The sequence below is a fragment of the Phyllobates terribilis genome, unplaced genomic scaffold (assembly GCF_046119375.1).
Source record: "Phyllobates terribilis strain yellow unplaced genomic scaffold, ASM4611937v1 Scaffold_36__1_contigs__length_13169755, whole genome shotgun sequence".
NCBI classification, from domain to species: domain Eukaryota; kingdom Metazoa; phylum Chordata; class Amphibia; order Anura; family Dendrobatidae; genus Phyllobates; species Phyllobates terribilis.
In genome coordinates, this window is record NW_027362796.1 from 1,709,690 (window position 1) to 1,781,778 (window position 72,089).

At 45.9% G+C, this 72,089-nt stretch overlaps 2 protein-coding genes and 1 long non-coding RNA gene across 3 annotated transcripts in view; all 3 read right to left on the minus strand.

Moving 5' to 3' along the window:
• Window positions 1–18,163: 18,163 nt before the first annotated feature.
• Window positions 18,164–22,754, minus strand: LOC141182886 (uncharacterized; the record flags this gene model as incomplete). Its single annotated transcript, XM_073661004.1, has 2 exons — window positions 18,164–20,720; window positions 22,658–22,754. Coding segments are annotated over 2 exons (1,206 nt in total), but the record flags the coding sequence as incomplete, so codon positions are not given.
• Window positions 22,755–23,713: 959 nt separating this feature from the next.
• On the minus strand, window positions 23,714–28,766 carry LOC141182786 (uncharacterized). The gene is made up of 3 exons (XR_012257969.1): window positions 28,685–28,766; window positions 27,038–27,174; window positions 23,714–25,672 (listed from the first exon to the last, which is right to left on the minus strand). It is a non-coding gene; the product is annotated as an uncharacterized lncRNA (long non-coding RNA).
• Window positions 28,767–64,004: 35,238 nt separating this feature from the next.
• LOC141182778 (uncharacterized) overlaps window positions 64,005–72,089 on the minus strand; it is a 12,952-nt gene continuing 4,867 nt past the window's right edge. The window contains exons 6-7 of the mRNA XM_073660885.1: window positions 72,001–72,089; window positions 64,005–65,281 (exon numbers count right to left, since the gene is read on the minus strand). The exon at window positions 72,001–72,089 is cut by the window's right edge and continues 2 nt beyond it. Coding sequence (XP_073516986.1) covers window positions 64,245–65,281; window positions 72,001–72,089 — 1,126 coding nt within the window. The 3' untranslated portion in view covers window positions 64,005–64,244. The remainder of the gene's footprint in view (window positions 65,282–72,000) is intronic.

Consider the following 72,089-nt stretch of genomic DNA (forward strand, 5'->3'; position numbering starts at 1 on the left):
GGAGCGCCATTTGACTTTTTCAATGTAAAATTTGTTTGAATAATTAGCGGTCGCCATGTTGAGTTTGGAGAGCCCCTGATGTGCCTAAACAGTGGAAACACCCCACAAGTGACACCATTTTGGAAACTAGACCCCTCAGGGAACTTGGCTAGATGTGTGGTGAGCACCTTGAACCCCCATGTACTCCACAGAAGTTTATAAGATGCAGCCGTGAAAATAACATTTTCACATTTTTCCCACAAAAATGTTTTTCAGCCCCCAGTTTTGCATTTTCATAAGGGTAACAGGCAGGGTTCGGAAGGGAAGGAGCACTATTTGACTTTTTGAATGTAAAATTTGCTTGAATAATTAGCGGATGTACCCCTGATGTGCCTAAACAGTGGAAAACCCCAACAAGTGACACCATTTTGGAAACTAGACCCCTAGGGAACTTATCTAGATGTGTGGTGAGCACCCTGAACCACCAAGTGCTTTACAGAAGTTTATAACATGGAGCCATGAAAATAAAAAAATCAAACTTTTTCCACAAAATGATGTTTTAGCCCCAATTTTTTTATTTTCACAAGAGTAAGAGGAGAAAATGGACCCCAAAAACTTTTGTGCAATGTCTCCTGAGTACGCCAATACCCTATATGTGGGGAAAATATAGTGTTTGGGCACACGGCAGAGTTCAGAAGGGAAGGAGCACTGTGTGACTTTTTGAACACAAAATTGGCTGGAATTGAGAGCGAACGCCATGTCGCGTTTAGAGAGCCCCTGATGTGCCTAAATAGTGGAAACCCCCCACAAGTAACCGCATTTTGGATTCTACACCCCTCAAGGATTTTATCAAGGGGTATAGTGAACATTTTGAACCCAGAGGTATGACACAGAATTTGATAACATTAGATCATCATATTGAATAAGTTGTCAATAGTCTTGAGTGCAAGTGCTCGCTACTTGACTTTGCATCGGGTACTCAGGTATGCACCATGTATCGCGTGTGCTCGAGTGACATGCTGGAATCCCCGCCCGCATGTTTCACGGTTATTAGACACCCTAAAAAAACCATGCGGGGATCGCTCGTGCATGGCAGGCAATCCCCGCAAGTTTTTTTTGGCCGCAAAGCATATGGGAGCGGAGACTCGAGCATGTCACTCTAGCACCCGCAATACTCAGTGAATACCCGAGCACCTGATGCAAACTTAAGTAGCGAGCATTTGCGCTCAACACTAGTTGCCATATCGTCATCTCTTTTTTTTTTTTACTTTTGAAAAAAATCCCAACCCTAACCCCAACCCTTCTACAACCCCAACAATAACCCTAGCCCAACCCTAACCCCAATCCTAACCCTAACCCTAGCACAACCCTAACCCTAGAGTTTATTTTTTACGCCGTTCCTCGTGTGGTATAAGTGATTAGATGACTTTATTCTTCGGGTCGGTGCGATTACAGCGATACCAGAATCATATCTTTTTTTTATGATTGACAGCTGTCACACACTAAAAGACGCATTTTTTGGTAAAATCTAGTTTTTGCATCACCATATTTTGAGAGCTATAATTTTTCCATATTTTGGCCAACAGAGTTATGTGACGCTTGTTTTTTGGGGGATGATTTGACGTTTTTATTGGTATCATTTTCAGGCACATGACATTTTTGATTGCTTTTTATTCCGATTTTTGGGAGGCAGAATAAACAAAAACCAACAATTCAAGAATTGTTTTTTTTTTTAAAAAATGTTATGCTGTTCCGCGTGTGGTAAAACTGATAAGGTAGCTTTATTCTTCGAGTCAGTACGTTTACAGCGATACTACATTTATATTGTTTTTAAATGTTTTGACGGTTTTACACAATAAAAACTATTTTATAGAAAAAATAATTTTTTTGCATCGCTTTATTCTGAGAGCTATAACTTTTTTAATTTTCAGAATATGGAGCTGTATGGCAGCTTGTTTTTTTGCGGGACAAGATGACGTTTTCAGTGGTATCATTTTTATTTACTGTACATTCGTCTTTTTTGATCGCGTGTTATTCCATTTTTTGTTTGGCGGTATGATGATAAAGCATTGTTTTTTGCTTCGTTTTTTATTTTTATTTTTTACCGTGTTCACTAAAGGGGTTAACTAGTGGGACAGTTTTATAGATCAGTTCGTTCCGAATGCGGCGATACCAAATATGTGTACTTTTATTGTTTTGCTGTTTTTTTTTTCATAATAATATTTATTGATGGGTACATTATATTTTTATTTTTGGTGGATTATTTTTTTGATTTTTTTTTTTTACTTTTATACTTTGTCCCACTATGGGACTTTCACTTTTTTTACTCTGATCGCCTGTATAGCATAGGGATGGAGCATCATCCCTGTGATATACAGGCTGTCAGCGCTGCAGATGCAAAAGATACTTTGGTCATGCACTGCGCATGCCCAAAGTATCTTTCTGCTCTCTGGTGACCCGGATGTTGTCATGACGACAGGAGAGGTGAGTATCGCGATCACCTCCCCTTGCCTCCGCAATGCTGTGATCGACTTCGATCGCAGCATTGCGGGGGTTAATGTGCCGGGAGTGGTGCGGGACCGCTCCGTGCACATAGCACCGGGTGTCAGCTATGACAATCAGCTAACACCCAGCGGCTATCTCGCCCGCACAGCCTGTGTGCGGGCGAAATCAACAGGGCATACTAATACGTACCTGGCTCTTAAAACCCAGGGTGCAGGTACGTATTAGTACACCTTGGGCTTTTAAGGGATTAAAGTTAAAATTTCTTGGAAATTAATAGACCTGAATATTAGTGATGGGCGAGCACTAAAATGCTCGGGTACTCGTTGCTCGGGTCGAGCAAATTGAGATGCTCGGGTGTTCGACCCGAGAAACGAGCCCAATGAAAGTCTATGGGAAACTCGAGCATTTTTCAGGCGGCTTCCCTCGGTGGTCTGCAAATGTCACGCTGTCTCTGTATACTGGAGGTAGGGGGCCTAAGCTGACCCTAAGCTGGGGCCCTGACTAATCCCTCAACCTGGAGGTACTGTTAAAGGTACAGAGGTCCAGGCCGCCAGCGTAACCCCTACCTCCTGAAGATCCCTGCACCTCAGTAACCTAGTCCTGAGAAGGACCCCGATCACAACCAAAGGGAACAAGAAATAATATGCCCAAACACAGTATTTAGACGAACGAGACAGTACAAGGGAAAAACCAAAACCACCTTGCATACAAACAACTTCTCAACTACAACAGAGGGAAAACCAACGGGAAAGGAGATAAATGATAAAGCGAGGAAAGGGAAAAAACACTTCCAAATACACTTATCTCAGCAACTCCAAACACCACGATCCGCTCTGTCAGTCTGAATGAAATGCTTTCACCGACACCTCCCAAACAGACCAGCAGGTATATGAAGGAGTCTCACTACAGAAGTATTGATTGCAGCTGGGCGAGGCTGGACCTCATCTAGCCCAGAGAGAGAGAGAGAATTAACTCCCTCACTGCCGAGAAACACAAAGCACCAACAAGTCAGCTGCGAGAAGTCAGGCTGTGTACTCGTGACGATCTTCATGGCAACACACCCGTGACAGTACCCCCCCTTCTACGAGGGGCCTCCGGACCCTCAGGGCCAGGTTTATCCGGGTGAGTCGTGTGGAAGGCCCGAACTAATCGGTCTGCGTTAATATCCGACGCAGGAACCCACATCCTCTCCTCAGGACCATACCCCTTCCAATGAACCAGGTACTGAAGGGACCGGCGATTAAAGCGTGAATCAATGACCCTCGATACCTGGAACTCCAAGTTACCATTGACAACCACTGGAGGGGGAGGTAAAAGTGACGGTACCACCGGCGCCACATACCTCTTAAGCAATGATCTGTGAAACACGTTGTGAATTTTAAACGTAGGGGGGAGGTCAAGACGGAATGCCACCGGATTAATAATAGAACTGATTCTGTACGGCCCGATGAACCTGGGACCCAGTTTCCAGGAGGGAACCTTAAGTTTTATATTCCTGGTAGACAACCATACCCGATCGTTCACACTTAGGTCCGGACCAGACACTCTCCTCCTATCAGCCATACGTTTGTATCGGTTCCCCATAGTATTCAGATTCTTCAGCACCCCTCTCCATACTGAAGCGAGTGATGAGGAAAATCGTTCCTCCTCAGGAACCCCCGAAGAGCCCCCCCCACTGAAAGTACAAAACTGGGGGTGAAAACCATATGCCCCAAAAAACGGAGACTTACCAGTGGACTCGCTCCGCCTATTATTAAGAGCAAACTCTGCCAGAGGTAAGAAAGAAGCCCAGTCCTCCTGGTTCTCTGACACAAAACACCGGAGATATGTCTCCAAGCTCTGGTTCATACGTTCCGTCTGACCATTGGTCTGAGGATGAAAAGCCGATGAGAATGACAACTGCATCCCCCGCCGTGCACAAAACGCCTTCCAGAACTTGGACACAAACTGAGACCCCCGATCAGACACCACCTCGGAGGGTACCCCGTGAAGCCTCACAATCTCCCCAATGAACACCTGCGCAAGAGTTTTAGCATTAGGGAGAGCCGGAAGAGCGATAAAATGTGCCATCTTGCTGAACCTGTCCACTACAACGAGTATGACCGTTTTACCCGAAGACGGAGGGAGGTCCGTAATAAAGTCCATAGACAGATGAGTCCAAGGACGCTCCGGGATCTTCAAAGGTAAGAGGGCCCCAGACGGACGGGTATGTGAGGTCTTAGAGCGCGCACAAACCCCACAGGACGCGACAAAAGTTACCACCTCCTTATGTAAATTAGGCCACCAAAACCGACGCGAGAGGAGATCCACAGTAGCTTTACTCCCCGGGTGTCCTGCAAAAACTGAGTTATGGTGTGCCTCGATCACCTTTTGTCGCAACTGATCTGGAACAAACAATCTCCCTGGAGGTCCAACAGGGGCGTCCCCCTGAGCCTCCAATACCTCCTCCTCCAGCTCAGAGCATACTGCCGAAACCACCACCCCCTCCTGAAGGATAGGAATCGGGTCGTCCGTATTCCCGGCCCCCGGGAAACTACGAGATAAGGCATCCGCCTTTACATTTTTTGACCCAGGACGATATGTAACGACAAAATTAAACCTGGTAAAAAACAATGACCACCTAGCTTGTCTGGGATTCAGACGTTTCGCGGACTCCAGATATAGCAGGTTCTTGTGATCGGTGATGACGGTGACCGGATGAACAGCCCCCTCCAGAAAATGGCGCCACTCCTCAAAAGCTAACTTAATGGCCAAGAGTTCCCTATTGCCGACATCGTAATTCCTCTCAGCGGACGACAATTTTTTAGAGAAAAAGGCGCACGGATGCCACTTACCAGGGGACGAACCCTGTGACAATACTGCTCCCACCCCTACCTCGGAAGCGTCTACCTCTACAATGAATGGCTGAGACGCATCAGGTTGAATGAGTATGGGCGCCGAGGCAAAACATTTTTTCAAAGAGGAGAATGCTTGACAAGCCTTGTCAGACCACCTAGAAAAATCCGTCCCCTTTTTAGTCATGTCAGTGAGAGGCTTAACCATGGACGAGAAATTACGAATGAACTTCCGGTAATAATTAGCAAACCCCAGGAAACGTTGTAGTGCCTTAAGATTCTCTGGCCGATCCCACTCAAGAACTGCCCACACTTTCCCAGGGTCCATACGAAAACCGGACGCTGAAACCAGGAAGCCTAAAAACTGGAGTTCCTGTACGGCGAACACACACTTTTCCCACTTGGCATACAGTTTATTATCCCGCAAGATCTGTAACACCTGCCTAACGTGCTCCTGATGAGACACCAGATCCGGCGAGTAAATTAGGATATCATCCAGATATATGACAACAAACTGTCCCACCAAGCGGCGAAAAATGTCATTAACAAAGTGTTGGAACACCGCCGGGGCATTAGTCAGACCGAATGGCATGACAAGGTTCTCATAATGCGCCTCCGGAGTGTTAAAAGCCGTCTTCCACTCATCCCCCTCCTTCATCCTAATCAGATTGTACGCCCCCCTGAGATCCAACTTAGAAAACCATTTGGCGCCCACGATCTGATTAAAGAGATCGGGAATAAGTGGGAGCGGATACGGATCTCGGACCGTAATCCGATTAAGTTCACGGAAATCCAGACAAGGGCGTAGGCCTCCATCTTTCTTCTTAACAAAGAAGAACCCCGCAGCCACCGGTGAAGATGAAGGTCTAATATGCCCCTTAGCCAGACTTTCTGAGATATAATCCTTCATGGCCTGCCTCTCAGGACCAGAAAGGTTATACAACCTAGCTTTAGGTAACTTGGCCTCAGGGAGCAGTTTTACAGAACAGTCATACACGCGATGAGGAGGTAGTTCCTGACACCCTTTCTCCGAGAATACATCCTCAAAGTCCGCCAGAAATGGAGGTAAGACCCAAGGAGTAACCGCACCAATGACCGTGTTCATGCAGTTTTTATTACAGAATTTACTCCATTGGCTTATCTCCCTGGTTTGCCAATTAATAACCGGGTTATGCTTAGCTAACCAAGGAAGGCCCAACACAATAGGAGTGGGAAGACCCTCCAACACGTAGCAAGACAACAGTTCTTTATGTATTGCCCCCACTTGAAGTTTTACGTCATGCACAACTTGCAAAAAACTTCCCTGCCCGAGAGGCCTGGCATCGATCGAGAATATGGGGATGGGTTTAGCCAACTCACTCAACCGCATACCTTGAACCCGGGCAAACCGAGCATCAACCAGATCCACTATCCAGAAGAACAGATATCCTCTCAGTTCTCGTACGCACCACCACCTCCGCCGGTACGAGAAACTGAGACGAACCTAGGGACGAAATACCTACTCCCAGATTGCCGTCCACCACACAACCTGGGATCAACAGTTTTCCGACGACTCTTCACTCTGCAAGGGACGGGATGGACACCCCCCAATAAAATGTCCCTTTCTCCCGCAGAAGAAACACCTTCCTGCCTTATGGCGCACCACCGGTCCCCTCCCCCGAAATGATGTCCCTCCTAATTGCATAGGCTCCTCTGGACTGACCAGGGGAACCACCATATGAGGGGACCTTGTAGGAGGTGGAGTCATCACAGGGGGTAGAGTTATCCCGCACCTCTCCCGAAGCCGTCTGTCCACGCGAATAGCGAGGGCCATAGCGGCTTCCAGAGACACGGGAGAGTCATACTGTGCCAACACATCCTGTAATTTGTCGGATAAACCATGACAAAACTGGCTCCTAAGAGCCGGGTCATTCCACTGGGTGTCCGTGGCCCACCTACGGAACTCCGAACAGAATTCCTCCGCCGGACGATCTCCCTGCTGGATCCTACGTAACTTAGACTCAGCAAGGGAGATCCGATCTGGGTCATCATATACGAGTCCCAGGGCAGCGAAAAACCTATCCACTGACTGGAGAGCCGGGGAACCCGGGGGAAGAGAGAACGCCCAAGATTGTGGGTCCCCTTGTAGGAGCGAGATGACAATTCCCACCCTTTGTTCTTCACTCCCCGATGACCGAGGCCGCAGCCGAAAGTACAATTTACATGCCTCCCGGAAAACAAAAAACTTGTCCCGCCCCCCAGTGAACCTATCAGGGAGAGCTACTTTAGGTTCTGGTCCGGCTTGCTCCTGAGGATGCCAAACCTTGGACCTAACGTCCGCCAGCTCCATGGACAAACTCTGCAATTGCCGACCTAGACCGGCTACTGGATCCATAGTAGCTGGAGAAAAACTAAGTGGGTCGGTGAAAATGTCACGCTGTCTCTGTATACTGGAGGTAGGGGGCCTAAGCTGACCCTAAGCTGGGGCCCTGACTAATCCCTCAACCTGGAGGTACTGTTAAAGGTACAGAGGTCCAGGCCGCCAGCGTAACCCCTACCTCCTGAAGATCCCTGCACCTCAGTAATCTAGTCCTGAGAAGGACCCCGATCACAACCAAAGGGAACAAGAAATAATATGCCCAAACACAGTATTTAGACGAACGAGACAGTACAAGGGAAAAACCAAAACCACCTTGCATACAAACAACTTCTCAACTACAACAGAGGGAAAACCAACGGGAAAGGAGATAAATGATAAAGCGAGGAAAGGGAAAAAACACTTCCAAATACACTTATCTCAGCAACTCCAAACACCACGATCCGCTCTGTCAGTCTGAATGAAATGCTTTCACCGACACCTCCCAAACAGACCAGCAGGTATATGAAGGAGTCTCACTACAGAAGTATTGATTGCAGCTGGGCGAGGCTGGACCTCATCTAGCCCAGAGAGAGAGAGAGAATTAACTCCCTCACTGCCGAGAAACACAAAGCACCAACAAGTCAGCTGCGAGAAGTCAGGCTGTGTACTCGTGACGATCTTCGTGGCAACACACCCGTGACAGCAAAGGGCCTAAAAATTGCCCAAATCGATGGGAACAGTGCTCAAATGGCATGGGAACAGCATGGGGAAGACCCCTGGAAGCATTTCTGACTCCCCGGTCACTGCTGTGAACAACGTTGTCAGATGTATTACGCCACTTTTACGGACTTACAATAAAACATACAAAAACGAAATCAAAATGGATTTTCCTGGGAAATATGTTAAGGAACATCCTTTCCAGGGTAATGACTTGTATATAAGGCAAAATAAATAACCAAAACCAAAAATACTCCTCCACACCTTGGGCTATATTCACACGTAGTGTTTTTGATGTGTTTTTGCACTTTTGGACTGCTTTCAACCATGACAAATGCATTCACCGGGAAATGTCATTTTAACATTTTACAACGTTATCTGGCCATGTGGTGTGCAAGACATGATCAGACACATCCTGTTTCATTTATGAAGGAGGGACTCTGAAGGTCACAAAGCCTATTTTTATAGGGCCATCAGGCGGCCTTTACTATTCTTAGAGAGCCATCAGCTGGCTATGCTTTGTTGTTCCCATTACTAAAGAGTGGGTATCCTATACTGTTATTGCATATGCAGTGAGTGGCAGGGCTACCCAAAATTTGGACGCACCCCAATACCCCTTTGAAGAGACGTAGAGGAGGGCCTCCTGAAAAAAAATGTTCCCATTATTAGAAAGTGGGTCTCCCATTGTGTTTGCCTATGCAGTGAATGCAAGGGTTGCCAAAAAATTGGAGGCACTCCAATGCCCCTTGGAAGAGACGTGGAGGTCAGAGGGACTCCTGAAAACAATGTTCCCATTATTAGGAAGTGAACCTCCCATTGTGTTTGCCTATGCAGTGAATGCAAGGGTTGTCAAAAATTGGGAGGCACTCCAATGCCCCATGGAAGAGATGTAGAGGGCCTCATGAAAAAATATTCCCATTATTAGGAAGTGGGTCTCCCATAGTGTTGGCCTATGCAGTGAATGCAAGGGCTGCCAAAAATTGGGAGGCACTCCAATGCACCTTGGAAAAGGCGTGGAGGAGGGCCTCATAAAAAAATGTTCCCATTATTAGGAAGTGGGTCTCCCATAGTGTTGGCCTATGCATTGAATGCAAGGGCTGCCAAAAATTGGGAGGCACTCCAATGCACCTTGGAAAAGGCGTGGAGGAGGGCCTCATAACATTTTTTTCCCATTAGAAAAGTGCGGGTCTCCTATACTTGTAACGCCCATGCACTAAATGTATGGGCTGACAAACATTTACCTTTGGGGGGTATACATGAACATACTGTATAATTTTTTTTTTACAGGCATCATAAACACCCTTTAAAAATTTTACGGGCATCATAAACACCCTTTAAAAAAAGTATGTGGGTGTTGCATCACGGACCACGGTCACCCTGGTGATATGGTGGTGGAGGATGAGGAGAAGGAGGAGGACAAGAGCAAATAGCCAAAATCAGGAAGCGTATACCCATGTGTGGGTCTGAAAAGATGCATGGGAATACACCTCCCAAAAAAAGACACTGGATTTGAGTTTATGTTACGCTTCTATCATTCGGTGGTGTTGAGAAGTCTGGCCCAATCCAGCCCTTGTCCATTTTTATAAGAGTCAGCCTGTCAGCATTTTCAGTTGACAGGCGGATGTGCTTATCAATTATAATTCCACCAGAGATAAAAAAACCCGCTCTGATAAAACGCTGGCGGCAGGGCAGCCAGGACCTCCAAGGCGTAGAGAGCCAGTTCATTCCACGTGTCCAGCTTGGATACCCAGTAATTATAAGGCCCAGAGGAATCATGGAGGACGTTGGTACGGTCGGCAAGGTACTCCTTCAGCATCTTCCCAAACTTTGCACTCCTTGTGAGAGAAACCCGCACCTCAGGGCCTGTGCGATGGGAGGCGCTGAGAAAACTCTACCAGAACTTTGACAGTGTTCCCCTGCCTCTGCTGGATTGGAGTTGTGTCTCTCTCGGCTGTACTCCTTGGTTGTCCAACGAACTGTGGCCTCTGCCGTCAGCGTTTTCAGATGGGAATTTTTTTAATAGTTCCGCAACAAGGGCCTTCTGGTACTGCCCCATTTTTGTAGACCTGTCCACCTCAGGAATAAGAGATATAAAGTTCTCCTTGTAGCATGGGTCTAGAAGTGTCACCAACCAGTAATGACTGTCACCCAAAATTTTGAGAACGCGAGGGTCATGGGAAAGGCAGCGTAACATAAACTCAGCCATGCGTGCCAGACTGCTAACAGTCAAGACTTCCGTGTCCTCACCAAGAGGACGACTGACCATGCTCTCCTCCTCCTCTCTGTCCTCATGCCATCCACGCTGAACAGACGGTATGACAGTTGTGCAGGTAGTACCATCTATAGCGCGTGAAACTAGCTCCTGTTCTTCCTACTCCTCCTCCTCTTCCTCATTGTCACCCAATCCACGTTGGGAGACGAAATGAGGCTGGGCTGTGTGTAATCACCCTGTATGGTTCCTTGCTCCATCTCAACGTGCTGCACCTACAATGCATTCTCTTTGATTGTGAGCAGATAGCGTTTCAGAATACAGAGAAGTGGGATGGTGTTGCTAATTATGGCGTCATCGCTGCTCACCATCTTGGTGGAGTCCTCAAAGTTTTGGAGGATGGTACAGATGTCTGACATCCATGTCCACTTCTGAGGTCTTATGTGTGGAGTCTGAACTCCGACAGCCTTGTTGATGCTGGTAGTCAACAACTGCCCTCTTCTGCTCACAAATCCTTCCCAACATCTGCAGTGTAGAGTTCCAACGTGTTGGGACATCACACACCAGTCAGTGAGCTGGAAGCTGCAAATGCTGCTGAAGCACGGCAAGGGCGGCGGAAGCTGTAGCTGACTTTCTAAAATGGGCACACAGGCGGCGTACTTTGACAAGCAGATCTGGCAGCTCCGGGTAGCTTTTGCGAAACCGCTGAATCATGAGATTAAAACACATGGGCCAGGCATGGTACATTTGTGAGCTTGCCTTGCCTCAGAGCCACCACCAGGTTCCGGCCATTGTCACACATGACCATGCCTGGCTATAGGTTCTGCAGTGTCAGCCACAGATCAACCTGCTCTTTCAGAGCTGTCCACAACTCTTCACCATTGTGCGGTTTGTCACCTAAGCATATTAGCTTCAGCACAGCCTGTTGCCATTTGGCCGAGGCAGTGCTTCCAGCTTTTGACTGATGTGGTCATTTCGGAGATGGAGGCTGAGGAGGATGAGGTGAAGGAGCTGTAGACTGTCGGGGCAACCCTGATTGACCTAGGACCCGCAATCCTCGGCGTCGGGAGGATGTGTTCCATCCCAAGGTCCGACTGGGTCCCTGCTTCCACTATGTTAACACAGTGTGCAGTCAGCGAGATGTACCGTCCTTGCCCACAAGCACTTGTCCACGTGTCCATGGTTAGGTGGACTTTCCCTTCCCTGTAACTGCATTGTTGAGGGCATGGCTAATGTTGTGAGACACGTGCTTGTGTAATGCGGACAGTACACTGGGAGAAATAGTTTAGACTGGGGACCGAGTACAGAGGGACGGCCACAGCCATCAGGTTGTGGAAAGCTTCTGTCTCCACGAGCCTAAAAGGCAACATTTCGAGCGAAAGCAGTCGCGAAATGTGGGAATTTAGTAGTGTGGCCTGTTGGGCGTTGGCTGCGTATTTGCGCTTGTGTTCCAAGGACTGGAGTATGGACAGCTGAACGCTGCGCTGGGACAAGGAGGTGCTTGATGATGGTGCTAGTTGAGAGTGTGCAATGACAGGTGCAGGGCAGGAGGCATCTTCACATACACTATGGACAGAGGATTGGCTTGCACTCACAACAGCAGAAGAAGCAGTGGTGTCACCCGCAGATAATGTTCCTGGACCCTGGGGTTCGGCCCACAAAGTCGGGTGCTTTGCTGCCATGTGCCTGATCATGCTGGTGGTGGTCAGGCTGGTAGTTTTGCTACCCCTGCGGATGCTGGCCTGGCAGGTGGTGCAAATGGCTTTTTTGGTGTTATCGGCAGAGTCTTTAAAAAACAACCAGACTCGGGAAGACCTAACAGTTGAACTGGCATCTTCTGTCATGTTGGTGTTACGGAGAACAATTGCCCACCTTCTGTCTGTGGCCAGCACACTGCTTCTTCCTGCCTGTTGGGAGGCTCTGCCCCCCTCCCCCTGTGTGCTTCTGTCCTTGCTCTGCATGTCCTCCTGCCAGGTTGGGTCAGTTACTATATCATGCACCACCTTGCCTTCCACTTCCGCACCCTGGTCCTCCTCCTGACTTTCTGGCAATTGTGGCTCATCATCGTCCACCTCTTGTGACACTTACCTACTGTCGCCTTTGTATGACCGTTGCTGCTCAAATATTTGGGCATTCCTACATGCGATCTCCTCTTGCCCCGCTTCAAGTGGACCAGGTGAGGCGCCCGAATCTACAAATGGAAAAGTGAACAGCTCTTCGGCATGTCCAAATGTGCAATTAGTTGTCTCTGGGCACTCGGCATGGTGGGAGGAAGGAGGATCAGGGTGAAAAATATGCGCTCCAGATTCTTGGCTACTGACACTTCACCATGTGGAAGACAGGGTGGTGGTGGTGGTGGTGGCTAAGTGACTGAAAGCATTATCTGTTATCGAACCAATAACCTTTTCACACTGCTCTGTGTTCAATAGTCGTAAACTGCGGTCCCCTATTAATTGGGATAGGAAGGTCGAGCAAGAAGATGTGGGTGTTTGTTATGGCACAATTTCAGCTTGCCCAAGGCCTTGGCCTCTGCATGCACCATCACGATCACCATCATGTCCAGTTCCTCATCCATTGCCACGTGCCTTGCCCATTTTAAAGGGAGGACAATATCTTCCATGTTCACTACAAATGGCAGAATTTGGAGCAAACTTATATGTGATCTGTGTGACGGACAAACCAGTTTTAAATAGCTGGCCTGTAGGTAACTATTTTTAACAGCGCTGACGTCCTGTCAATAAGTTCACTGACACACTGAAACAAAATTTCAATGGAGGCCAGAAATGGCAATATTTTCAATGCAATTATATGTGATCCGTGTGACGGACAAACGACAGTTTTAAATAGCTGGATTTTTAGCGCTGTAATATGGAAAGGACCTGGCTGTATTCTGCAGTGCCAACAATCAAATGTCCAAGATAAACGATGTTCTCTGGATTGCTTTTTAAGCAAATAATGAAAATTAAGATAAAAAATAAATTATTCCTGGCCCCTGATATCTGGGCCTATTTCTACAAATATCTGTAAAAGCGCCAGCAGACAGAACTGGAGTGGACCCTCTTGCTATGTGCACTGTAGTCTGCTATATACCCTGCCAGCCTGCCTAGCATGGCAGCGCCAGGTCTGATATAGACCTGATGACGCTGTGCGGCCAGCCAAACACTGTAATGCCACAACCAACATGGCTGCGGCATTACAGTGTGTGGCAGACAATCACTGCATGTTGACTGGTGCTCTAATGATCGCCAAACATGCAGTGAGGGGACCCGAGCTCCCGCCGAGCAACCCCGGAAATGCTCGGCTAGCTCCGAGCATCTCAAGCAGTGAGATGCTCGGGCGAGCACCGAGCAGTAGCGAGCATGCTCGCTCATCACTAGTTAAGGTTCATTACAACATTCCACTCTAAAGCGACAGAATTACGTGACTGTCTTATCAAATCATGGCCCATCTTAATGGCTGACCCCATATTGGCAAAATATCTACCAGAGAGACAGAAAATCACTTTCAGAAAGGCAAAAAATCTCTGTGTTCACCTCATGAGAAGCCACTATTATCCTACCACTCCCCCTAATTTTCTGAAAAGACCACCTCCAGTAAATGGATGTGTACCATATGGTAGATGTGTGGAGTGTCCGAATGTTGAACATGCTAACTCTTTCACAGATTCCCAGGGCTCTAGGACCTATTACATCACCAAACCGATAACTTGTACCTCTAAAGCGGTGGTCTATTATGCGACATGCCTGTGTCCTAAAATCTATGTAAGGTTCACAACTAGACAACTTAAGACAAGAATACGTGAACACGTCCTAGGTATTAAAGCGGCGGTAAATGAAACTGATATTTCTACGTTAAAAACTATTCCCAAGCATTTTAGAATACACCATAAGTGTGACGCATCTAAACTTAAAGTTCGGGGTATTAACATGATCACCACTAATATTAGGGAAGGTAGAGTGAGCCAACTATTAGCCCAGAAAGAGAGCAGATGGATTTGGACTTTAAAAACACTCCATCCATTGGGCTTGAACGAAAATATTAGTTATGCCCCATTTCTCTGATCACCTATATCCACATTGTTTTAGCTATTTTGTCTTACCTTTTTATCTAGTATGGTTGGGTAGTTTTTTTTATTTTAACTTTTTCCTATTTTTTTAGTGTTCCCCTATGAGAGGTCGTCGTCTTTTTCTACCAAATTTTCATAAAGGCATTACATGGTGATTGGCATGTTTGTATACGTGATATCTCCATTTCTACCAGTCAATGACGTTGAGGACTTCCATTCTGCTATTGGATAACAAAGACATAATTGCCGGCACTATTTGGCTCTCAAGATCTGTAACTTTTTTTCTGTGTGCACATTTTTAATCCATACAGTTAATATTGTATATCTTTCGCATTTATAGATAGATATTTTGAGAGATATTTTCTTATATCTTATTATGCATTTATACTATGATCTCATATAATCATGTTAAACTTCAAGCTTTTCTTAACGATATACTTTGTTTTGTCATTGCCAATTAACTTCTCTTACTTATATATAATTGGCTATCGCCTATACCCAATATATATATATATGGTACAGACCAAAAGTTTGGACACACCTCATTTAATGATTTTTCTGTATTTTCAGGACTATGAAAATTGTACATTCACACTGAAGGCTTCAAATCTATGAACACATGTGGAACTATATACTTAACAAAAAAGTGTGAAATAACTGAAAATATGTCTTATATTCTAGGTTCTTCAAAGCAGCCACCTTTTGCTTTGATGACTGCTTTGCACACTCTTGGCATTCTCTTGATGAGCTTCAAGAGGTAGTCACCGGAAATGGTCTTCCAACAATCTTGAAGGAGTTCCCAGAGATGCTTAGCACTTGTTGGCCCTTTTGCCTTCACTCTGCGGTCCAGCTCACACCAAACCATCTCGATTGGGTTCAGGTCTGGTGACTGTGGAGGCCAGATCATCTGGCGTAGCACCCCATCGCTCTCCCTCTTGGTCAAATAGCCCTTACACAGCCTGGAGGTGTGTTCGGGGTCATTGTCCTGTTGAAAAATAAATGATGGTCCAACTAAACGCAAACCGTATGGAATAGCATGCCGCTGCAAGATGCTGTGGTAGCCATGCTGGTTCAGTATGCCTTCAATTTTGAATAAATCCCCAACAGTGTCACCAGCAAAGCACCCCCACACCATCACACCTCCTCCCCCATGCTTCACGGTGGGAACCAGGCATGTAGAGTCCATTCGTTCACCTTTTCTGCGTTGCACAAAGACACAGTGGTTGGAACCAAAGATCTCAAATTTGGACTCATCAGACCAAAGCACAGATTTCCACTGGTCTAATGTCCATTCCTTGTGTTCTTTAGCCCAAACAAGTCTCTTCTGCTTGTTGCCTGTCCTTAGCAGTGGTTTCCTAGCAGCTATTTTACCATGAAGGCCTGCTGCTCAAAGTCTCCTCTTAACAGTTGTTGTAGAGATGTGTCTGCTGCTCGAACTCTGTGTGGCATTGACCTGGTCTCTAATCTGAGCTGATGTTAACCTGCGATTTCTGAGGCTGGTGACTCGGATAAACTTATCCTCAGAAGCAGAGGTGACTCCTGGTCTTCCTTTCCTGGGGCGGTCCTCATGTGAGCCAGTTTCTTTGTAGCGCTTGATGATTTTTGCAACTGCACTTGGGGACACTTTCAAAGTTTTCCCAATTTTTCAGACTGACTGACCTTCATTTCTTAAAGTAATGATGGCCACTCGTTTTTCTTTACTTAGAATTTGTATTATGGCAAGAAAAAAGCAGCTAACAGTCTATTCAGTAGGACTATCAGCTGTCGATCCACCAGACTTCTGCACAGCTGATGGTCCCAACCCCATTTATAAGGCAAAAAAAACCCACTTATTAAACCTGACAGGGCACACCTGTGAAGTGAAAACCATTTCCGGTGACTACCTCTTGAAGCTCATCAAGAGAATGCCAAGAGTGTGCAAAGCAGTCATCAAAGCAAAAGGTGGCTACTTTGAAGAACCTAGAATATAAGACATATTTTCAGTTGTTTCACACTTTTTTGTTAAGTATATAATTCCACATGTGTTAATTCATAGTTTTGATGCCTTCAGTGTGAAGGTACAATTTCCATCGTCAAGAAAATACAGAAAAATCTTTAAATGAAAAGGTGTGTCCAAACTTTTGGTCTGTATTGTATATACATTTGGGTTATGCTATTATTGTCAGTTTACCCCATTATGCTAGTTTCCTTTTCTCTCCGGTTGTATTTGACTGTATATGTCTGTGGACTGGGCAGTACGCATGGCTTCACTGTTCTCTGTGGTGTCCTCACTGGCCGTATCAATATTTGCTCCATGATGCGCGGTCACGAGGTTCCCCAGTTGCTTGTGGCATCATGGATGATGTTGCCGTGGATGCGGCGGTGATTGCCATGTGTCATGCCACTCCCTCCCCACACCCATTGGCAGAGAGACTACACACCCCCTTTTCTATTGGCTCAAGGGTTTCTAAACCCTACCCACCTTCATTGACGCCACCTCCTGACGAAGGCAGCCGTGCCGAAACGCGCATTAGGGCGAGTGCCATTGAGGACCATGTTCACATCCACTGTGGCTGTAAGTATTCTATAGGATTCATGATACACTCTTTTTGGTGCCGTTCTTTAATCTTTTTTTCCTACTTAGGTGCATTTTCTAGTCTTTAATATGTATTAGGATATACTTTTACTTTGTAGCCTAAGGGGTCAGGGCAATGATACCACTTATAAAGATCTGCTACCCCCGGTATGAGCTATCTAGATTAGTACCTATATATAGACAGCAGTATGACTAACCTCTTATATAGCAACTACTTCTGACCTACCTCATAAGCACCTGCACTTTTATTGAATGCTTCACTGCATTTTAACAATATATTCTTATTTTTTTGGCAGCCCAATTATGTATTTACATCAGAAAATAATCATGTTAATCTGTCTCATGCTCCTCATTAGTGCTCCTCCATTGTTTTACTATTAACTGTCTGTTTCTGCAATTCATATTTTTTTCCTGTATAAATTACAGTTAATAACATTTTGTAATTTTTTTCAGTATTATATGGGACTCGGACTTGAAGTTTTTTCCTCGTTTCTTATGTATGGAAGACTTTGTGGGGCCCATTATTCTGTATGGAGGACTATGTGGGGCCCATTATACTGTATGGAGGACTATGTGGGGCCCATTATACTGTATGGAGGACTATGTGGGGCCCATTATACTGGACACTGGTTGGCCCACGACTTTGTCAAAGTTTTTCATTTTGGCCCTCTGCATGTTTTGAGTTTTACATCCCTGATGTAAAATCAGTATGGGTAATGTACATGGAAATGGTAATAATGCAAAGCTGCTAATTGGACTTTGCTACAAGCCTCCTAATATAGCTGAAGACGTAGAGGATGATATGCTGCAACATATTAAAAAGGCAACAAAAACAAGTCATGGTCAAGGTGCTGGCTCCCTTGAAATTGTTCCAGAAAATGAAGTAATTCTCCCAGAAAATTATTGAAATTACACTTTTTGCTATACACGTTTATTTCCTTTGCATGTATTGGAACAACACAAGAAAACAGAGAAAAAAAGGCAAATTGAACATAATTTCACACAAAATAGGCCGGACAAAATTGTTGTCACCTTGCCAAAATTTTGGGTAAACAACTTTGTTTCAAGCATGTGAAGCTTGTTCAAACACAATTGAGGCAAGTAACAGGTGTGGGCAATATGAAAATCACAACTAAAACCAGATAAAAATGGGAGAAATGGATTCAATCTTTGCATTGTGTGCATATGTGGGCCACACTAAGCATGAAGAAAACAGAAAAAGGAGAAAAGAACTGCATAATCAATAAATTTACAACCCATACAGTCAAATATGGTGGAGGTTCAAAGGTGTTTTGCTGCCTCTGACTGTGTGCAAGGCATCATGAAATCTGAAGATTAGCAAAGGATTTTGGGTCACAATGTAGTGCCTAGTGTCAGAAAGCTGGGTTTGAGTCCTAGGTCATGGGTCATCCAGCAGGACAATGACCCCAAACATACTTCAAGAAGCACCCAGAAAATGGATGGAAACAAAGTGCTGGACAGTTCTGACCAGCAATGAGTCTGGATTTAAATCCCATTGAACACTTGTGGAGAGATCTTAAAATTGCTGTATGGAGAAAAATATTAAAATTTGAGAGTCCTTAGTGGTTGATACCATCTTTTCAGTTAGCCATTAGTCAGTAAGCTTTCGAGACTACTCAGGTCTCTTCATCAGACAAAGAATAACACAAAATCTGAAGAGTCAAATATTTATACATAATAGGGCACAGGAATAATGCAATAGATAAGACAAGTGATGTGAAGCAGAACTATCAGTTTCGGAAGGGGATAAGCAGTTGTGGCCGCAAAAATGTGTGGCCACAAGTAGATCTATTCTTTTTTAGTGTGGCGATGAGAATTCATCCAAGTTTTTGCCTTGTCTCCCCTACATACAGATCCCCAGTTGGACATTTGGTACATATAATTAAGTACACTACATTAGTTATGATGCAGCTGAAAGTACCTGGGATCTTGTGGTCCTGATGTGAGTTGGGAATCTTTATCTTGACCGTGGTCTTTATAAATGGACAGGTTTTACATTTACAGTTGGTGAGGATGAATTTTATAAGTTTCACCACAAAGGTGAAACTATCCTTCCGGTCAGTTTGCTTTCCCTCCCAGTACCTTTTCATTCTAGCAATGTTAGGTTTCTAGGAGATTATACTCCTTCCTTTTATTTGTGGTTCTCCTTAGCTTGCCTTCTTTGCCCTATATGAATGTGTTTTTGTTTCTCATTCAGGTTTTTTGTATATTACTTCATACTTTCCTTTCCCCTTGTTGACAGTGTGTTGCAGCCTCCCCTCTGGTTCCTCAGGAGGTATGACAAACTCCTCAACGACTTATTAGGGAGTTAGGTCTGTGGTGGTGTTTTTAGTTGTGCAGCTAGGGCCTTTCTTGTCTGTACAGAGACTAGTTGGGTGTAGCTGCGGCATTCTCCCCAGTGTGGGTTCTTCGGTGGTTATCAAAATGCGCTTTCTGGTTAAAACATTTCCCACATTTTGAACATGAAAAAGGCTTCTTCCCTGTGTGAATTCTCTGATGTTTGTTAAGATGTGATTCCTGTACAAAACATTTCCCACAATCTGAAAATGAAAAAGGCTTCGCCCCTGTGTGGGTTCTCTGGTGCTCATCAAAATCAGAATTCTGGTTAAAACATTTTCCATATTCTGAACATGGAAAAGGCTTCTCCCCTGTGTGAGTTCTTAGATGTTTGGTAAGAGTTGATTTCTCTGTAAAACATTTCCCACATTCTGAACATGAAAATGGCTTCTCTCCTGTGTGAGTTCTCTGATGTTTGAAAAGATATGATTTATTTGCAAAACATTTCCCACATTCTGAACATGAAAAAGGCTTCTCCACTGTGTGGGTTCTCTTGTGCTTAAGAAAACTAGATTTCTGGTTAAAACATTTTCCACATTCTGAACATGAAAATGGCTTCTCTCCTGTGTGAGTTCTCTGATGGCTGATAAGAGTTGATTTCTCTGTAAAACATTTTCCACATTCTGAACAGGAAAATGGCTTCTCTCCTGTGTGAGTTCTGTGATGTCTGATAAGAGTTGATTTCTCTGTAAAACATTTTCCACATTCTGAACAGGAAAATGGCTTCTCTCCTGTGTGAGTTATCTGGTGCCTAACAAGACTTGATTTCTGATTAAAACATCTCCCACACTTGGAGCAAGAAAATCTATTCTTCGCTGTGTGAATTTTTTGATGTTTAAGAAAAGACTTTTTGAGAGGAAAACTATTTCTATATTCTGAATGTGAAAATGGCTTCTTTGCATTAGGAGCAGTTTGTTTTTTAATGGTTATTTTGTGACTTTGATTTTCCTTAGTAGTCGGTAATGAATCAGAAGACAGGACCTGTTTCAAAGGATCAGATGACAGATCTTTGCTGTGAAGGGATGATGGTAAATCTGGAGAAATGGCATTCTCTTCAATTGTATCCTGTGGGATCTGAAAATTATCTGATTTGAAAATTGAAGATGTCAGCTGTCCCTCTGATCTCCTGGTACAGACATCTGCCAAGAATAAAACCAATTATTATTTTTTAATAAAAAATCCTTGAATTTTATATTTTTGAACATTTCTACTTAAACTGTCCATAAAAAAGGCAAGTTATATAAAAAAAATCACTTATTCACCACAACAATGACCATCTAATAGAAAATCTCATAGGATGAAGCAGTGGAGCGTGGTGTTCAACTGTTTGTTCATTCTGCCTCCCAAATATGGAGTAAAAGGCGCAGGCTCTGTCCAGCCACTAAGTTTAGGGTTGCTGGTACCTGTAGTACCATCGAGTCTGACAGTATGGGTGTGTGTTCTGTCTAGATGGATTAATCTGCTCCCTGCTTCAGCAATTTGGAAAGCACCACACCCTACTAAAGCTGAAAGCATATTGCTGGAAGCTGCCAGATACAGGCTTGTTCTCCTCTGGTTCAGTCCTCTGCGCTCAGCTCCCAGCTTGTGTATTTGCTTCCTGTTGTGACCTCGGCCCGTTTACTGACTACTCTTGTGTCTTCTGATTTTGTATTTTCTCTATCCTCTAGGTTCTGACCCGGCTACCTGACTATTCTTCTTTCCATCTCACTCCACCGAATAGCAGGTAACACCGTGGCCCAAGCCTAGGGGTCTCTGTATAGGTGCAGATCTATGTAGAGGGGTTAAAGGGTGATGAGCAAAGTAATTTGTGAAATCTGTAAACAGGGTAGATAGTGATAAGCCTGTTCATGGTAGCCATCTTTTGAGCATTCCCAATAGCTTAATGTCGCTCCTTCCCTTCTTAACCTCCCATGTGCCCAGACAGTAGGGTACAACCGTATATAGTGTATTGTCAGATTCAAAAGAAGTTGGAAAATAATTTGTAAGGTCCATTTGTTTCCTATTATCCTTTGTGAAGAATTCCAAAATTATCACCACATAAAGTGACACACATCAGATTTGAAAAATGGGGCCTGATTAGAAACATAATACTGGCTTCAGGAAGGGGTTAAATCAGAGGATTACTGAAGTAAAAAACTGTGACTACAGACAATAACACACCTACTGAAATGATCAAACTGAATGTATGAAGGGAGAAATCCAACACTAAACTGGAGTTGCACTCATTTATGGTTGACCATTTGGCGCGAACAAGCCGGAACCCCGAACACGAACCGGAATTTGAAATGCCGAACAAATTCGCTCAATACTATTTATGACGCGGAGTGAATCCATGAAACCAGGGCTGGAGCCATGCCAACACATCTCCTGCAGGCGTGAATAAATGTATATTACAGCCATCAGCCACGCACAGCTTAGAGATATATCATGGTACAGGTGTAATGTTTTTTATATGTACTTTATCACAATCCTGTTTGAAGTTAGTTGGTTTTAAAAGAAATTGAACAGTCAGGATAAAGGGAAACTCTGTTGTTATTGTACAGAAATTCACACTTGTCCCTCACTGCACATTTAATGTTATCAAAAAAGCGAAGTTTGGCCAGAAAGACTGGACCTGGTCTTGTAGGGACCATATGAGCACATTCAGCAGCACAGAAGGGAGAGAAGGTGGATTCATCCAATAAGATATCGGGGTTCTACGAAGCCAACAGCATCATTACCCTCCGCTTTCTCTTAGAGGCCCATCATATTTTTCTTCAAGTCATTTTTTAACTTGTCAGCACATTCTACATACGCTGTCATTTGGCTTTATAGTTTACACACCTGGGCAGGTAACGGTCAGCTTCTCCTAATCCCAGGGGGTAGGTGGATCCTCCAGGTTGTAAGTTCTATAGAAAGGGGCTTTCCCAATTACACAAAGTAATTTGTATATTTTCGGACGGAGGAGAATGTTGTGGTCTAGAGCCAAAATGGTGATCACACGATTATGATACGGCCGGACTACACCACTGATAAAGCAGCAACAGACAGGGACTGAGAAGAATCTGTGACTTCTCTGTATTCAGTGGTTACTCACCTGGGTAGTCATATGTAGGAATCTCCTCTTTACACCGCTCATCATCCCTCACATATGTTTCTGTAGTATTAATATGGGTCAGATCTTCACCCTGAAACAAATATTATAAAAGTCAAAGACAGATGGAGAAGTCACAAGTTTGATCGGCTCTAATCCTGTTATCTCCACACTAATATAAAACATAATAATCGTGGATAAAACAAAACTGAAGACATGACCTTTACAGCCGTCTACACATCATAGGGAAAATCTTGTTTACAGTCCTGTGGAAGAAGAGGACGGGGACATCTCTCTGGTGTTGTCCTCTTACTGGATAGAACTGGAGGAAACACATACAGGGACTGAATTCATTCTTTACATACAGATAATTATAGGCCGTGTGTATTTAGTCCTGTCTATTACCTGGTGATGTGAGGGGCTGGGGAACCTCCATCATGACGTCATTGTACAGATCTTTGTGTCCTTCTAAATACTCCCACTCCTCCATGGAGAAATAGACAGCGACATCCTGACACCTTATAGGAACCTGACACATACAATGATACCGTCATCCCCCGATCCCTTCATAGCGTTACTGTATAATGTCCCAGCAGTGTCACCTCTCCAGTCAGCAGCTCAATCATCTTGTAGGCGAGTTCTAGGATCTTCTGATCATTGATGTCCTCATGTATCAGGGGGTGAGGTGGAGGCCCTGTGATTGGGCTCAGAGGTCTTCTCCATCCCTCAGACACTGGGTCCTGACAGCGCTCACTAGTGGTCTTCTTCACTACTGTGTAATCCTGGTTATGGAGAGACACATTAATAAATCTCAATACAGACATTTCCAGAGTCCTCACCTTTCCAGTTCTGTTCATCTGTTATTCCCATAGATAAGAATAATGTAATGTGACGTCATCAGAATCTCTCACCTCTCCAGTAATCCGGAAGAGGATCTCTAGGGTGAGGTGTAATATCCTCTCCGCCATCTTGTCCATCATTTTCCTGGATAAATCAGGAAAATTTTCTTATATAGACGATCTTCACTGAGAGGATCCGGTATTTTAGAGATCTGAATGAGAAAAAGATAAGCTGATGGATAAGACCATTTTTCTGCAAACGATGATGCGGAATCCAAAATGTACCACGAGTACCCTTTATCCCTTAATCTGGTGTTCAGGTCTATTGCCTGTATATTAAAATCTGTGACATTCGAGCAGTACCTTCTCAACCATAAAAATTGGCCCTTGGGTTTTCCTCTTTTTATGGGGATGGGGGTGGTGGTTATCCCACTTCAATAGTTTATTAGTGCTTGAAGGCTTATGGTAGATGAGTGTCCCTAGGGTCCCATTACAATACTTCTTGATCAGTACATACAGGAAAGGCAACTGGTAATAATTGGTGTTTAAACAAAATGTACTTTTCAGGTTATATCCTCAGTACCCTCACTTTTCATCCCTTTTGAGGCCCACACAGTCAGACTCTATCGGCCCTTCTCCCTGCGAGTGGCGGTTGTGTATCGACCTCCGTGCCCCTCCCGTCAGTTTGTGGATCACTTTGCCACTTGGCTTCCAAACTTTCTATCCTATGACATCCCCACCCTCATCATGGGAGACTTTAACATCCCAATAGGCGATTCCCTCTCCTCATCTGCCGCTCATCTTTTATCGCTAACTTCCTCCTTCTGCCTTTCACAGCTTACTAATCCTCCTACACATGAAGATGGAAATACTCTTTGACCTGATCTTCGCCCGGCTCTGTTCAATACATGACTTTACTAACTCTCCTCTTCCGCTCTCTGATCACAACCTTCTTTCATTCTCTGTCAAGAACTATCACCCTGCTCAAGACACCCCCACTTTCCACACTTATAGAAATATACATGCCATTAACTCCCAGAAATTTATGAAATAGTTGCAATCATCATTGGCCCCAATCTCCTCCCTCTCATGCCCTGACTCTGCACTGAAGCATTATAACGAAACATTGCAATGCGCCCTGGATGAAGTCGCACCTCCTACACAGAGAACAACTCGGCACAGACGGCGACAACCCTGGAACACGCTGCAAACACATTTTCTCCTGCGGGGCTCCAGGTGTGCCAAACGGCTGTGGACAAAATCTAATCTGGCCGAAGATTTCCTCCATTATAAATTTATGCTTAAAACCTATAACTCCACCCTTCACCTCTCCAAACAAACCTACTTTAACAACCTCATCATCTCATGGCCCAATAATCCTAAACACCTGTTTGACACTTTCACTCTCTCCTTAATCGAACAGCACAGGCCCCAACCACCAACCTCCTCAGCACTGACGATCTGGCCAATTATTTCAAAGAAAAAATTGACCATATCCGACAGGAAATTTTCTCTCAATCCCCAAATGTTATGCATGCTCCTCCCTCCCACACTGTATCTTGCTCATTTTCTGACTTCGAACCAGTCACGGAAGAAGAAGTGACAAGGCTCCTTGCTTCCTCTCGCTCTACCACCTGCACCAGTGACCCTGTTCCTTCACATCTCCTTCAGTCCCTTTCTCCAGCTGTCACCACTCACCTAACTAAAATATTCAACCTCTACCTCTCATCTTGTATTTTTCCCTCCTTTTTTAAACACTCCAACATACATCCATTACCTAAAAAAACATCCCTCGACCATAACTGTGCTGCTAAATACAGACCTGTTTCCAATCTTCCCTTTATCTCTAAACTCCTGGAACGACTGGTCCACTCCTGTCTAATCCGCTATCTCTCAGATAACTCCCTTCTGGACCCTTTACAATCTGGTTTCCGCTTTTTACATTCTACTGAAACTGCACTCACTAAAGTTTCTAATGATCTACTAACAGCCAAATCTAATACTACTCCCTGCCGATTCTCCTGGATCTCTCTGCAGCATTCGACACTGTGGATCTACCTCTCTGACCGCGCCTTCACTGTGTCTTTTGCTGGCTCCTCTTCTTCTCCCCTCCCCCTTATTGTCGGGGTTCCTCAAGGATCAGTCCTAGACGCCCTTCTTTTCTACTTTTATACCGCTCCTATTGGACAAACAATCAGCAGATTCAGTATCATCTCTATGCTGATAACACCCAATTATACACCTCTTCTCCGGACATCACCCCTGCATTATTACAAAATACCAGTGATTGTCTTTCCGCTGTCTCTAACACTATGTCCTCCCTCTATCTAAAATTGAATCTGTTAAAAACTAAACTACTCCTATTTCCTCCGTCCACTAACCTACCTATGCCCGATATTGCCTTTTCCGTTTGTGGCTCCATCATTACTCGCCAGCAACATGCCCGCTGTCTTGGGGTCATACTTGATTCAGATCTTTCCTTCACTCCTCACATCAAATCACTCGCTCGCTCGTGTCATCTACACCTCAAGAACATCTCTAGAATCAGAAATTTTCTTACCTTTGACTCTGTAAAAACTCTTACATAGCTCTTATTCATTCTCGTCTGGACTATTGCAACTCTTTACTTATCGATCTCCCTCTTTCTAAACTTTCCTCTCTCCAATCCGTCCTGAACGCAGCAGTCAGGGTCATATTCCTTGCCAACCGACACAACGATGCCTCTTCCCTGTGCCAGTCATTGCACTGATTGCCCATCCAATACAGAGTTCAATATAAACTTATCGCTCTTACCCACAAAGCTCTTGATGATTCAGCACCACCCTACATCACCTCCCTCCTCTCAGTCTACCACCCTACCCATGCCCTCTGTTCTGCTAATGACTTAAAACTAAAATCCTCCGTAATCCGAACCTCCCACTCCCGTCTCCAAGATTTCTCGCATGCTGCACCAATTCTTTGGAATGCACTACCCAGGACAATTTGATTAATTCCCAATACCCACAGTTTTAAGCGTGCCGTAAAAACCCATTTCTTTAGATTGGCCCATCACCTCAACGCACTTATCTAACTGTCCCAGTTTGGCCCATATTAAAATTTTCTTCAAAATCATGGTCATACCATCCATGCACTGAATAGCTTCTGTCTGTACTGTACACATAATGGCTGGCAATCAGTTCATGTAGTGTTATGTACTTACCCTATTTAGTATATTAAGGCGGTATTATACAATATATGTACATTTTACCTTTTGTGTCCCCCCTATTTCCTCATAGACTGTAAGCTTCTGAGCAAGGCCCTCACTCCTTTTAATATCTGAGTTATGCTTATTCTGGAAAGTCTGTATTGTCTGTATAAGTCCCCCCTAAATTGTAAAGTGCTGTGGAATATGTTGTCGCTATAAAAATAAAAATTATTATTATAATAAATTCAGAAGTAAATCTAAGGCCCACTCTATTGATGTTGAGTTCCCCGACAAATTCAAAAGATTGTTCACTTGTCCCAACCAGATGATAAAAATGTAGTCAATATATTAGTACCATACCCCAATATATGGATGCCATCACTGATAATCATCTCTGAATATTGTAGATTCCTCCCACCAGTCAAGAGATAAGTTAGCATATAAGGGGGCACAAATGCTTCCCATCGCAGTAACCCCTGAGCTGGTGGAAGTACTTCCTGTCAAAAAGAAAGAAGTTATGAGTAAGAGTGAATTTTAGAAGATCCTCCATGAAGTCAATATGTCTGCTACACTCTATTGATCTCGATTTCAAGAAACGTATTACTCCTCTGATACCATCGTCATGCGATATATTACTGTACAAAGCCTTGATATCTAGTAAGGCCTGCTCCCCTACATGCAAGTATACATCCTCGAGGGTATACCTGGAGGGGAGCAGGCAAAGGGAAAAACATTTTCCAGAGGAATTATTCCAACTGCAGGACCTCAAGCGGTACTGGGGGAACATTATACTGTGGGGGGGCATCATACATACTGCATAAGGGGCATAATGGGGACAATACATTGTGTGGGGGCATCATACATCCTGCATAAGGGGCATAATGGGGGCATTACACTGTGGGGGCATCATACATACTGCATAAGGGGCATAATGGGGGCATTACACGGTGGGGGCATCGTACATACTGCATAAGGGGCATAATGGGGGCATTACACTGTGGGGCATCGTACATACTGCATAAGGGGCATAATGGGGGCATTACACTGTGTGGGGGCATCATACATCCTGCATAAGGGGCATAATGGGGGCATTACACTGTGTGGGGGCATCATACATCCTGCATAAGGGGCATAATGGGGGCATTACACTGTGTGGGGGCATCATACATCCTGCATAAGGGGCATAATAAGGGCATTACACTGTGTGGGGGCATCATACATCCTGAATAAGGGGCATAATGGGGGCATTACACTGTGTGGGGGCATCATACATCCTGCATAAGGGGCATAATGGGGGCATTATACTGTGTGGGGGGCATCATACATCCTGCATAAGGGGCATAATGGGGGCATTACACTGTGTGGGGGCATCATACATACTACATAAGGGGCATAATGGGGGCATTACACTGTGTGGGGGCATCATACATACTGCATAAGGGGCATAATGGGGGCATCATACATACTGCATAAGGGGTATAATGGGGGCATTACACTGTGGGGGCATCATACATCCTGCATAAGGGACATAATGGGGGCATTACACTGTGGGGGCATCATACATCCTGCATAAGGGGTATAATGGGGGCATTACACTGTGGGGGCATCATACATCCTGTATAAGGGGCATAATGGCGGCATTACACTGTGTGGGGGCATCATACATACTGCATAAGGGGCATAATGGGGGCATTACACTGTGTGGGGGGTATCATACATCCTGCATAAGGGGCATAATGGGGGCATTACACTGTGTGGGGGCATCATACATCCTGCATAAGGGGCATAATGGGGGCATTACACTGTGGGGCCAGTAAAGGGGTCCTGTACTATGAGAACACTACGTTTCCTCCCTTCCTGTCTCCATAGTTGGGTCGTATGTATCTATTACAGGAAACAGAACAAAAACCTTATGATTCTTATAAAGGGGCAACACAAGACCCCAAAAGAGTCTCGGTGCTGAAGGGGTTAATGCCCCCTGCGCCCAGTAATGGGGTCTCCACATACCTCCACCTGCAGAGCCGCCACCACATATATGGCTGCTCAGTGCGCACAGGAGCTGTGATGAGGTCACAGGAAGGGAGGAGTCAGGGGTCACATGATCAGGGGCCTCAGTGGATGCAGGACTCTGCTGTGCTGGTTGTCATGGTGCTGGATGAGCTGAAGTTTATGTGTGGGGTCAGGAGGGGTTTACAGTGTGGATGTAGCAGAGCCGCGTGTGTACGAGGTGTACGGAGCGGAGCCGTGTGTGTACGAGGTGTACGGAGCAAAGCCGTGTGTACGAGGTGTACGGAGCAGAGCCGTGTGTGTACGAGGTGTACGGAGCAGAGCCGCGTGTGTACGAGGCGTACGGAGCGGAGCCGCGCGTGTACGAGGCGTACGGAGCAGAGCCACGTGTGTACGAGGTGTACGGAGCGGAGCCACGCGTGTACGAGGCGTACGGAGCAGAGCCGTGTGTACGAGGTGTACGGAGCGGTGCCGCGTGTGTACGAGGTGCACGGAGCAAAGCCACGTGTGTACGAGGTGTACGGAGCAGAGCCGCGTGTGTACGAGGTGTACGGAGCAGAGCCGCGTGTGTACGAGGTGTACGGAGCAGAGCCGCGTGTGTACGAGGTGTACGGAGCAGAGCCGCGTGTGTACGAGGTGTACGGAGCAAAGCCACGTGTGTACGAGGCGTACGGAGCAGAGCCGTGTGTACGAGGTGTACGGAGCGGTGCCGCGTGTGTACGAGGCGTACGGAGCGGAGCCGCGTGTGTACGAGGTGTACGGAGCAGAGCCGCGTGTGTACGAGGTGTACGGAGCAGAGCTGCGCGTGTACGAGGTGTACGGAGCGGAGCCGCGCGTGTACGAGGTGTACGGAACAGGGCCGCGTGTGTACGAGGTGTACGGAGCGGAGCCGCGTGTGTACGAGGAGTACGGAGCGGAGCCGCGTGTGTACGAGGTGTACGGAGCAGAGCCGCGCGTGTACGAGGTGTACGGAGCAGAGCCACGCGTGTGCGAGGTGTACGGAGCGGAGCCGCGCGTGTACGAGGTGTACGGAGCGGAGCCGCGCGTGTACGAGGTGTACGGAGCGGAGCCGCGTGTGTACGGAGCGGAGCCGCGTGTGTACGAGGTGTACGGAGCGGAGCCGCGTGTGTACGAGGTGCGCGGAGCCGCGTGTGTACGAGGTGCACGGAGCGCAGCCGCGCGTGTACGAGGTGTACGGAGCGGAGCCACGTGTGTACGAGGTATACGGAGGGGAGCCGCGTGTGTACGAGGTGTACGGAGCGGAGCCACGCGTGTACGAGGTGTACGGAGTGGAGCCGCGCATGTACGAGGTGTGCGGAGCCGTGTGTGTACGAGGTGTACGGAGCAGAGCCACGTGTGTACGGGGTGTACAGAGTGGAGCCGCGCGTGTACGAAGTGTGCGGAGCCTCGCGTTTACGAGACGTACAATGCGGAGCCGCGCGTGTACGAGGCGTGCGGAGCCGCACGTGTACGAGGCGTACAGAGCGGAGCCGCGCGTGTACGAGACGTGCGGAGCCGCGTGTGTACGAGGCGTACGGAGCGGAGCTGCGCGTGTACGAGGCGTACGGAGCGGATCCGCGCGTGTATGAGGCGTACTGAGCGGAGAAGCGCGTGAACGAGGCGTATCGAGCGGAGCCGCGCGTGTACTAGGCGTACGGAGCGGAGCCGCGTGTGTACGAGGCGTACGGAGCGGAAGAAGCACGTATAAGAGACATCCACAGCAGAGCCGTGTGTGTTTGGCAGTCCTCGCCAGGTCTGTGGAGTCAGAGTTGAAATCGGTATAAAATGGACTGACTCCGACTCCTAAAATACACTGCTCAAAAAAATAAAGGGAACACTTAAGCAACAGAAAATAGCTGGTCACTTTTGAATGTTGGTTGTGCTTTCACACTCGTGATAGCATGAGACCGACTCTACAACCCATAGAAGTTGCTCAGGTAGTGCAGCTCATCCAGGATGTCACATCAATGCGAGCTGTGGCAAAAAGGTTTGCTGTGTCTGTCAGCGTAGTGTCCAGAGGCTGGAGACGCTACCAGGAGACAGGCCAGTACACCAGGAGACGTGGAGGGGGCCGTAGGAGGACAAAAACCCAGCAGCAGGACCGCTACCTCCGCCATTGTGCAAGGAGGAACTGGAGGAGCACTGCCAGAGCCCTGCAAAATGACTTCCAGCATGCCACAAATGTGCATGTGTCTGCACAAACGGTTAGAAACCGACTCCATGAAGGTGGTATGAGGGCCCGACGTCCACAGATGGGGGTTGTGCTCACAGCCCAACACCGTGCAGGATGCTAGCTATTTGCCACAGAACAAAGTCGCCACTGGCGCCCTAAGCTCTTTACAGATGAAAGCAGGTTCACAATGAGCACATGTGACAGACGTGACAGAGTCTGGAGACGCCGTGGAGAGCGATCTGCTGCCTGCAACATCCTTCAGCTTGACCGGTTTGGCAGTAGGTCAGTAATGGTGTGGGGTGACATTTCTTTGGAGGGCCGCACAGCCCTCCATGTGCTCGCCAGAGATAGCCTGACTGCCATTAGGTACCGAGATGAGATCCTCAGACCCCTTGTGAGACCATATGCTGGTGCGGTTGGCCCTGGGTTCCTCCTAATGCAGGAGTGTGTCAGCAGTTCCTGCAAGATGAAGGCATTGAAGCTATGGACTGGCCCGCCCGTTCCACAGACCTGAATCCGATTGAGCACATCTGGGACATCATGTCTCACCCCATCCACCAACGTCACGTTGCACCACAGACTGTCCAGGAGTTGGCGGATGATTTAGTCCTGGTCTGGGAGGAGATCCCACAGGAGACCATCTGCAACCTCATCAGGAGCATGCCCAGGCATTGTAGGGAGGTCATACAGGCACGTGGAGGCCACACACAATACTGAGCCTCATTTTGACTTGTTTTAAGGACATTACATCAAAGTTGGATCAGCCTGTAGTGTGTTTTTCCACTTTGATTTTGGGGTGACTCCAAATCCAGGCCTCCATTGGTTAATAAATTTGATTTCCATTGATGATTTTTGTGTGATTTTGTTGTCAGCACATTCAACTTTGTACAGAACAAAGTATTCAATGAGAATATTTCATTCATTCAGATCTAGGATGTGTTATTTGAGTGTTCCCTTTAATTTTTGAGCAGTGTATATAATACGTTGGGTACAGTAATTCAATGCAGTTTGTGAGGAATATTTTTCATAAGAATTTGGGAAAGTTATGAAATGTCCTATAAATGTCTGTCCTATTCCTGATCTAAGGGTCTAGACTTTTAGCTGAAAAAATGTGTCCTACCGTAAATTTATCACTTAAACATTAGCCGTGTATGAGGGAGTCGTGGAGTCAGTGTCATGGAAATTGATTAGTTGGAGGCGAAGGTTTGGCTTTCCGACTCAACAGCCCTGGTCCTCGCTTGTGGGGGCCAATAGCAAAGCCCCCGAGGTGTGAACAACATACAACCCCCTAAAGTGACCCCATTTTTGACACTGTAGGTCATCTGAGGGTGTGCTGTCCAGCTCTTTGTTTGAAAAGACTTTCAGCCATTTTGGGCATTACCTAATGTTACATGATTATTGTATTGTTGTGCTTTGCTGCCATCTACTGGCTATTGTTATAACATGTATTATTCCTGTGTTTTACCCACAACACCTTTCGGTCTGTAACTCCTCCTATCTCCTGCTCCTCACTTCCTTCTTCTTCATCACATCCATCTTGACTACACATGCTGCAGGACTGGAGAAAGGATTCTCTTGTTACCACTTTACCTGGCACTTCTAATACCTATAATTCCTACCCTTTCCTCATCCTTCACTTTCCCTCATCTCACCTCATCAAGAACTGTAAATAAATCTGTTGAATTCATCACTGCATCATTATTCCGGATTACCACGCGCAGGTCATTGAGTTGACGCTATATGCCATTGCTTATACAGAGATCCGTGTCACATCCCTCATACACATCTCGCCCCATGTACATCGGTGGCAGAATAGTAACAAGAGACCTAAGTCTTCAGTATCTGTGTGCATATGCATGTCTGCTAGCAAGTCTACCATCTTAGCTAAAGCATGTCTACAAAAGGCACAGTGCATCCGTCTGTAGGAGAAGCACATCATGTTCCTGACACCACAGATGCTCCAGGAGCAGAGTCCACACTAAAGCCCCCGTCTCACATAGCGAGATCGCTGCTGTGTCACGGTTTTGGTGATGCAACAGCGACCTCACCAGCGATGTCGCTATGTGTGACACTTTGCAACGATCAGGCCCCTGCTGTGAAGTCGCTGATCTCTGCAAAGTGTCCTGGACCATTTTTTGGTCGTTGCTCTCCCGCTGGTCAGCACACATCGCTGTGTGTGACCAGCGGGAGCAGCGATCAGGCTGGTAACTATGGTAAACATCGGGTTACTAGGGGCACACGCGCTCCTAGTAACCCGTTGTTTATAATGGTTACGAGCCTGCTAAAGTGAGCGGTAACGTCCCGCTCACCGTAGCAGGCTGGTAACCATGATAAACAGCAGGTTACTAGGAGCGCGTGTGCCCCTAGTAACCCGATGTTTACCATAGTTACCAGCCTGCTCCTGCTTCAGCAGGCTCGTAACCAGGAGCAGGACATCGTGGAAAGATTCTTTCCACGATGTCGCTGCTCCCCTGATCGTTGGTGAGCCTGCCTGTTTGACAGCTCACCAGCGAACACATAGCGACGCAGCAACGATCCCTGACAGGTCTTATCGTTGTCGGGATCATTGCAGCGTCGCTAAGTGTGACAGGGCCTTTACTGCAGAGCAGGATGTACGACCAAAACGTGTAACCAAGCCGACACAATAGATCAGAGAGAACCTGAAGACAACCAGATATGAGCTCCATGATAACATAGATCATTTATGGGCAGAGTTGAGCACTATTTAGCAGCTCTTCCATGTGCTAACAATGACGCAGCAGATTTAACCGCCAAATTGAAGAGTTTATCTGCCGCCTATGATCGCTACCAGAGACTGTCTGTTAAGTACATTGCATTCCAGAGTAACTGTGATATGGATGATGCCCCAGCAGAGCTGGCTGAAAGGGAGACTCTTCTCCAAGAAAAGACCGTATTAGTGTCAGATGCCCAGGATAAGGCAGAACTCGACATCGCACACCTCCAAGAGGTTAGGTCACATTGTACAGCCTCGACCAAAATCACATCTCGGTCTTCCAGATCATCTCAGTCCAGGAAGTCAACATTGTCTGACAAGACACTGGAAATCCGTGCATCTGCAGAGGAAGCTAGAGTAAGGAGCTCCTTTGCTAGGAAGGAGGCTGAAGTAGAAGCCCAATTAAAAAAGCAGGAAGCTGAGATGGAAACTCAATTAAAAATACTCCAAGCAGAAAGGGAAGAAGCAGCAGCCCTCGCTAAACTGAATGTCCTTGAACAAGCACTAGGTTAAGATGCTAATATGAACTGCTTTATTCCAGGAGAAATGGAGGACCCAGCTGATTGCACTACAGACTATGTGCTAAAACATTTACCATCTGTACCAATCCTATAGAGACTAAACCACAACTTAACCCTCATGCCACATCATTCCGTCCTGATCCGTCTCAGTCATATAAGCCAGAGAATTTACATTCCCCAGGGATACCACAAGTTAATTCTGCAACTATGACCGGGAGGTCGGACATGTCTGAATTTGCCAGATATATGATTCGCAGGGAGTTAATAAACATCAGTCTCTCAAAGTTTGATGATTGTGCCGAAAATTATAGAGCCTGGAAATCAACCTTTCAAGCAGTAATCCAAGACCTTAATCTCACCGGCAAGGAACAACTAGGTTTGCTTGTCAACTGGTTAGGCCCTGAATCAGCGGAGCGCATCAAGACAATAAGGGAAGTTCATGTGGACTATTCAGGTGCAGGTCTTATTGCAGCATGGGAGAGACTGGAGCAAACCTACGGCAGCTCAGAAGCTATAGAGTCTGCCTTATTTAAGAAACTGCAAGCCTTCCCAAAAATAACTAACAAGGACAATCGAAAACTTCAAGACCTGAGTGACCTGCTAAAGGAAATAGAATTGGCAAAATTAGACCCACGTCTTTCAGGAGTGAGCTACCTTGATACTGCTCATGGCGTGACTCCAGTAATTCTCAGGCTGTGTGCCCACTATGCGTTTTTCAAGCGCTTATGCTGCGGAATTTCCGCAGGGTAAACGCTTGGGAAATGGTTGGTAATCCACCCCCCCATGGTCCCCAATGACAAGCCGCACTGTCAATGCCCATGCTGCGGATTTTTCCGCAGCGTTTATGCTGCGCTCAAAAATCTGCAGCATGTCCATTAATTTTGTGGACACGCAGCGTAATCGCCGCCATTGACTTACATTGGACCGCGTCATATCCGCATCACTGCATCTGCACAAGCGGATATCACACGGTTCAATGTGCAGATGGTACCCAGGTCTGGAGGAGAGGAGACTCTCATCCAGACCTGGGTACCATTGTACTTGTAAAAAAAAGAATAAAATAAAAAATAAAGATTATATTTACTTTCTGGCGGCCCCCGCAGCGCTTGTTCTCCTTTGCCGGCAAATCGCAAAGGACTGAAGGACCTGCGCTGACGTCATAGTCATGTGACGGCAGGTCTTTCAGTGTACTGCAGCCAGAACGGAGCGAAGCAAGACACCGGGGGCCATCAGAAGGTAAGTATAATATTTATTTTTTATTTTTTACCATTCTCTCGGGTCACACTATATAAATCCATGCCGGTTGCATGGATTTATATAGTGTGACCAAGTTGTCAAGCACTTTCCAAGTGATGCTAAAATCGATTGGAAAGCGCTTGACACCCGCATGCGGAAATACATGTGAAGAACGCTTCACATCCGCATGTACACTGTGTGCAGAATTATTAGGCAAATTAGTATTTTGATCACATGATACTTTTTATACATGTCGTCCTACTCCAAGTTGCATAGGCTTGAGAGCCAACTACCAATTAAGAAAATCTGGTGATGTGCATCTCCGTAATGAGGAGGGGTGTTGACTAATGACATCAACACCCTATATAAGGTGTGCTTAATTATTAGGCAACTTCCTTTCCTTTGGCAAAATGGGTCAGAAGAGAGATTTGATGGGCTCTGAAAAGTCCAAAATTGTGAAATGTCTTGCAGAGGGATGCAGCAGTCTTGAAATTTTCAAACTTTTGAAGCGTGATCACCGAACAATCAAGCATGGATGGGCCAGAGGCTGGATCAGTAAAGGGCAGAGAGCTCCACTCTGACTTACACGCCAGCAAGGTGGATGTGGGGTACTGGTATGGGCTGGTATCATCAAAGATGAACTTGTGGGACCTTTTCGGGTTGAGGATGGAGTGAAGCTCAACTTCCCAGACCTACTGCCAGTTTCTGGAAGACAAATTCTTCAAGCAGTGGTACAGGAAGAAGTCGGTATCGTTCAAGAAAAACATGATTTTCATGCAGGACAATGCTCCATCACATGCATCCAACTACTCCACAGCGTGGCTGGCCAGTAAAGGTCTAAAAGAAGAAAAAATAATGACATGGCCCCCTTGTTCACCTGATCTGAACCCCATAGACAACCTGTGGGCCATCATAAAATGTGAGATCTACAGGGAGGGAAAACAGTACACCTCTCGGAACAGTGTCTGGGAGGCTGTGGTGACTGCTGCACGCAATGTTGATCGAAAACAGATCAAGCAACTGACAGAATCTATGGATGGAAGGCTGTTGAGTGTCATCATAAAGAAAGGTGGCTAAACTGATCACAAATTTTTTTGGTTTTTGTTTTTGCATGTCAGAAATGTTTATTTCTAAATTTTGTGCACTGATATTGGTTTACCTGGTGAAAATAAACAAGTGAGATGGGATTATATTTGGCTTTTATTAAGTTGCCTAATAATTCTGCATAGTAATAGTTACCTGCACAAACAGATAGCCTCCTAAGATAGCCAAATCTAAAAAAAAACACTCCAACTTCCAAAAATATTAAGCTTGGATATTTATGTATTTTGGGTTGATTGAGAACATAGTTGTTGATCAATAATAAAAATAATCCTCTAAAATACAACTTGCCTAATAATTCTGCACACAGTGTATTTGGCAGGAAAAACGCATGCACAATCTGCATGCGTTTTTTCTGCCAGGGAGATGCAGAAATGCTGCAGAAATTTTCTGCTTCATTTCTGCATCGTGGGCACATAGCCTCAAGTTGCCAAAAGGCATGCAGGATAAATGGGCAGACCATGGCTCACGGTATAAAGGGCAGCATAATGTGTCTTTTCTTCCCTTTTCATATTTTTCCAGATTCGTCAGTGATCAAGCTTGGAAGAAGAATGATCCCAGCTTTGACTTCACTGAACCTACTCCACCAGCTTCATCATCATCATCATCATCATCTACAAGGTATGATAACAATATCACCAAACGTAGAGAGTTAAGGAGCACAGTATCCGTGAGAAAGACTGACGTTCCACTTACTGCACCCTCTTTTAACAAAACAAACGCTGTTGTTCCTAAAACTATGGACAGTAACCGTATGTGCCCTATTCACAAAAGACCTCACCCACTTAAGGAATGCCGTGGATTCAGGGCAAAGACTTTGCAGGAATGCAGACATAATCTCAAGGAGCTAGGGATATGTTACAAGTGTTTCGCCTCCTCAGATCACCTTGCTAAGGACTGTAAGGCTGTCATTAAGTGCACTGAATGCAGTAGTGACAAACACGTTACATCTATGCATCCCACACCAGCTCCACAAAATTCACAACCTTCTGCAGCACCCAATCCTGCTCAAAATCATGGCGGGGATTTCCTGATCCAGCTGCAACTGCTGTTTCCTCCTCATGTATGGAAGTATGTGGAGAAGGGACTGGTCTTAAATGCTGCGCTAAAGTATGTCTGGTCAAGGTCTATCCAGAAAGACTACCCGACAAGGCCTCCAAAATGTATGCCATAATAGATGAGCAAAGTAACAGGTCTCTAACAAAGCCAAAACTCTTTGAGATCTTCAATATAAAAGGACAAACGGCTCCGTACACCCTCAACACCTGTTCTGGTCATATTGAGACTTCTGGTAGGAGAGCCTCTGGGTACATTATCTCTTCAATCAAGGGGAACGTGCACATACCCTTGCCAACTTTAATTGAATGTGACCAGATACCTGATAACATGGAAGAAATTCCTACGCTTCATCACCCCCACTTGAGGCACTTAACTAATGAAATTCCTCCACTGGACAGGAATGCTGATATTCTAATCCTACTGGGGAGAGACATTCTAACGGTCCACAAAGTACGCCAACAATGCAATGGCCCAGATGATGCTTCATATGCCCAAATACTTGATCTAGGCTTGGTAATCGTGGGCAATGTATGTCTGGATAAGAGTCACAAGGCATCCGAAGTCAACTCCTTTAAAACGTATGTACTTCAAAATGGTTGCACAACTCACTTCAAACCATGCTCTCATCAGTACGAGGTGAAAGAAAGGTTCTCTGACTTCATCCAAGAGCCTGACATCATTCCCACTCCCTATGGTGACGACTTAGGGAGAACAGTGTTTCGCACAACACAAGATGACAACAAGGTGGCCTTATCCATAGAAGACAAGGAATTTATTAAAATAATGGTCAGTGGATTCTTCAAGAACGAATCTGACCATTGGGTCGCTCCCTTACCCTTCAAGGGTACAAGGGCCATGCTTCCTAACAACCAAGAACAGGCCTTATCAAGGTTCACCTCACTGCAGAGAACATTGCAAAATAAGCCTGAAATGAAGGACCATTTTGTAGCATTTATGGAGAAGATATTTTGCAATGACCACGCAGAGCCAGCTCCACCCTTGCAAGCTAATAAAGAATGCTGGTATCTACCTTCCTTTGGAGTAATAATAATAATAATCTTTTTATTTATATAGCGCCAACATATTCCGCAGCGCTTTACAATTCAGACAATTTCCAAGAAAGCCTAAACAAATCAGAGTGGTGTTCGATTCAAGCGCCAAACATGATGGTGTATCTCTGAACGATGTTCTCCTCACTGGTCCCAACCTGACTAATAACCTGGTGGGAGTGCTCATGAGATTCAGAAAAGAGCCAGTCGCCATTACTGCTGACATTGAACAAATGTTCCATTGTTTCATCGTGCGACAAGATCACAGAAATTATCATACAGTGGTGGCCAAAAGTATTGGCACCCCTGCAATTCTGTCAGATAATACTCAGTTTCTTCCTGAAAATGATTGCAATCACAAATTCTTTGGTATTATTATCTTCATTTAATTTGCTTGCAAGGAAAAAACACAAAAGAGAATGAAGCAAAAATCAAATCATTGATCATTTCACACAAAACTCCAAAAATGGGCCAGACAAAAGTATTGGCACCCTCAGCCTAATATTTGGTTGCACAACCTTTAGCCAAAATAACTGCGAACAACCGCTTCCGGTAACCATCAATGAGTTTCTTACAATGCTCTGCTGGAATTGTAGACCATTCTTCTTTGGCAAACTGCTCCAGGTCCCTGATATTTGAAGGGTGTCTTCTCCAAACTGCCATTTTGAGATCTCTCCACAGGTGTTCTATGGGATTCAAGTCTGGACTCATTGCTGGCCACCTTAGAAGTCTCCAGTGCTTTCTCTCAAACCATTTTATAGTGCTTTTGGAAGTGTTTTTTGGGTCATTGTCCTGCTGGAAGACCCATGACCTCTGAGGGAGACCCAGCTTTCTCACACTGGGCCCTACATTATGCTGCAAAATTTGTTGGTAGTCTTCAGACTTCATAATGCCATGCACACGGTCAAGCAGTCCAGTGCCAGAGGCAGCAAAGCAACCCCAAAGCATCAGGGAACCTCCGCCATGTTTGACTGTAGGGACCATGTTCTTTTCTTTGAATGCCTCTTTTTTTTTCCTGTACACTCTATGTTGATGCTTTTTCCCAAAAAAGCTCTACTTTTGTCTCATCTGACCAGAGAACATTCTTCCAAAATGTTTTAAGCTTTCTCAGGTAAGTTTTGAGAAACTCCAGTCTGGCTTTTTTATGTCTCGGGGTAAGAAGTGGGGTCTTCCTGGGTATCCTACCATACAGTCCCTTTTCATTCAGACACCGACGGATAGTACGGGTTGACACTGTTGTACCCTCGGACTGCAGGGCAGCTTGAACTTGTTTGGATGTTAGTCAAGGTTCTTTATCCACCATCCGCACAATCTTGCGTTGAAATCTCTTGTCAATTTTTCTTTTCCGTCCACATCTAGGGAGGTTAGCCACAGTGCCATGAGCTTTAAACTTCTTGATGACACTGCGCACGGAAGACACAGGAACATTCAGGTCTTTGGAGATGGACTTGTAGCCTTGACATTGCTCATGCTTCCTCACAATTTGGTTTCTCAAGTCCTCAGACAGTTCTTTGGTGTTCTTTCTTTTCTCCATGCTCAATGTGGTACACACAAGGACACAGGACAGAGGTTGAGTCAACTTTAATCCATGTTAACTGGCTGCAAGTGTGATTTAGTTATTGCCAACACCTGTTAGGTGCCACAGGTAAGTTACAGGTGCTGTTAATTACACGAATTAGAGAAGCATCACATGATTTTTCAAACAGTGCCAATACTTTTGTCCACCCCCTTTTTAGGTTTGGTGTGGAATTGTATCCAATTTGGCTTTAGGACAATTCTTTTTGTGTTTTTTCATTGAAGACAAATTAAATGAAGATAATAATACCAAAGAATTTGTGATTGCAATCATTTTCAGGAAGAAACTGAGTATTATCTGACAGAATTGCAGGGGTGCCAATACTTTTGGCCACCACTGTATATTATTTTCTATGGCACCGAGACAACGACACCAGCAAGGAAATGGTTGAATACCGCATGAAAGTGCACGTGTGTAGCGTCGGCGTCCCTACCTCCTGCTAGGCAGGGACGCTGTTCCCCTCACCTCTCTGCTCCGAGCCCGGCGTCCTCCTCCCGCTCTGCTGGCAGCGCGCGCTCCTTCCCGGCCACGGTGCTTAGGGCGCGCGCGCGCTCCCACCCTCTTAAAGGGGCCGCGCGTGCCGTCCTAAGGAGTCCCCGGCCAATGGCCGGAGGACTTCACCATATATAAGGCACCTCCTCCAAAATGGAGGTGCCCGAGCAATGTTGTTGCACTGTTCACTACTCTGCTTCAGCCCTCAGGTCCCGTTTCCAGTTACCTGCCAGTTTCCTGACAGTTTGCTGTCTGATTCCTGCCTGTTATCCGCTTACCTGCTTGCTAGCCTGAGGTCCGACGGTCTGCCTTCCGACATCTGTCAGTCTGTCTATGGACCAGCTTGCCCGCTCACCTGGGAGCGCTCACCTGCTACCTGTCTGCTAGCCTACCTGGAGGCTCCGCCATCACGTGCTGTGACCACCTGCCAGTCCAGAGACTCTTGCCCGCTCACCTGGGAGCGCTCATCTGCTACCTGCCTGTTAGCCTACCTGGAGGCTCCGCCGTCACGTGCTGTGACCACCTGCCAGTCCAGAGACTCTTGCCCGCTCACCTGGGAGCGCTCATCTGCTACCTGCCTGTTAGCCTACCTGGAGGCTCCGCCGTCACGTGCTGTGACCACCTGCCAGTCCAGAGACTCTGGTCCGCTCACCTGGGAGCGCTCATCTGCTACCTGCCTGTTAACCTACCTGGAGGCTCCGCCGTCACATGCTGTGACCACCTGCTTATCCAGAAACTCTCGCCTGCTCACCTGGGAGCACACATCTGCCATCTGCCTGCTAGCCTACCTGGAGGCTCAGCCGTCACAGGTCGTACCTACCCTTTATCCAGAGACTGTCCCGGTCACTTGCCGTGACCTCCTGCCCGTTTACCCAGAGACTGTCCCGGTCACTTGCCGTGACCTCCTGCCCGTTCACCCAGAGACTGCCCCGGTCACTTGCTGTGACCTCCTGCCCATTTACCTAGAGACTGTCCCGGTCACTTGCCGTGACCTCCTGCCCGTTCACCCAGAGACTGCCCCGGTCACTTGCTGTGACCTCCTGCCCGTTTACCCAGAGACTGTCCCGGTCACTTGCCGTGACCTCCTGCCCGTTTACCCAGAGACTGTCCCAGTCACCTGCTGTGACTACCTGCCTGTCTTCCCTGGTCGCCACCCGCTTCCTTACAAGGACCGCCCCCTTGTATAAGTTGCTCAGAGGTTCCGCCTCCCAGACCCGTTACAGTTTGCTCGGGCCATGGAACCCGGTGGCACCCAAGCTCCCTCGCTCTCGGACCTTTGTCATGAACTGTCCCGTCAGAGGTCCCAACAGGAGTCCATCCTGAGTCACCTGCGGAATGTCAATTCTCGCCTGGACACTCTGACTGCTCCACTAGCAACCACCGCTAGTGTCATGACTCGCAACCCGGCAGCTCCGCTGCCCACCAATACCATGGTATCCTGCTCCGGACCCCGGCTTTCTGCACCTCCTCGCTTCGGAGGCGACTCCGCTCAGGCTCGGGGCTTCATAAACCAGTGCACCCTGCACTTTGAACTCCTGTCCCACCAGTTTAACTCCGACCGGGCCAAAGTAGCCTTCATCATGTCCCACCTCACGGGGGAGGCACTGGCTAGGCTAAATCCTCTATGGGAGAGAGGAGACCCCCTGGTGTCCGACTTGCCTGCCTTTCTCACGGCTTTCCTGAAAGTCTTCGACGAACCCGGACGGAAGACCTCATCCGCATCGTCTCTGCTACGCCTCCGTCAGGGAAGTCTCACCGTGGGCCAATATGCCATACGGTTCCGTACCCTTGCCTCGGAGCTGGCCTGGGATAACGACGCTCTGGTATCTGTCTTCTGGGAGGGTCTGTCCGGCCGTATTAAAGATGAACTCGCCGGTCGGGACATTCCTACCACTCTCGATGACTTAATAACTCTTGCCACCCGGATTGACCTACGGTTCCAGGAGCGTGCCAAAGAGGTCACCCATGAGAAGAGGTTTCCACGTCTAGCTCCTACCTTCCAGAAACCCGTCACTCCCTCCGTTTCTCCCCAGGTACACTCTCCTGAGCCAATGCAGGTCGACCAGATCAAGATGGTCAAAACCCGTCAGGACTTACGCCGTGCCGAGGGGAGCTGCTTCTACTGTGGCAGCAAGGAGCACCGGATCCGTACCTGCCCGGAGAGGTTGGTAAACGCCTGTGTCTAGGTTCGCTCAGAGAGGTCGACCTAGACAAGAATAAATCCTCTCCATCTCTGCTGCTGTCAGTCTCAATTATCTGCGGGGAGAACCGTTATTTCGAACTAGCCCAACTTGACTCTGGAGCAGCCGGGAATCTTATTTCACAGTCCCTGGTAGAAAAACACCGCATTCCCACCAAACCTCTGGCTGTACCCTTATCTGTCGCTGCCGTGGATGGGGGCCTCTTACCACGTCCCATCCAACTCATCACCGAATCCATTACTCTGCAGGTGGGAATGCTGCATTCTGAGAGCATCTCTTTTCATGTTCTGCCTGGACTCTCTCACGCCCTCTTACTAGGCCTACCTTGGCTCCAGAAACATGCACCCGTGCTTGACTGGAAGACCGGAGAAGTCCTTCGTTGGGGACAGGACTGCCATAAGACTTGTTTGGTTCCCGTTCATCCCGTCTGTCCTTCTCCTACCCCAACTAATCTACCTGGACTTCCGATTCCTTATTGGTCATTTGCTGATGTCTTTAATAAAAAGGAGGCAGAGACATTACCCCCTCATAGGCCATACGACTGTCCTATCGACCTGTTACCCGGTACTACGCCTCCCCGTGGTCGTATTTACCCATTGTCCGCTGCTGAGACCCGGTCAATGTCCGAATATATTGAGGAGAATCTGGCCCGGGGATTCATCCGGAAATCTACCTCCCCGGCAGGAGCAGGCTTCTTTTTCGTTAAAAAGAAGGACGGCTCTCTCCGTCCCTGTATAGACTATAGAGGCCTTAACCAGATCACGGTGAAGAATAAGTACCCCCTTCCGCTCATTCCGGAATTATTTGATTGTCTGAGGGGGGCTAGAATCTTCACCAAACTGGACCTCCGTGGGGCATACAACCTGGTCCGTATCCGTCAGGGGGATGAATGGAAGACGGCATTCAACACCCGGGACGGCCACTATGAATATCTGGTAATGCCCTTTGGTCTCTGTAACGCTCCTGCCGTCTTTCAAGAGTTGGTCAATGACATCTTCCGGGACCTTCTCTACTCCTGCGTAGTGGTGTACCTGGACGACATCTTGGTCTTCTCTCCGGATCTCCAGACTCACCGGAGGGATGTTCGTCAGGTCCTGCTCAGGCTCAGGCAGAATCACCTCTTCGCTAAATATGAGAAGTGCCTCTTTGAGCAGACCTCGCTTCCGTTTTTGGGCTACATTATTTCTCAGACCGGCCTCCGAATGGATCCAGAGAAACTGTCTGCCATCGAGAAATGGCCTCGACCGGAGGGGTTGAAGGCTATTCAGCGGTTCCTGGGCTTCGCCAACTACTACCGCCTCTTCATACCGCACTTCTCTTCCCGGACTGCCCCAATTTCCGCGCTCACCCGTAAGGGCACTAATCCCAGAGAGTGGCCGCCCGAAGCAGAGGAGGCCTTTCTTTCTTTAAAACAGGCCTTCTCTTCCGCCCCGGTGCTGCATCGCCCGGACGGCAACAAGCAGTTCTTCCTGGAAGTTGACGCCTCCTCCTCTGGAGCCGGTGCGGTACTTACCCAAAAATCGTCTTCCGGGAGAATGGTAACTTGTGGCTTCTTCTCCAAACTCTTCTCCTCTTCTGAGCGCAACTATTCCATAGGAGACCGAGAGTTATTGGCCATCAAGCTGGCATTGGAGGAGTGGCGTTACCTACTCGAGGGGGCTCTTCACCCGGTAATAATTTATACTGACCATAAGAACTTGGCTTGCCTCCAGCATGCCCAGAGACTTAACCCGCGCCAAGCCCGGTGGTCCTTGTTTTTTGCTCGTTTTGATTTTGTTCTTCATTTTCGCCCGGCTGACAAAAACATCAAAGCGGACGCCTTGTCCCGATCCTTTCTGGTGTCTGACCTCGAGGAAGAACCTAAACATATCATCGATCCCGCCAGAGTAATGCAGGTGGCTCCCGTGAGTCTAAATCGTCTCCCTCCCGGTAAGACGTTCGTATCGGTACCTGATCGGGAGAGGATCCTACACGGGGGTCATTCGTCTAAACTAGCTGGCCACGCTGGTCAGAAAAAGACCCTCCAGCTTATTACCCGGCACTACTGGTGGCCTACCCTGCACAAGGACGTAATAGACTTTGTTTCTGCCTGTGTGTCCTGCGCCCGCAACAAAGTCCCGAGACACCTGCCAGCCGGTCGCCTCCTTCCGCTTCCTGTACCTGCTGCCCCCTGGCAGCATATAGCTATGGATTTCATAACTGATCTCCCCGTCTCTGCCGGTTGTACGGTCATTTGGGTGGTCGCTGACCGCTTTTCCAAGATGGCTCACTTTATTCCCCTGCCAGGCCTCCCGTCTGCACCCGAGCTGGCTAAAGACTTTATCCGCCACATCTTCCGTCTTCATGGCCTGCCCCTCCACATCGTGTTGGATCGTGGGGTTCAGTTCACCTCACGTTTCTGGAGAGCCACTTGTAAATTGCTAGACGTCACCCTGGACTTCTCCTCCGCTTACCATCCACAGTCTAATGGTCAAGTGGAGCGGATCAATCAGATCCTGACCAGTTACCTCCGGCACTTCGTTAATGCCCACCATTCTGACTGGGTGGATCTCCTGCCATGGGCCGAATTCTCTTACAACAATCACGAGAGCGAATCTTCCTCCAAATCCCCGTTTTTTGTAGTCTTCGGTCAGCATCCTCGGATCCCATTTCCCGTCTCCACCTCGGTGGATAATCCGGCTGCGGAATCTCTTGTTAACAAATTTTCCTCCATGTGGGAGAGTACCCGGTCCGCACTCCTTCAGTCGTCCGAGCGTATGAAAAGACATGCTGACAAAAAACGTCTGGATCCTCCTCAATTCCGTCCAGGGGATAAGGTCTGGCTCTCGTCCAAGTATGTCCGGCTCAAGATTCCTTCCTATAAGTTAGGGCCTCGGTTCATCGGTCCTCTGGAGATCATCAGTCAGATCAACCCGGTGGCCTATAAATTGAAACTCCCGGCCAACTTGCGGATCCCTAACTCCTTCCATGTATCTCTCCTCAAACCCGTGGTACTTAATTCTTTTTCCAAGTCTACAGGTACGCCTCCTGCTCCGGTTTCCGCTGAAAACGAGTTTGAGGTAGAGAACATTCTGGCCACAAAAAGGGTAAGAGGAAAGACCTTTTTTCTAGTAGATTGGAGGGGGTTTGGTCCTGAGGAGAGAACGTGGGAGCCCCGGGAGAACATCCATGCCCCTCTCACCCTTGCTAAATTTCTGTCTGGCCTAAAAAAGGGGGGGCCTAAAGGGGGGGGTACTGTAGCGTCGGCGTCCCTGCCTCCTGCTAGGCAGGGATGCTGTTCCCCTCACCTCTCCGCTCCGAGCCCGGCGTCCTCCTCCCGCTCTGCTGGCAGCGCGCGCTCCTTCCCGGCCACGGTGCTTAGGGCGCGCGCGCTCCCCCCCTCTTAAAGGGGCCGAGCGCCGTCCTAAGGAGTCCCCGGCCAATGGCTGGAGGACTTCACCATATATAAGGCACCTCCTCCAAAATGGAGGTGCCCGAGCAATGTTGTTGCACTGTTCACTACTCTGCTTCAGCCCTCAGGTCCCGTTTCCAGTTACCTGCCAGTTTCCTGCCAGTTTGCTGTCTGATTCCTGCCTGTTATCCGCTTACCTGCTTGCTAGCCTGAGGTCCGACGGTCTGCCTTCCGACATCTGTCAGTCTGTCTATGGACCAGCTTGCCCGCTCACCTGGGAGCGCTCACCTGCTACCTGTCTGCTAGCCTACCTGGAGGCTCCGCCGTCACGTGCTGTGACCACCTGCCAGTCCAGAGACTCTTGTCCGCTCACCTGGGAGCGCTCATCTGCTACCTGCCTGTTAGCCTACCTGGAGGCTCCGCCGTCACGTGCTGTGACCACCTGCCAGTCCAGAGACTCTTGCCCGCTCACCTGGGAGCACTCATCTGCTACCTGCCTGTTAGCCTACCTGGAGGCTCCGCCGTCACGTGCTGTGACCACCTGCCAGTCCAGAGACTCTGGTCCGCTCACCTGGGAGCGCTCATCTGCTACCTGCCTGTTAACCTACCTGGAGGCTCCGCCGTCACATGCTGTGACCACCTGCTTATCCAGAGACTCTCGCCTGCTCACCTGGGAGCACACATCTGCCATCTGCCTGCTAGCCTACCTGGAGGCTCAGCCGTCACAGGTTGTACCTACCCTTTATCCAGAGACTGTCCCGGTCACTTGCCGTGACCTCCTGCCCGTTTACCCAGAGACTGTCCCGGTCACTTGCCGTGACCTCCTGCCCGTTCACCCAGAGACTGCCCCGGTCACTTGCTGTGACCTCCTGCCCATTTACCCAGAGACTGTCCCGGTCACTTGCCGTGACCTCCTGCCCGTTCACCCAGAGACTGCCCCGGTCACTTGCTGTGACCTCCTGCCCGTTTACCCAGAGACTGTCCCGGTCACTTGCCGTGACCTCCTGCCCGTTTACCCAGAGACTGTCCCGGTCACCTGCTGTGACTACCTGCCTGTCTTCCCTGGTCGCCACCCGTTTCCTTACAAGGACCGCCCCCTTGTATAAGTTGCTCAGAGGTTCCGCCTCCCAGACCCGTTACAACGTGTTTGGAAACAGTCCTTCTCCTGCAGTTGCTACATACGGCCTACATAGGACCGCCTCTGATGGTGAAGCAGAATTCGGGAAGGATGCCCAACAGTTCGTTGAAAAGGACTTCTACGTGGACGACGGTCTCAAATCCCTGCTCACAGCGGAAGAAGCCATAGATCTGCTCAAATGGACACAAGGTATGCTTTCTAAAGCTCATTTAAGATTGCATAAAATTGCCTCCAATAGTGCTGTTGTCATGAAGGCCTTTCACTCTAATGATCATGCTTCAGAATTCAGAGACTTGAATCTAGGTTCAGACAACCCACGAGTACAGAGAAGTCTGGGCTTGAGATGGAACTTGCTAAAGGACTCCTTCAGTTTTCAGGTTAGTGGCACAGAAAAAACATTTATTAAGCGTGGAGTTCTGTCAGTGGTGAACAGTCTATACGATCCACTCGGGTTTGTTGCACCCCTGACTATACAAGGCAAGCTTCTGTTAAAGCAACTTTCAGAGTCTATTAAGGACTGGGACGCACCACTCCCTGCTGACAAACAACTAAAGTGGAAGTGATGGAGGGAATCTCTTTGCGCCTTGGATAAAATCCACATACCACGTTGTTACACTCCAGCATCTCTTGCTACGAGTCAAAGGAAAGAGATCCATATATTCTCTGATGCCTCTACTGAAGCTATTGCAGCTGTTGCCTATTTGAAGGTTCTAGACTCTAACAATGAAGCCCATGTTGGATTTCTATTTGGAAAGGCTAAATTGGCTCCTAAACCCGAGCACACCATACCCAGACTTGAACTCTGTGGGGCTGTACTAGCCATCGAGATTGCAGACTTCATACAGAGTGAACTAGCTTTTCACGTGGATGACATAACATTCTACACAGACAGCAAGGTTGTTCTGGGCTACATTTACAACCAGACAAAATGCTTCTATGTCTATGTCAGTAACCGCGTTGAAAGGATCAGGAAATCCCCTAAACCTGAGCAATGGCAGTATGTTCCAACCCATCTTAACCCTGCTGACCTTGCTACTAGGCCATTGTCAGTTGGTGCCTTCGCAAACTCTTCTTGGTTAACAGGACCGGAGTTCCTTTGCGACCAGTGTGAAGAGACTGCCGTTGAAGACAGCTTCAGTCTTCAGGATCCAGACGTTGACCCAAAGATCCATCCTGAGGACAGCACCCTCATCACCAATTCCAAGGAAAAGGATGGCTTGGACTGTCGGCGATTTGATCGCTTCTCCAGATGGACAAGGCTTGTTCGTGCTATTGCAAGGTTAGTCCACATCGCACAATGCTACTGCAATAAGGTCAGTAACGCTGAGTGTCGCGGTTGGCACATCTGTCATAAGCCTCTCTCTGCAGAAGACATTATTCTGAGTGAACTGTTTGTGATACATAATGTGCAGCAGAATGTTTTTCACAAGGAAATGGAATGCATACTTAAAAAGCAAGATGTCCCTAAAAACAGCCCTATTGTCGACTTAAATCCCATAATTGACAAGAAGGGTTTACTGAGAGTCGGTGGTCATTTAAACAAAGCCAAGTTGGAGGAGGCAGAAAAGAATCCTCTAATCATTCCTGGCCATCACCACATCACCACTCTGCTAATACGACATTACCATGAAAAGGTCAAACATCAAGGCAGACACTTCACTGAAGGTGCCTTAAGAGTTGCAGGCCTCTGGATTGTGGGAGCAAAGAGACAAGTTTCCCATTTAATTCATCTTTGTGTTCAGTGTCGCAAGGCAAGAGGAAATCTGCAACAACAACAGATGTCTGATTTGCCTGCTGATAGGACAAGCACAGAGCCACCGTTTACCTATATTGGTTTGGACGTTTTTGGCCAGTGGGAAGTCACTGCACGTAGGACTAGAGGCGGACATGCACAAAGTAAATGTTGGGCAGTATTGTTGACATGCATGAGTGTACGAGCAATACACATAGAAGTAATAGAATCAATGGATTCCTCCGAGTTTTATCAATGCCTTAAGACGATTCCTCGCCATACGAGGACCAGTCAAGCAAATAAGGTCTGATTGTGGAACAAGCTTTGTAGGTGCCTGTTGAGAACTACAATTAGATTCAACAGCAGTCCAGGATTTCTTGACAAACAATGGCTGTTCGTGGGTCTTGAACCCTCCTCACACTTCCCATATGGGGGGATCATGGGAAAGAATGATAGGCATCAGTCGTCGGATACTGGAGCCTATGTTGATGGACTCAAACCTCTCGAGACTCATTCATGAGACCTTAACCACTTTCTTAGCAGAAGTATCTGCTATTGTAAACTAAAGACCACTTGTTCCCATATCTACGGATTCGGAATCTCCTGCTATTCTTACACCAGCAACTCTCCTCACTCAGAAACTTGGAACCGTTCCTAACCCACCTGAAGACTCTGTGTCCGGTAACAAATATCATAGACGTTGGAAACACGTGCAACATCTGGCTAACTGTTTCTTGAGTAGATGGAAGAGGGAGTACCTTAATCTTCAAGGATGGAGAAAATGGCAACAAGTTAAACCTAGCTTACAAGTAGGAGATTTTGTTCTCATGAGACCAGAAAGCGGAAAGAAACGCATGGCCTATGGGACTTATATCGAAAACCTTTCCATGTGAAGATGGCAAGGTGTGCAAAGTGGAAGTAACAGTCACGAAGCAAGGTGACCCCAAATCTTTCATTAGACCTATATCAGAGGTCATCTTACTTATGTCAGTTGAGAATTAAGGACTATCCATTCAATCATAAGGAACTTTCCAAGAACTGTAACCACTGGATTACAATTGGGTTGGAGACAGTTTGGCCTAGTGCGGCTTGTCCAATCCGAAGATGGGCATCCTTTGGATTGCTTAAGTAACTGTTATAGACATTCGTCTACCTCGTTTGTTATTTGTTATTGTTGCTTTGCATGCATTGTTTGTCTTTCAGGTTGAGGTATCCCTCAGTACTTGAGGAAAACACCTCCACCTCAAGACATTTAATATAGTGAAATCCAGGGATTTCAGATAGGGAGTGTGCTGTCCAGCTCTTTGTTTGAAAAGACTTTCAGCCATTTTGAGCATTACCTAATGTTACATGATTATTGTATTGTTGTGCTTTGCTGCCATTTACTGGCCATTGTTATAACATGTATTATTCCTGTGTTTTACCCACAACACCTTTCGGTCTGTAACTCCTCCTATCTCCTGCTCAGCACTTCCTTCTTCTTCACATCCATCTTGACTACACATGCTGCAGGACTGGAGAAAGGATTCTCTTGTTACCACTTTACCTAGCAACTCTAATACCTACAATTCCTACCCTTTCCTCATCCTTCACTTTCCCTCATCTCACTTCATCAAGAACTGTAAATAAATCTGTTGAATTCATCACTGCATCATCATTCCGGATTACCACGTGCAGGTCATGAGGAACAGAATCGCAGGTCAGTGAGTTGACGCTATATGCCATTGCTTATACAGAGATCCGTGTCACATCCCTGAGACACATCTCGCCCCACGTACATCGGTGGCAGAATAGTGAGTATCATTAATAGTTTAGTTTCTGCATGTATTTTGTCAATCCAAGGTTGAGATGTGAGTGTCCAGAGAGAGAGGTCCTCTTCCAGTTTCATCCACTGCTTATTTTACATAAACCTAAATCAGTCCACTGTTCTCATAAGAATCGAAGATTGATGGGATTTTTTTTTAGATCTGGCAGATTAGTACCCCATTTTATTCTTTGGGACGACACAATATTTTAACACGTATCCTAGGCCTCGATGTTCCCCATACAAACTTGCTGTTAGAATTGTTGAGATGGGAGAAAAAGGTCTGAGGAACGCAGCACGGAACGGTCTGAAATATATAAAGAAGATCTGGTAAAATGCCAATTTTGATCACATTAAAACGTCCAAACCAGGACAAGGGTTTTAAGTTCTAATTAATTAGATTTTGAATCGTTTGTTCAAGGATGGGGGATATAATTTAAATGATACAGATCATCCAAGTTCACCGGAATTTGTATACACAGGTACTTAACCGGTTCCCGACCGCCCACTGTAGATAAACGTCGGCGCTTGCCGGGCTCTGTGCAGCGCCGACGTTTAAAAACGGTGGGTGGTCTCGCAGCGCTCAGGACCCCCAGGGTCCTGCAAGCGCTGCGATTCCGGTGCAGAGCGTTAGCTCTGACAGGGAACATCATCGGGACGTGATTAGATCAGGTCCCAGTGATGTTAACCCTTAGCTGTCTTCTATATGCTGTGATCTATAGTGATCGCGGCATATAGGAGACAGCAGGAGGAGAGGGGGTCGTCAACTTACCTCTCCGAAGACCTCCGAGTCCTTCCAGGACCTGGGGTTGCTATGGCAGCTGGAGGTCACATGACCGCCTCCAGCTCTGCCATATATGGTGTCCTGTCTGGCTCAGCTGCAGCTGTAGCCAGACAGGAGACTCTGACTGAAACAGTCAGGGAAGATCTCATGTAATGTAATATATGTCTATTACATTACATGAGATCAGAGATCAGAAAAATAAAAATTAATGTCCCATACAGGGACTAAGAAAAAATGTAAAAAAAAGTAAAAAAAAAGTTTTTAAACTATTAATAAGATAAGATATAAGATATACTTTATTTTATCCCGGAGGAAATTGCGGTATCACAGCAGCAGAACACAGATCTCGAACATGACACATATAATAACAAAACATTTGGAATGCTTTAGACATTGCTTTTCAGACATTTGTTAAACACCCCCATAGCTGTTGGAACAAACGATCTCCTGTATTTTTCCTTTTTACACCTTAGTTGTATTAGGCGATTGCTGAATGTGCTCTTCTGTTTCGCAAACAGTTCATAAAGCGGGTGTGTGTTGTTGCCCATTATAGCTCTGCACTTCTTCTTAATCCTATCCTCTACCACCTCTTCAAAAGTCCCAAGCTGTAGGCCCACCGTCGCGCTAGCCTTCTTTATAAGTTTGTTGAGCTTGTTGGCGTCAGCAACACGCACACTGTTACCCCAGCAAATTATTGCCGCAAAGGTGGCACTAGCCACAATGGATTGGTAGAACACCTCAAGCATTTTGCCACACACATTAAAAGACCTTAACTTCCTTAGGAAGTACAATCTACTCATCCCCTTCTTGTAGACCTTCTCCATGTGGCACTTCCAGTCTAGCTTGCTATCCAGGTAAACCCCCAAATATTTGAAACTGTCCACCATCTCCACATCCTGACCGTCAATGGTAACAGGTAGGCATACCTTCTTGCACCTTCCATAGCTCATCACCAACTCCCTGGTTTTCTTAACATTTAGTTCTAGATGGTTAGCCTGGCACCATACTACAAAGTCCGCAACCACCCTTCTATATTCCTCTTCGTCCTGGTCCTTCCCAATACCGCCAACTATCACAGAAACATCCGAGTACTTCTGGAGGTGACAACGGTCTGATTTATACTGAAAGTCAGCTGTGTACAATGTAAAGAGGAATGGCGACAGCACTGTTCCCTGCGGGGCTCCGACACTGCTCAGTACACTATCTGATGTAGCCGTCCCCCACCTAACAAACTGTGGCCTATCCGACAGGTAGTCAATTATCCAATTCACAAGTCCCTCATCCACCGCCATTTTAATCAACTTTCCTCGCAGTAAGAGTGGCTGTAATGTGTTGAACGCACTAGAGAAATCAAAGAACAAAGCACGCACTGTGGTTCCATCATTGTCCAAAAAGGAATGTACTGTTTGTAGCAGAGACGCTACAGCATCGTCCACACCCAGTCCCTGCCGGTACGCAAACTGAAGAGCATCAGTATGCGCCATCACCCTCGGACACAAGTGAGCAAGTACTATTCTCTCCAAGGACTTCATCGCATGCGATGTTAAGGCCACCGGTCTATAGTCCCCCGGGGAAGCCGGGAAGGTAGTCTTGGGAATCGGCACCAGGCAGGAAGTCTTCCATAGCACTGGTACTCTCTTTGATTGTAAGCTCTGGTTAAAGTGATGCTGGAAGACAGTACATAACTCATTTGCACACACTCTGAGGACACGTGGACTGAGACCGTCAGGCCCTGCTGCTTTGCCAATGGCCAGCTTACTAAACTGGTCCCTCACGTCATTTTTGGAGACCGAGAAATGATCTATTTCACCCCCTGTTAATTTAGCTAGTTGTTCCCCGGCCTCCTCCCCCTTCCCTGCTGCTACCGCACCTTTATTGCTGAATCTATTGAAGAACTGATTCATTTCATTAGCCATTGTAAGTCCACCACCCCCCTGCTCCGACCTTGCCTTAAACCCAGTCACTAGCTTCATTCCAGCCCACACCTCTCTGGAGCTTTTTTGTGCAAATTGATTTTCTAATTTAACTCTGAATGCCTCACGGGCAATCTTAATTTTCCCCTTTAGGTCTCGCTGTATAATTTTCAATGCCTCCTTGTCCTTCCTTTTAAAAGCCAGTTTTTTCATGTTTAGTAAATGTTTCAACTCTTTTGTAATCCATGGCTTATTGTTTGCATAACACCGAATCTCTTGAACAGGTACTACAATGTCCATACAGAAGTTGATGTAATCAGTAACTCTGCCAGTAATCTCATTAACATTACATTTCTCTTTCATGGTACACAACACCTCCCAGTCTGTACAGTCAAAGCAGTCTTGTAACGCCTCCTCTGCTGCTGGACACCACTTCCTTATCTTTTTAATTGTCACTGGTTGTTTGCGGACGTCTGGTTGGTAAGCAGGAGACAATAGTATGAGGTTGTGGTCAGATTTCCCCAGGGGGGGTAATGCAGCCGATGAATAAGCATTCTTAACATTAGCAAAGAGGAGATCCAGTGTGTTGTTGTCCCGTGTAGGACATTTGACATATTGATAGAACTTTGGTATTGCAGATGAGATCTTTACTCGATTGAAATCCCCAGAAATTACAGTTAGAGAGTTTGGGTGTTTAGTCTGAAGCCGGGCCATCACCCCTGACAACACATCCGCAGCAGCCTCTGGGTTCGCAGATGGTGGTATATACATCACAACTACAATAACAAGAGTGAATTCTCTAGGCAGATAGTAAGGCCTGAGGCCCACTGCTAACAGTTCAATATTTGGACAGCAATGTTTCTCCTTAACAGTTACATGCCCCTGATTGCACCATCTGTTGTTAATGTAGAGTATCACTCCTCCACCTTTTTTCTTGCCGCATCTAACTCTCTCTCTATCAGCCCGAACCATTTGAAACCCTGGTACCGAGACACATGAATCTGGGACCTCCTCATGCAGCCAGGTTTCTGTAAAGCACATGAGACTGCATTCCCTAAACTCCTTCTGGGTCTTACTCAGAGCCAGCAGTTCATCCGACTTATTTCCCAGCGATCGTACGTTACCCATGATAATGGATGGGACCACTGGTTTAAACCTTCTCCTCCAGGACTTGATCTTCTTGCCTGCTCTGCAGCCTCTGAAAGGTCTCCTTATTTCCCGTGGAACATTCAGTATTGCCACTGCTGGAGAAGACTTTATCCTGCGCAGTTCCAGAAGACGATCCCTAGAATACACTGCTCATTTAGCAACAGACCTAGGGTCCACCATCCCGTCATTATTCCCACCCGTCACACCAGTCCTCTTCATGGCAAATCGTATACAGTGACCTCCACCGCTCACATATGGCTGTATCCCTGTCACAGGCTGTGGGTAGCAGCATGCATCCTTCAGTAGCATTAGCTGAGATGGTCCGTATTGCTTGCCCCAGAGTGTCTGTACCTGCAGGAGACTTGTAAGTGGTGGAAGAAGATCCAGGTGCAGATCTCGTGCTGTGTGCCCAGCAGCAGTTGATAGTGTGGGAAGTGTTGTATCTTCCATCCCCAATAGACGAGTATACAGGAACGTTGCAATCCAGAGAAGGTAATAAAATAAAATAACTGTAACAAAACTGTAACTAAAATAAAGTAGAAGCTTCTGCTGCTGCAATGGGCTGCCAGTAGTCCGGCGCCGTATTGTCTCCACAATCTAGCAGAGAGGCAGACAGGCATGTCCACACCCTCCGGAGTCAGAAAGTGAATGTGAATAAAAAAATCACAAAATAAATAAAAATAAATAAATAAAATATTAAACCAATAAATCCGTATATTTTTACAAAACCAAAAAAAGTACACATATTTGGTATCGCCGCGTCCGAAACAACCCGAGCTATAAAACTGTCACACTAATTAACTCCTTCTGTGCACACCGTAATAAAAATAAATAAAAAACGGAGCAAAAAAATATGCTTTTTCATCATATTGCCAAACAAAAAGTGGAAAAAAATGCGATCAAAAAACAAAATAGAAATAAAAATGGTACCGCTGAAAACGTCATCTTGTTACGCAAAAAAAAAGCCGCCATACAGCTCCATCAGCCGAAAAATAAAAAAGTTATAGCGCTCAGAATAAAGCAATGCAAAAAAAATATTTTTTTCTATAAAATAGTTTTATTGTGTAAAAGCGCCAAAACATAAAAAAAATACAGTAAGTGTAGTATCGCTGTAAACGTACTGACCCGAAGAATAACGCTGCCTGATCACTTTTACCACACGCAGAACGGCATAAAAAAAAAACTCAAAAAACAATTCCTGAATTGTTTGTTTTTGTTAATTTTACCTCCCAAAAAACGGAATAGAAAGCGATCAAAAAATGTCACGTCCCCAAAAATGGTACCAATAAAAATGTCAACTCGTCCCGCAAAAAAACAAGCCGTCACATGACTCTGTCGGCCGAAATATGGAAAAATTATAGCTCTCAAAATATGGTGATGCAAAAACTAGATTTTGCAAAAAAAGCGTCTTTTAGTGTGTGACAGCTGTCAGTCATAAAAACCCGATATAAATCTGGTATCTCTGTAATCGCACCGACCCGAAGAATAAAGTAATCTCATCACTTATACCGCACGAGGAACGGCGTAAAAAATAAATAAAACCAATTCTTCACCTGCTACTGATTTGTTTATTATGTCCCCAAAGATCCCAGTAAGGCTCTGCCCACATTTATCCTGTGGTCTGCGCTGAGCACTTACACCAGAGTTTCCGTGTAAATCTCTGAAATACATGATTCAGCCGGAACCCATGACGGAAGATTCCCTGTAATGAGGCAGATATAGGCCACTGTGGATGCCGTCTAGCCTGGGATCCCACGGTGTCATTTGTTTTAGGCGTGCATAAAAGTGCGGTTGGCCACAGTTTTGTGCACTTCTGAAAAAAAGGACACCGCTACACAGAGGCCAGACGGTGTCCAGAGTAACTCTGCTGCCTCATTACAGTGAATGGATCCTGCAGGGGTTTCATCTGAATTACATCACTTGGAAATTTAGATGGCAACCCCGATGTAAGTGCTCAGCCTAGAGCGCCGGATAAATGTTACGTAAAATGTTCCCAATACAAGCTTCAACTCAGTCCTCAAAAAAAGCTAGTCCCCACTCAGGTCCGTCATCTGTTAAAAATATAAGGGACTTCCAAGTTACTGGTAGCAGAAAGGCTCTGGAAAAGCAAAATGACCCTTGCCCCCCAAAAGAAATTCAGAAAATTTTGTGCTCCCAAATCCAAATGCCTATTCTACAATAATTTGTTCTCCAATTGTCAAATAGCACTCCGTCCCCCCCAGATCTCACCGTATGGCTAAGCGGTACGATACAGCCACATATGGGGTATTGACACTTTTAGAAGAAATTGTGTGACACATTTCGGCACCATTTTTACCCATTGCCCTGTGTGAAAATGTAAAATCTGAGGGTAAAACATTTTTTTGTGGTAAAAATATAATTATGATTTTTTCACTGCCCAATGGTATAAATTTAAAAATTAAAAAATACTCACTACTTCCCTAGATGAATTCCTTGAGAGGTGTAGTTTACAAAATGGGGTCATTTGTGGAGGTTTCTGCTGTTTTGGCATGTCAGCGACTCTTCAAAAGTGACATGGTGTCTGCAACCTATCCCAGCCAACATAGCGCTCCTTTCTCTTCCGAACCCTGCCGTACACCAAAGCAGTGGTTTTCCCCCACATATGGGGTATCGGCGTACTCAGGAGAAATTGCACAACAAATTTCATGGTGCAATTTCTCCGGTTATCCTTATGATAATGCAAAATTAGGGGATGAAAAACATTTTTTATGGGAAAAATGTGAAAATTTTATTTTCACGGCTCAATATTATAAACTTCTGTGAAGCAGCTGGGGGTGCAAGGTGCTCACCACACATCTAGATAAGTTCCCTAAGGGGTCTAGTTTCCAAAATGGTGGCACTTGTGGGGGGTTTCCGCTGTTTAGACACATTAGGGGCTCCACAAATGTGACATGGCGTCCGCTAATTATTCAAACAAATTTTACATTCAAAAAGTCAAATGGCGCTCCTTCCCTTTCAAACCCTGCCGTGCGCCCAAACAGTGGTTTTCCCTCACATATGGGGTATCGGCGTGTTCAGGAGAAATTGCACAACAAACTTCATGGTGCAATTTATCCTGTTACCCTTATGATAATACAAAATTAGAGAATGAAAAAGATTTTTTGTGGGAAAAATGTGAAAATTTTATTTTCACGGCTCAATATTATAAACTTCTGTGAAGCAGCTGGGGGTGCGAGGTGCTCACCACACATCTAGATAAGTTCCCTAAGGGGTCTAGTTTCCAAATTGGTGGCACTTGTGGGGGGTTTCCACTGTTTAGTCACATTAGGGGCTCCCCAAACGCGACATGGTGTCCGCTAATTATTCCAACAAATTTTACATTCAAAAAGTCAAATGGCGCTCCTTCCCTTTCAAACCCTGCCATGCGCCCAAACAGTAATTTGCCTCCACATATGGGGTATCAGCGTGTTCAGGAGAAATTGCACAACAAATTTCATGGTGCAATTTATCCTATTACCCTTATGATAATGCAAAATTAAGGGATGAAAAACGGTTTTGTGGGAAAAATGTGAAAATTTTATTTTTACAGCTCAATATTATAAACTTCTGTGAAGCACCTTGGGGTTCAAGGTGCTCACCACACATCTAGATAAGTTCCCTAAGGGGTCTAGTTTCCAAAATGGTGTCACTTGTGGGGGGTTTCCACTGTTTAGGCACATCAGGAGCTCTCCAAACGCAACATGGCGTCTGCTAATTATTCAGACAAATTTTACATTCAAAAAGTCTAATGGCGCTCCTTCCCTTCCGAACCCTGCAGTGCGCCCAAACAGTGGTTTTCCCTCACATATGGGGTATCAGCACGCTCAAGAGAAATTGCACAAAAAAATTTGGGGTCCATTTTTTCCTGTTACCCCTGTGAAAATAAAAAAAATTGGGTCTAAAGTAACATTTTTGTGAAAAAAGTTAAATGTTAATTTTTTTTTTCCACATTCCAAAAATTCCTGTGAAGCACCTAATGGGTTAATAAAGTTCTTGAATGTGGTTTTGAGCACCTTGAGGGGTGCAGTTTTTAGAATGGTGTCACTTTTGGGTATTTTCTGTCATAAAGACCCCTCAAAGTGACTTCAAATATGATGTGGTCCCTAAAAAAATGTTTTTGTAAATTTTGTTGGAAAAATGAGAAATCGCTGGTCAACTTTTAACCCTTATAGCTTCCTAACAAAAAAAAATTTTGGTTCCAAAATTGTGCTGATGTAAAGTAGACATGTGGGAAATGTTATTTATTAACTATTTTGTTTGACATATCTCTCTGATTTAAGGGCATGAAAATTCAAAGTTTGAAAATTGCAAAATTTTCTAAATTTTCGCCAAATTTCCGATTTTTTCACAAATAAACGCAAGTTATATGGAAGAAATTTTACCACTACCATGAAGTACAATATGTCATGAAAAAACAGTCTCAGAATCAGGGGAATACGTTGAAGGGTTCCAGAGTAATTACTTCATAAAGTGACAGTGGTCAGAATTGAAAAAATTGGCCCGGTCACGAAGGCAAAAACAGGCTCTGGCGCGAAGTGGTTAATAGCATCTTTCTGCCACTTAAAGGGAAAGTTAGAAATAAGTTATTGTGTCGGTTCAGCGTTAAAAGTTATGTTTATGGCTTCTGTTTTAGAGTAGTTGACTTTAAAATTGCTTACATGGCCAAATTCTTTTAAATCCTTTATTATAGAGGGAAATGAGATAAGTGGGTTTGAAACATAGAGCAACAAGTCGTGTGCATGGAGAGCTAGTTTATAGATATGTGAGTCTATAGTAACTCCACTAGTATCTGGATTTTTACATAACGCTACCGTGAAATGTTCCATCACCAATGTGTATAGGAGAGGTGATAAGGGACACTCTTGCTTTGTCTCATTTTTAATAGAAAATGTGTCAGAATGAAGGCTGTTTACCATATTGCTTTAGGGTCAGCGTATAAGGATCGAATTTTAGACAACAAGAAAGAGCGCAACCCAATTTGTGGTAAGGCGCTCTTCAAGAAAGTCCAATGCACTGTGTCAAATGCTTTTTTAGCGTAGACAGAAACAAGGCACATTGGGATCCCCTCGGCTTTTGCATGTGAATTTAACAACAATGTTTTATCTACAGTATATTATCACGAGCTTCTCTAACCTTAACAAAACCAACCTGATCGTTGCTAAGAATTGAGGGTAGATAGTGGGAGAGCCATGTTGTAATTATTTTAGAAAATATTTTGACGTCTACATTAATGAATGATATTGGATGAATATTAGGGCAGGTATTTGGTCCTTTTCCAGGCTTTGATAAAACCATTATATAAGCTTCAAGTGATTGGGGGGTAAGGTCTTCTGAGATTTTATTGAACAATTTAGTTAAAAAGGTAATAACAGAGGTGCAAACATCTTATAAAATCTATTATTGAATCCATCTGGCCCAGGGCTCTTCCCGATAGGGAATGATTTATTGGCCTCTCCTATCTCTTGTTCAGTGAAAGCTTCGTCTAGTACCTCCTGCTCAGGGGTCTGTAAGGAAGGAACGGCAGTGTCCATAATATATTTATAAATTTTTGTTTCAAGAGTATTAGTGGTATTGTCCATGAATATTATATAGTGAGCTATAATAGCAATGAAATGCTTCAGCTATGTCAGTGGGGTTATGAATTTATAGCCGCGGTGCTCCTTTTATTTTGGATACGTATGTCCTTTGCATCCGTAGATGTAACCTTCTTGCCAATGAGAGACCACATTTATCTGTGAATTCCTACGAGTACCTTCACATGCGATCTTGATATTTTTTATACGTTTGATCTATTAAAGACCTTCGCTCCTTTCTTTTTTTCAATCAGATCATTTTTATTTAACAAAAGAAAGAAAGACCAACATTTTGTTTTTGTCATATAAACTCTGTGACAAAAAAAATAATAAGAAAGAAAAACCAGTAAACAATACAAGAACCGGTTTACAATGATATAAATCCCAATATCGCTCTATAGTACAATGTTTTGGAATAGTAATTTTACATTTGTACATAAATATCTGAATACTTCCTGACGGCTTATTTTCACTATTGAGACATCAAAAGAAAAAGAATATATCTAAGAAGGGACAATTGTGTGGACTGAGACAATTAATATTTGCTGACACCTTAGGTATAAGGATATAAATTCCTGGTTTATTGCAGGGATATGTACAAATGATCCAGGGTAGTATTTCTGAAGCAATACCTGGAGTAATTAACCATTGTTCCCATATGTGTATGGATTTCTTGAGAGCATTCCTTTTTATATAAGATCCACTTTCCAACCATAGAGTGTTATTTATCCTGGATCTTAGTTCTGTTATCGTTGGGGGAGAATTGTCTATCCAATGTAGTACTAACAACTTTTTGTCTTGGAATAATATTCCTGAGCTAGCTATTGCCATATGGGAGTCTGGGTCTATGTCCTCTCCCAGGAGTCCTAGGATACAGATTTTAGGTTCCAACTGAAGTAATATCCCAAATACAGATAGTACAAGAGCGATCACCCCCTTCCAGTAGTCGCCAATATTTACACATTCCCACGTCATATGCATCAAGTGGGTAACATTTTAACCACATCTAGGACATGTGTCATCCGTTTGTATTTCAATTTTAAATAAAATACTTGGGGATCTATATACCCTATGAATGAGAAGAATTCGGGACAATCTTTGTGACTCTGACAATGAAAGTTTCGGTGTCAAAATCCAGTATTTCCCCCATTGCTCCTCAGATAAGGGACCCACATCCTCCTCCCATTTTGTCTTAACCATCAAAGGATATTTATCCAAATGTAACATAGTATCATAGTGAGATGTAGGTTTCCATGTAAGCAAGTGATGGCTTATTAAGGAAAAGTCTCTACGGCTATATGTATTGTGTAAAGGAGGATAATACGTACAATCCTTTAAGTCTGGATGTAGTATCCTCCATACATCGACCAGTTGGAAAGACCAGAGCAGGTTTAGCAAAGCTTTTGATTGTGATTTAGATTGGTGACACCAGCCCAGGGACGCGTCTAAACAAGGATCCAAGACAAAATTTAAGTCACCTCCAATGATGATAAGGTCCTTAGCAAAAAGTAAGTATTGACGGCCTGTCTTAATTTGGTCACAATTAGGGAGATAGCCGTTTACCAAAGTCAAAATTTTGGAGTAGATCGAGATCTTAAACACATACCTCCTCTCCGTGTCAGACAGTGTTTCTACAATAGCATGCGACAGTGATCTGTGCCGGCCTATACTCAGCACCTTAGACTTCAAAACTGCATTTTTCTGGGACGCCAAGATGAATAATATCTGTTAGAAAACTGAGGTATATGATCGTCTCTAAAGTGTGACTCCTGAAGAAAGAGAAAATGTACGTGCTGTTTATGCCTACGATAAAACACTTGAGCTCCTTTCTCTGGAACATTAAGTCCTCTGACATTCAATGAACAAGTTTTGAGTTGTGCCATATTATATGAAAAAAAAGGAGGAATGGAAGAGAGAAAGGTAAAGAGAAAAGAGGAAGTATAGACGGTAGATAGTAACGTCTACCTCTCAGTGTCTAAGAAGTATAGATTATGAATATATCAAAACAGTAGGAAATTGCGAAACAAGCAGATCCCAATGCAAGTCCCTAACTGGGGGTTGTCTTTACAGGCGTAAGTCAAACTTTCAGTTCTAGGATTCCTATTAGGTGGAACCATGGAATATAAAGCAAGTAAAGTAATACAGCCTGATATTACAGTAGTATCATGTGAACTCAACTTATATGCTGGTCTAAGATCTTATATGAACTTAGACATTCTATATAGTGGAAGAGTGGCACCTAATGCTCTATTTAGATATATCTAATTATATGCTTAAAGAAATAAGTAAGCATCTGCAAACTGTCTCTCATCAGGGAAGACAACATTCATTTCAGGAGCTCATATGATTGGCAGGTTCCTTTCCCATCTGGCTGCATCATCATCAAGTTCCTGATCCATTGAACGCCTTCTGTGACGTGCTGGAACTCTCTGTGGCAATGGTGGAGCAGGTGGCCAGTCAGATATATGGATTCTGGGAATGTCCAGGACATCACAGAAAGGTCTCGTCACTTTGATCTTTCAAAGTATACAATGTTCCATTTTTCGGACCTGCAGCTGGAAAGGGTACCGCAGAAGTACATCAGGCCATTTTTCAATAGAGCATCAAGTAGTGGTTTCAATACCCTTCTTTTAGCAAGTGTCATTCAGGATAGATATGTGATCGATTGTATGTGTTTTCCATTGAAAATCACCAGGACTCAACTCCTCTGCTTTCCTCACAATGGCCTCTTTTACATTGAAAAAATGTATGTGACAGATAATGTCCCTTGGATGCTCAGGATCTGGGCCATGATTGCCTAATGTATGGTGTTCCCTGTCAGTCTCCAGCTCCTTATCAATAGGGTCACCAAGGATATTATTGATTAATGTCAATAGTGTTGGCATGATCACTTGTGCATTGATGCTTTCATGTATACCCCTTATCCAGATATTATTGTGATTTTCATGGTCATCAACCAAATTAAACAGACTGTTTATTTATGAGCATTTTGATAGCCCACATCTTGTACGACATCCGCCTCTAATCTCTGTACCTCGTCAGTAAGCTGTGACAGGCTAGAAGTGAGGGGACATATTTCAGTATTGTATTTGGTCTCCAGCATTTGTATATAATGCTGCATCTATTGTTTAGTAGGGATAGATGCAATATGATATACAAATCAATTATGGCGTTCTCCATATCAGAATTCCCTGTGGCTGGGGGAGTAAATGTCCCTGTGAAGCAAGCACTGCTCAGGCCGACATTAAGAGAGAAGTTGGTGCAGGATTTACAGGCTGGAGCTGTCTGGCATCATGAGGGTTAAGACTGCTTCTTTTACCACGCTGAGATGAGGCAGTAATGGCTCCGGAGCAGGAAGATAAGACCTTCCATAAGAAACGCTGCATACCAGACATGCTGACGGAGGTGGAGGACCTCAGATTAACCTCCGATCTCCTCTTTCTTTCCTATATCGGACGTCATGTTTGAGGCTGTAAATTGCTTATAATTCCCCCCGGAACACGGTCTGAAGAGAGTGTTTTCAGTGTGTGCGTTCTCTCGGTGCTATGTCCATGCCATGGCCTTCCTGTTGATGTTCAATACATCCAAAGGTGGTGTTGATTAGGAGCAGGATTGTGTGATGTAACAACCTTATGTGAGCACTGGAAACGCAAGTTGTGACAACAATGGAACGGTGCCAGAATGGGAGTTGCGTATGATTGTTTTTTATTTTAACAAGGCCAAACATGAGGAATGAGAAGAAGTTGTCCTAGTAGTGGAAAACCCCTTTAAAAAGATACAATTTTAGATTAGAATGAAAAAGGCTTCTCCCCTGTGTGACTTCTCTGAAGTTTAAAAAAAGTTGATTTCCAAGGAAACCATTTCCCACATTAAGAACATAAAAATGGCTTCTCTCCTGTGTCAGTACTTTGGTAACTAAGAAGTGATGATTTATTCACAAAACATTTCCCACATTCTGAACATAAAAAGGCTTCTCCCTTGTGTGGGCTCTCTGGTGGTCATCAAGATGCGCTTTCCGTATAAAACATTTCCCACATTCTAAACATGAAAAAGGCTTTTCCCTTGTATGAGTTCTCTGATGCTTGTTAAGAGTTGATTTATCTGCATAACATTTCCCACATTCTGAACATGAAAAAGGCTTCTCACCTGTGTGAGTTATTTGGTGATTAACCAAAGCTGATTTCTGGCTAAAACATTTTTCACATTCTGAACAAGAAAAAGGCTTCTCCTCTGTGTGAGTTCTCTGATGATTAACCAAAACTGATTTCTGGCTAAAACATTTCCCACATTCTGAACAAGAAAAAGGCTTCTCCCCTGTGTGAGTTCTCTGGTGATTAACCAAAGCTGATTTATGGCTAAAACATTTCCCACATTCTGAACAAGAAAAAGGCTTCTGCCCTGTGTGAGTTCTCTGGTGATTAACCAAATCTGATTTATGGCTAAAACATTTTCCACATTCTGAACAGGAAAAAGGCTTCTCCCCTGTGTGAGTCCTCTGGTGATTAACCAAATCTGATTTCTGGCTAAAACATTTCCCACATTCTGAACAGGAAAAAGGCTTCTCCCCCGTGTGAGTTCTCTGGTGATTAACCAAAGCTGATTTCTGGATAAAAAAATTCCCACATTCTGAACAGGAAAAAGGCTTCTCCCCTGTGTGAGTTATTTGGTGATTAACCAAACCTGATTTCTGGCTAAAACATTTTTCACATTCTGAACAAGAAAAAGGCTTCTCCCCTGTGTGAGTTCTCTGGTGATTAACTAAAGCTGATTTATGGCCAAAACATTTTCCACATTCTGAACATGAAAAAGGCTTCTCTCCTGTGTGGGTTCTCTGGTGTATAACCAAAGATGATTTATGGCTAAAACATTTCCCACATTCTGAACAAGAAAAAGGCTTCTCCTCTGTGTGGGTTATCTTATGTCTGATAAAACTTGATTTCAGCTGTCCCTCTGATCTCTCGGTACAGTCATCTGGAAAGAATAAAACCAATTATTATTTATGAATAACATATCCTTAAAATTTATATTGTTGAACATTTCTACTTAAACTCTCCGTAAAAATTCACTTTATGTAAAAGTTATTTACCAAGAAAACATCACAGAAAAATCAGTCTTACCAACACCAAATCAGATAACAAATGCACTAGCAATTTAGTGTTGGTTGGGTGTACTGGGGTGTCTGTCCATGTGGGTGCACTTATATAGTGCTGGGTAGCCCTCCTGATCTAATAGTATGAGCATCATCAATAGGCTAAGCCAGACACTGTGCATCAAACCTGCCTGTGTGACTGGTGTCCTATGCAAGCTTCTTCTGTGTGCATCTAATATATATAATTATCTTATCCCGTCTGTCTGTCCAGGAAATCCCGCGTCGCTGATTGGTCCGGCCGCGGCCAATCAGCGACGCGAGATTTCAGAAAAAGATGGCGGCCGTTAGCGGTTCAACTGCCGCACGGAGGTCAGTGGCGATGCAGCCAGCTGCTGGCAACATAAGTACCCCGACCGGAGGCGCCGCTGACCTCCATTCGGCTACCGTCGGGAGATCAGCGGCAACGGGCATTATATGGGGGTTATGTGACTTCCTGCATGGGGCATTATAAGGGTGGGGGGGATGTGTCTTCCTGCATGGGGCATTATAAGGGAGGGGGGGTGACATCCTGCATGGGCCATTAAAATAGAAGGGGGAATGTGACATCCTTCATGGGGCATTATAAGAGAGGGAGGGGATGTGACATCCTGCATGGCGCATTATAAGAGAGGGAGGGGATGCAGGACATGGGGCATTATAAGGGAGGGGGGGATGTGACTTCCTGCATGGGGCAGTATAGAGGAGGGGGGAGGTGACATCCTGCATAGGGCACTAAACAGGGGGGAGGGAGACATCCTGCATGGGGCATTATAAGGGGGGTGACATCCTGCATGGGCCATTATATGGGGGGGATGTGACTTCCTGCATGGGGCATTATATGGGAGCGATGTGACTTCCTGCATGGGGCATTATATGGGGGGGGATGTGATTTCCTGCATGGGGCATTATAAGGGGGGGATGTGACTTCCTGCATGGGGCATTATAAGGGGGGGATGTGACTTACTGCATGGGGCATTATAAGGGAGGGGGGGATGTGACTTCCTGCATGGGGCATTATATGGGGGGGTGACATCCTGCATAGGGCATTAAACAGGGGGAGGGGGTGACATCCTGCATGGGGCATTATATGGGGGGATGTGACTTCCTGCATGGGGCATTATATGGGGGGGGGTGTGACTTCCTGCATTATATGGGGGGATGTGACTTCCTGCATGGGGCATTATAAGGGAGGGGGGATGTGACTTCCTGCATGGGGCATTATTAGGGGGGTGACATCCTGCATGGGCCATTATATTGGGGGGATATAACTTCCTGCATGGGGCATTATATGGGGGGGATGTGACTTCCTGCATGGGGCATTATTTGGGGGGGATGTGACTTCCTGCATGGGGCATTATAAGGGAGGGGGGATGTGACTTCCTGCATGGGGCATTATAAGGGGGGGGTGACATCCTGCATAGGGCATTAAACAGGGGGGGGGTGACACCCTGCATGGGGCATTATAAGAGGGGGTGATATCCTGCATGGGGCATTATATGGGGGGAAGTGACTTCCTGCATGGGGCATTATAAGGGAGGGGGGGGATGTGACTTCCTGCATGGGGCATTATAAGGGGGGTGACATCCTGCATGGGCCATTATAATGGAAGGGGGGATGTGACATACTGCATGAGGCATTATATGGGGGGGGTTGACTTCCTGCATGGGGCATTATAAGGGAGGTGACTTCCTGCATGGGGCATTATATGGGGGGTATGTGACTTCCTGCATGGGGCATTATAAGGGAGCGAGGGATGTGACTTCCTACATGGGGCATTATAAGGGAGGGGGGGTGACATCCTGCATGGGCCACTATAATGGAAAGGGGGATGTGACTTCCTGCATGGGGCATTATATGGGGGGGATGTGACTTCCTGCATGGGGCATTATAAGGGGGGGATGTGACTTCCTGCATGGGGCATTATAAGGGGGGGATGTGACTTCCTGCATGGGGCATTATAAGGGAGGGGGGGGATATGACTTCCTGCATGGGGCATTATATGGGGGGGGAGGTGACATCCTGCATAGGGCATTAAACAGGGGGGGGGGTGACATCCTGCATGGGGCATTATATGGGGGGATGTGACTTCCTGCATGGGGCATTATATGGGGGGGATGTGAGTTCCTGCATGGTGCATTATATGGGGGGATGTGACTTCCTGCATGGGGCATTATAAGGGAGGGGGATGTGTCTTGCTGCATGGGGAATTATAAGAGGGGGTGACATCCTGCATGGGCCATTATATTGGGGGGATATAACTTCCTGCATGGGGCATTATATGGGGGGGATGTGACTTCCTGCATGGGGCATTATTTGGGGGGGATGTGACTTCCTCCATGGGGCATTATAAGGGAGGAGGGATGTGACTTCCTGCATGGGGCATTATAAGGGGGGGGGGTGACATCCTGTATAGGGCATTAAACAGGGGGGGGTGACACCCTGCATGGGGCATTATAAGGGGGGGTGACATCCTGCATGGGGCATTATATGGGGGGAAGTGACTTCCTGCATGGGGCATTATAAGGGAGGGGGGGGATGTGACTTCCTGCATGGGGCATTATAAGGGTGGGGGTGACATCCTGCATGGGCCATTATAATGGAAGGGGGGATGTGACATACTGCATGAGGCATTATATGGGGGGATGTGACTTCCTGCATGGGGCATTATAAGGGAGGTGACTTCCTGAATGGGGCATTATATGGGGGGTATGTGACTTCCTGCATGGGGCATTATAAGGGAGGGGGGGATATGACTTCCTGCATGGGGCATTATAAGGGAGGGGGGGTGACATCCTGCATGGACCATTATAATGGAAAGGGGGATGTGACATCCTGCATGGGGCATTATAAGGGAGGGGGGGATGTGACTTCCTGCATGGTGCATTATAAGAGAGGGAGGGGATGTGACATCCTGCATGGGGCATTATAAGGGAGGGGGGTGACATCCTGCATGGGCCATTATATGGGGGGGATGTGACCTCCTGCATGGGGCATTATATGGGGGGGATGTGACTTCCTGCATGGGGCATTATATGGGGGAGGTGTGACTTCCTGCATGGGGCATTATAAGGGAGGGGGGATGTGACTTCCTGCATGGGGCATTATAAGGGAGGGGGGTGACATCCTGCATGGGCCATTATAATGGAAGGGGGGATGTGACATCCTGCATGGGGCATTATATGGGGGGATGTGACTTCCTGCATGGGGCATTATAAGGGAGGGGGGGATGTGACTTCTTGCATGGGGCATTATAAGGGAGGGGGGGTGACATCCTGCATGGGCCATTATAATGGAAAGGGGGATGTGACATCCTGCATGGGGCATTATATGGAGGAGATGTGACTTCCTGCATGGGGCATTATAGGGAGGTGACTTCCTGCATGGGGCATTATAAAGGGGGGATGTGACTTCCTGCATGGGGCATTATAAGGGAAGGGGGATGTGACTTCCTGCATGAGGCATTATAAGGGAGGGGGGGTGACATCCTGCATGGGCCATTATAATGGAAGGGGGGATGTGACATCCTGCATGGGGCATTATATGGTGGGGGGGGACAAGGGACATCCTGCATGGCGCATTATAAGAGAGGGAGGGGATGTGACATCCTGCATGGGGCATTATAAGTCCTCACTATAATTGCCCGGTCCTCACTAACACGGTTCGCTGACTGGTCGCGACCGGCGGCTGCGACCAATCAGCGATATCAGCCCCAAATTTAAACACCGTCTCCGGCCAATTGGCGCCAGATTTAAAATAAGTACGCCACCGTCGGGAGACATATTCTAGAATACCCGATACGTTAGAATCGGGCCACCATCTAGTCTTTAATACTAGGCAACCACACCCTCCATGAATTGGTAAGTTTGTGAGTGATTGCTCCATAAGTATTTTGCACCTGCACTGCCTTTATCATGGGGGTCTGCAGCATCCTGCTAGTGCATTTGTTATATGATTTGGTGTTGGTAAGGCTGTATCTTTTTCAGAGATTTTTTTTTAATTTTGCCTTATGTTAGCCGTCATTATTCACCAAGACAATAACAGTTCACAGTCTAATAGAAAACCTCATAGAAAGAACCAGTGGAGCGTGGTGTTCAACTGTTTGTTAATTCTGCCTCCAAAATATGGAATAAAAAGCCACCAAACAATGTTATGTAGGTGAAAAAATACCAATAAAAAGTTCTACTCATCTCACAAAAAAACAAGTCCTCACTCAGGTCCATCATCTGTCAGTGGAAAACCAGAGGTTTCCACATCATTAGTGGCTCAAAGGCTTTTGAAAAGCAACATGGCTTCCATAAACCAATCCAGCAATATCCACTCTCCCAAAGTCAAATCTCCCCCTCACTTCTGAGCCTTGCAGTGTGCCCAAAACACATTTAGCATCCATGTATTTGGCATTACTATAGTGAGAAGAACCCACTTAATTGATGGTGTGTGTCTCCTGGAGCACAATCTGGACACTATGTGTTGAGCAATAAAATGATATATTTGTAATTTTCACTCTCCAACATCCACAGCGTGCTAATATCCAGAAAGTGCCTGTAGAGTCAAAATAGTCACTACTCCTATAGATTAATTCACTGAGGGTTATAATTTCCAAAATGGAGTCACTTTATGGGGATTTCTACTGCTCTGGTTTTCTGAAATTTGGTCACATTAGGGCTTCTGTAAATGGTGGGTCCCATCTCCTCTGGGATCTGCTCCTGCGACGTCTGCTTCTGTCACCAGGAGCCGCCTTATTCATCCTGCAGGCGGCGCTGGTGATGGAGGAGACGTCAGAACCAGAAGCTCTGGGCGGAGCAGGCTCTGTCCAGCCAGTAAGATTAGGAAGCCTGGGACCTGTAGTACTATCCAGTCTGGCAGTATGGGTGTGTGTGCTGTCCAGCTGGAGTAATCTGCTTCCTGCTTCAGCCAATTGGAAAGCACCACACCCTACTAAAGCTGAAAGCATATTGCTGGAAGCCGCCAGATACTGCCTTGTTCTCCTCTGGTTCAGTCCTCTGTGCTCAGCTCCCGGCTTGTGTATTTGTTTCCTGTTGTGACCTCGGCCCGTTTACTGACTACTCTTGCGTCTTCTGATTTTGTATTTTCTCTGCCCTCATGGATATGACCCGGCTACCTGACCATTCTTCTTCCCATCTCACACCACAGAACAGCAGGTGACACCATCGCCCAAGCCTAGGGGTCTCTGTGTAAGTCCAGATCCATGTAGAGGGGTTAAAGGGTGATGAGCAAGGCAAACCCAGGGATCAGGAAAATGGAGTAGATGGCGCCAAGTCTGTTCGTGGTAGCCATCTTTTGAGCTGCCAGGTGACTATGAACAGTGCCCCCAATACATTGTGTCTGCGAACTATTCTATCAAGATCTGCATTCAAATAGCTAAATGGCGCTTCTTCCCTTCTTAACCTGCCATGTGCCCAGACAGTAGTGTACAACCGTATATGGGGTAGTGTCACATTCAAGAGAAGTTGGAATATTATTTGTAAGGTCCATTTGCTTCCTATTATCCTTTGTGAAGAATTCCAAAATTATCACCACATAAAGTGACACACGTCAGATTTGAAAAATGGGCCCTGATAGGAACACAAAACTGGCTGTAGGAAAGGGTTAAATCAGAGTATTTTTGGCACTAATTACTGTAGTCAAAACTGTGAGTATAGACAATAACACATCTACTGAAATGATCAAACTCAACAGTCTCCATCAGTAAATAGTGAGTAACTAGTGGTGAAACCTCTCTGGGGTAATTAGAGTATGGGGCTCGGTGGCTCTTGGCAATCTAAACTATCGTAAGGGCCAATATTTTCTGTCAGATGAATTTCATGAAGAAATATTAGACATTCAAAGAGAACTTTTTATAATAGTGCAGAGCTGAGGTGTCTTAAATTTAGCTTAGAGATACAGTATATCATAGCACAGGTGTAATGTTTTTAATATAGTTTATCACTATCCTGTTTGAAGTTAGTCGGTTTTAAAATAAATTGAAAAATCAGGATAAAGGGAAACTCTGTTGTTATTGTACAGAAATTCACACTTGGCCCTCACTGCACATTTAATGTTGTAGATCATAAAAGTAAAGTTTGGCCAGAAAGACTGGACCTGGTCTTGTAGGGACCATATGAGCACATTCAGCAGCACAGAAGGGAGAGAAGGTGGATTCATCCAATAAGATATCAGGGATCTAGGAAGGAACAGCATCATTACCCTCCGCTTTCTCTTACAGACCCATCATATTATTTTTCATCAAGTGATTTTCTAACTTGTCAGCAAATTCTATGTATGCGGTCATTTGGCTTTGTAGTTTACAGATCTGGGCAGGTAACGATCAGCGTCTACTAATCCCAGGGGGTAGGTGGATTCTCCAGGTTGTAAGTTCTATGGAAAAGGGTTTTAATGCTCAAAATCATTTGAACAGTTTTGGGTGGAGGAGAATGTTGTGGTCTAGAGGCAAAATGGTGATCACATGATTGTGATACGGCCGGACTACACCACTGATAAAGCAGCCACAGCCGGTGACTGAGAAGAATCTGTGACTTCTCTGAGTTTAGTGGTTATTACTCACCTGGGTAGTCATATGTAGGAATTTCCTCTTTACACCACTCATCACCCCTTACATATGTCTCTGTAGTGTTAATATGGGTCAGATCTTCA